Raw genomic sequence first — 72,089 nt, forward strand, 5'->3', positions numbered from 1 at the left:
TGGAAGAAATTGGACAGGCAATACAAGACTGTACCGGTTTGTTGGACCAAGCCTTTGGAGTCCTCACATCCTTGTAGGAGGACCCCAACATACAACGCCTGGAAACAGAGGCACACGAGCTTCAAGAGTAGTATGAAAATGTAAGGGGAATTGCGTAGATAGTTGTCCTTGCTCAACGGCTTGCAAAGATGCAGCAAGCAAGGGCACTGACAGAGCAGGTGGATGTCGCAAGACAGAAAGAGACATTTCTCAAGCACATGTCTAGCCATGGATTGATGAGGCCTTCACCATTACAGTAGATATCGAGGGAAAGCTCGCACAGATGTAGGGGCTCTACGCGCTAAGGTAGGGATTCAGTCCTCACAAAGAAGCATCAGAAGAGCGCATGTAGCAGGTCCAACAAACTGCAGAACAGTGCGTTGTGGACCTTCGAGCAGTATGGGACCAGTTGGAGGGGCTCTGCGTTAAGATTGCCATGCCAATAGAGTGACTCGAGGACGAGTCACGATGATTGTGTTGGGGGACTGTTGGGCATGGAATCCCCCCACAACATGTTTTGGGGCTCAAAGCCCAAGTTTTGGTAAGATGTATTGTAAGACTCCGCGAATTTCAGGTGCGCAGTGCGAAGTATAGGTTGGGTCATAGGGCTATCCACCCTAAGTATTGTAATGTAATGTAATGTCATGTTGGCCTACCCATGGTCCGTAGACCATGGGATTGTATAAATAGAGCGAGGCTCTTAGTTGTAAAGAGAGAAAATTAGAGAGATAGATGAATACAAATGGTTCGAGAATAGAGTAAGGTCTAAGTGTATTGGGTTCTAGTAGTAGGAAGAGGCTCTGCAGCTGAGTGCGCAGGGCAGTGTCGAGCTTGTAACCTTGAACGAAGAGTAATAAAGAGAATTTGATTCCAAATTCGGTGCATCTGCTTGTGTATTGCATTCTTTACATTTATACTGTTTTGTTTATCATGCACACTTGTATGATTGCTGGATATACTGTTAATTATCACTAGTATTACACAGATAAGTTAAGTAATTAGGTAATAACAGGTTAAATAGTAAGGAACTTGGGTATAATACGGATTGCGCCTCGAGTAAGGTTGCGTGGAGGCAATATCACAGGTTGCGAGGGACTAATAGGTGCGCGTAGCGACGTGCGCGCAGGGTCAAACCGCAGACTTCCAGAAGCTCATCAGACATCCATAGGGTGAAGAAACCTGGTTCTAGCACCCTCCCATACTACTTCAGGTGAGACCTCAGTCTGCACTCTACGAACTGTTGCCGAAAGGGCCAGTAGTATTGGGATTTGCTTGGCTAAATCACCTCTGAACCTGGGTCAGGCCCATACAAGCCAACAAATATGAAAGGAGAAAATGCCACCGCTGTAGGGATTGATTTCACATTATCAGTTGCTGCCATATTTCTTGCCACATGGATACCAAATAATGGGGGGTATTGGTTCAAAGGCATGAGCCTAGCTCAAAAGAGAATTGCAAAGGGAAAGAGACCAAAACCTACTAGATGAGGATTTGGATATTGAAGACAAAATTGCTATGGAAATCAATGAAGACAATGAATATTGACTAGGCAAAGTCAATGGACATCTAGAGAAGATTCTTGACAAGGCTAACAAGGATAACCAGATGATGAGGCACATGGCCCACCACTAGCAAACCAGAAACAAGATTTGCAACATCAAGGTCAAACAAATGAAAAACAAACTGAAGGAAACCCTAAAAGGAAAAGATGAGAAGAAAAACTTGGATATGCTTGATGAGGCATCCATGATATCATAATACACCTCATATGGAACTTCTGGACCAATTTTGGGAGTTTTATGAGCATTTTTGGTTTTCAGTGAAATTTGGTGCAAATTCAGGAAAATGCACTAGTTTCAAGCACTGCGATTTTTCCTTAGAGCTCCAAGTGATAAGTGGCTTGAATTTATAGAAAGATGATGGCCTCCTCTCAAAACCCATTTCCTTATATTTTTTAGACAGGGCTCAAATTTTGAGAAAAATGAGAAAAAGTGGTAAAAAAGTCAACATTCTGCCCCACTTTTTGACAGGCGTTGCACTTTTGGAGACACCTTGGGAGAATGCGTTTTTGGAGGCCTTCCCATGGGTCATTTTCAAAAATTCAAGATTTTATGGAAACTAGACAGAAAATGATGGTTTACTGTTATTTGATATTTCAATTTTGACTTTAGGAAGGCATCTAAAAGTGGCTTCAAATGTGGTGTTGCACTTCTGCAATTTTATGAGATTTTAATTAAAAATTTCACTATGTCATTTTTCAGATTTTCTAGATTGACTTGGGTAAAGGTAAATTGATGATGTAACTTCAGTAGTTCGAAGTCTTGATGATGTAATCATAAATACATTAGCATGATAGGTTTTTTTTTTTTTAGGCCTCATAAATGAAGAAAAACTCAAATCAAAGTCTAAGAGGAGTTTGTTTTTGACCTTCTCACTGTCACTTGTTGATTGAGATATTCTTGGAAACTGTTCCACCACTCATGGATTCGATTCCTGAAGGTGGGGAAATTATTTATATTAGTCTATATGTATCATTTTCTCAGTCAGATATAAGGGTTGGACATTTGAAGAGAACTCTTGTAACTTGTGCTTCAACATTTTCAAGAAATCAAGAACAATTGCAGCTATTATCTAGGAATTCATGTGTTGTGAGTTTGTGATCTTGTTTCTTCTATATTATAGTTTCATATGATATATAATCATCTCTTCTTTCTATTCATAAGTTTATTCAGTGATTTTCCCTAAGTTATAAGGATAATTCCTGTCTTAAAGCTTTGTTTTCATGGAATTATCACTATATGTTATTTGCTTTCTAGCTTAATGAATTCATGACATATATTCTCATTAAGTTTTATTATTTCTTCTGAACAATACACTACATTGACAAACTCTAAGCCATCACAAAACTATTCCTACCTTGCTCCTTTATATTTCAACTGCTGTTTCCCTTTGAATTTTGACCTAATCACCTAATTTTCATCCCTTGTTCAGCATCAAAACCCTAAATTTTCAAACCTATCTAAACCTAGCATATCTAGCCTAAAATCCTTTTATATTCCAGTCAATTCTTTAGCTGTGATCTCATAGAGAGAGCCTTCTCTGGTTTGCTAGGGCTAGCTACCAAACTAAAAGCTTGGTCTGTGGTTACCTCCGTCGATTCCTCTTAGCCCGGGACATTGTGGGGGATAACATTTTAGCATCGTTGTCGGGGAAAGAAAGATTATATATTCCCTGGGAAAGAACGAAAAAGGTCAGATCTAATTGCTGATGGTGAAAAGTGATCAGACACAGAAAGGTTGTGCATCTTTCACCTAGTGACTCCATTGTCGAAGAATCCAAAGGTTTAGAATTCTCATGACGACTCCATTGTTCAAAAACCAGTGGTTTGAAGAACTTCTTGGTGACTCAATTGTTTTCAAGATGGATTCAACTTCTCAAAGGTATGCTCCTATGAATCAAGCTCATATTCCTGGTTTTTTGAATCGTATTCCTTGTATATATTGGCAAACAAGGTTGCCAAAGTTTAAAGGTCAAGATGGAGAAGATGCTAGTTTACATTTGGTCAAATTTCATTTTCATATTCACAGATTAAAGACTAAGTTTTCTGAAGATTGTCTGATGAAAATATTTGATCTGGATTTAAATAGGAACACAACAAATTACATATATAACCATAAATACAAAGTTTCAGTAGAAATAATACTTCATTTCATTAATGTAAAACACTGAAATATGCTTACAAACAGAAATGAAAATAAACTAGCTTGGGCGATGGTAGATTATCTCTGAGAAGAGATGTGGTGCCTACATGCCCCTGAACTATGTTACAATGAGGCTCAAAGGCCTATTTATTATTGAGAAACAATGGAAAACCCTAAACATCCAAAAACATAACCCTAGGAGATGAAGCGCCAAACTATGCGCCTCGTTTGGGTAAATTGGTACATCAACTTCCAGGGGTCGTAACTTGGCATACGATCTTTGTTTGACGTACAAAATACCTCGTTAGAAAGATCTTTTTGAGGACTACAACTTTTGAGTGACCAACAACAATATTAGACCCAAGTTGGTGCCAATTTTCCTAAAAAAATGTCGTTTAGGGCCTCAAAATGGCTCCGGAATTTCATGACCCAAAAAACTGTCAAAAATAGTAAATTATGCTACAAATAAGGAAACTAAAAAACTAAAAGAAACAATGGTGGGGGTCTAAGTGGAATAGGCAGGTGGCCGCCAATATCTGCCTAGATCATTCCTCCCCCCTAGGAAGCAATGATCCCCATTGCGTTGAGTTCCTCCATGAGATGAGGAAACTTCTGCTGAACTTGGTCCCTAGTGAGCCACTTACCCTAATGAAGGAGTTGGCCTACTTTGACAACTCGATATAGTTGGATCTTTTGTTGTCGGGTGTTCTTGATCTGGGTGTCCATGATCCATCAATTGTGTCTTGCTCCATGCAATTTGGATTTAACTATGTAGGTGTGAGCTGTTCTACAATGTTTGATGTGTCCAGCAATGGTGGGAACTATGGTCGAAGGCGGTCCACATTGAACACTAGGTGCAGGCCAAGGAATGTGGAAATGTTGAGCTTAAATGCATTGTCTCCCACAACCTTGGTAATGGTGTAAGGATCATATCGTAGTGGTCTGAGTTTCCGATAGGATACGGTAAGGAATCCTTTCTACAAATGCAACCGAACTTTGTCACTCACCTGAAATTTGCGTGGCACCTGATGTGGATCATGTCGTGCTTGTACTTGGAATTTTCCACAATGGAGCAGTGATAGATCAGCCTATTGGGTAGTAGTGCTCCAAGAGTCAGGTCGAATGAATGTTTGACCTAACAGTGCAACGGTACCCCTGTGAGTGAGGAGAAAATGTCCCTGTATTCTTTCATGACTGTATCCCCTTGCTATTGCTGCATGGAGGAACCCTTCCTGGGGGCCATGGATGTGGCTATGATCTTCCCCTTAATTTGAGAGCAAACCAGAAAGAAAATAAATTTCCTAGTCTGGGAGATGATCTTACTGCCTTTCTTAGTAGAGATCAAAGAAGTGGCGGTAGGTGGGGATACCTTCGGTATCCTGTATAATGTATTACCCAAAGAAATAATAACAATGCGAGGCATTGACTCATAAACAACATGTCACTTCCACAAGTATGGTTGGCCTAATAATACATCACAAACATTAAGAAGAGCAACATCACACAATACCTCATCTGTGAAGGGATTGATGTTGTAGGGAAGGCGACACTACTGGCGGACTTGGAGATCTCATCCTTGGTGAAGCCACCCGATACTGTATGGCTGCGAGTGTGGTGTAGTCAGTAGTGTTAATCTAGGTTGTCATTGATGTCAATATGGCACTAGCCAACATGGAAAATATTGTTGAGATGCCTGGTTCCAAATGATGATGTCATAACTCTTGTTTCATAAGAATGTCATCAATTAATATGTCAAGTGACTAATGAAGAAGTCTTATGAAGTGGCAAGTACCAAGTATTTAGAAGCTCTTGATGACATATGGAGGACTACATTTGATGATGTCATATTATTGATGAATGACCACAATTGATGATGGCACTTGATGAGGTCTTGATAACATGGTTGGAGATCATTTGATGGTTGGAAGATTATTTTGGAGTTATCCTAATGATGTTGCACTATGAATGCACTAGTATATCATGACATTGTTCATGCGTCATGCTACATGGATGTTGCACTCCTACATAATGACTCTATGATCCTATGATGACATTGATAACAATGAAGAAGCCAAAGAATGAAGAAGCCACGCTGTCCCAAACATTCCTCATGTTGTCCCAAACTTTTTATGCATAAAATTTAAGGATAGTCACAAAGAAAATTTATTTTGGACACCTTGGAGGCATCGACCATCTTAAATATGATTTTTTCCTCTTTCTCCTTTATTTTCCCCGAAACTCCTAATAGTTTGTGAGATATTGAATTTTTAAGTTAAGGAAATTATTCCTAGTAGTGAGCTAACCTACACTCAGTTATACAAGTCGGCCTCACTTCAAATAGACGTGTCCCTTCAGTTATAAATGAAATCTCTATAAATAGACGTCTAAACACTTCATTTTGATCAGCAATTCAGGCAAGAATTCAGAGATACGAAGTACAAGAGAAGACAGAAGGCCGAGGAGAACAAGGAGACTATTGTTTAGGACGAAAATAATGGATAATTCTGTCTGGGCATAAAATATTGATCGAAGTTGATGTTTTCTAAACTGCAGTAGTTTCCATAGTCAAAACTGCCGTAGTTGCCATGGTTGAAATTGCCATAGTTGTCGTGGTCAAAGTTTCCATAGTTTCCGTGGTCAAAGCAGCCATAGTTCCCGTGGTTGAAGCTGCCGTAGTTGCCGTGGTTGAAGCTTCCATGGTCGAAGTTGTCATAGTTTTCCTGGTCAATGTTGTCAAAACTGTCCTAGTCGAAGTGTTTATTTATTGGGATTGGACAAATAAAGCTTGTTGAAGTCTTCTCTTGAGAACAAAATATGGCAAAGTTGGAGAACTTTGTGAAGTAGCATATTGAAGATTTATGGAGATCATTGAAGACCATGATGCATTATTGATGTCATCATGAGGTGACCTTGGAGAAATTGTTTGGGTGACATGAAGAGTAGTGGCGATACCTTCTAAGAAGATAAGGTTGTCATTGATGATGTAGCGTGAAGACCACATTGAAGATTGACAGGGCTTGACAAAGAAGACCTTGGGAGCTGTGATGTACAACTAAACATATCTAGACGAAGTAAAGCAAGGGTTGGAGCCTAGAAAAGACAATGTTGGTGCCTTGGAGGATAGGGTTGGAGCCTTAGAGGGTCGAAGTCCTCAAGAAACCAGGTCGGAGCCTGAACTAGATATAGGGTTGGAGCCCTTGAGGTTGGTGCCTCAAAATTGATAAGGTGGGAGCCTTGGAAGTCCAAGTCGGTGCTTGGCAAATACAGGTTGGAGCGTGGGAGATTGAAGATTAGTGTCTTCACCTAGGGTTGGAGCCCTACATATATTGTACTTGATTTATTGAATAAATTAATAAAAGAACTTATTCTTATTGTTCATTTTGTGTTCTAAATATAAGTGATCTAACTGGTAAAAGTGACAATTGAAAAAGAAATACTGATTCATGCCCCTCTCAGTGTTTCCAACAATTGATATTAGAGCCAGTACCTTCACTCAAAGCCTAACAGCATGAACGTTGATCATTAGAACACAAATGGTGAAGCCAGGGAAGAAAGTCTCCAATCCTCCTAAAGATGTGTCTCCCTCAACCACTGAAATTGAAGTCAATCAATTTGTGAAGGCTCCATTGTTCAATGGAAACTTTCATATATGGGAAGAAAGAATGAGGAATTTCTTAAAGACTCAAGGCATTGAAGTCTGGAAATCTGTGATTGCTGATAACATGATGGATGGAGAATCCAAGGAACATAATACAAGAGCAATGAAAGCAATCTTGAATGGGCTGCCTGATTCTATGAAGGCCAATTTTGAAAAATTTTCACCAGCAAAAGGCATATGGGATAAACTTCATGATCTTCACTCACAAGGAACATTGACAATGATCTCTACTCAAGAAAATGATGGAAAACAAGAAGTAAATCCATAGCTCATCAAGGAAGGTGAAGATAAGAGTGATAACATCAAGGATAAAGAAGACCTAGAAGATGAAGAGAATGAAAAATATTTTGAAGAATATCTCCTCACTAAACTTATGGCTACCATGGAAGAGATTAACAATTTGAAAAAGGAAAATGAGGAACTTAAGAAGAAAGTGCAAGTTGGTGACCGAGACAAGACAAGGAAGGAAGTTGACCTTGTTGAGCTTCAAGTACAAGAAAGAGATGAGGAGCTTGCCAAGATTAAGGAAGAATTTCATCAAAACAAGAGAAAGCATCATGAAGAAGTCATATCCATGAAAAATCAACTGGATAAGGAAAAGAATGGGGAGATACCTTGTCAAGCCACCTTGAACAAAGGCACAAAATCTTGAACAAACTTGAAGTAGAAATTGGTCAATATAAGGAAGAGGTCTCCTCCCTTAGATCTCAACTAGAAGAAGCAAGGAAACAAGCACAAGGAGCTGAGAAGGTTATGGAAGATTTGATATTCATAGAAGTAAAAGTTGATGAAGTAGAAAAGGAGAGAAATGCCATGATATGCCAACTAGAAGAAAAGGATGATGACATCACCAAGTTAAAATTAGAAATCACTTCTCTTAAGGCCCAGTCGTGTGAAGCAACCAAGATGATGGAATAAATGAAGAAGCAACTAGTTATGAAGGATGAATATTATGAAAAGTTGAAAGGGGAAATTGTCTTTCTTAAAAAGGAAGTTGACTTGCTGAATAAGAACTTGAAAAGCTATCAAACCCTAGATGACATCTTAAATCATCAAAGGTCTCCCCTTGATAAATCAAGTCTTGGCTATGCAAGTGAATCCTCAAGCAACAATAATGAAAACCCTAATGCTTCAAACAACAAGGATGTGAGGAAGCCTGGAATAAATGTTGATGCTCCTAGTTCCAACAAAGGCAAGGAGAAGAGTCAAGACAACTATGGAAGAAACCTTCCTCCAAGAAGAAATGCAGATGGTGTTAAGGATGCAAGAAGAAATGGTTATCATCAAAGGATCCCAAGGCAAAAAGACTTTAGAAGTACATCAAGGAAACCTTCTTCTCCTAGGTATCAAAGTACATGTCTTGTTTATTGCTAGTCTTGTACAAACTTTGGGCACATGGAAAAAGATTGCAGGGCATATCACAAAGATAATTATGATGTTCCCCGTCAATATCCAAGAAGAATTTTTGCAAGAATTCATGAACAACATAGAGTGCTTTAAGTGTCATAACATTGGACATATGGCATGTAATTGTAACTTGACTTAGGTACCTACTCAAGATATAACTATGCCAGAAAAGAAATTTACACAAGTATGGAGAAGGAAGCAAATACAATATGAAAATCTCTTGAACTCTCTAGCCAACAACACATGTTGTTGACCTGATCTTCGACAATCTAAGAATTTGATGGGGAAACTCTGCCAAAAGGAAGACCATGCATACAGTTAGGGGGAGCTTATGATGATTAGGCATTCTTACAGAAGCCATCCGTGAATGAGTCTTATGAAATCCTTGATGAGCTATATGGACAATCATTCTTTGATAGATCATCTCTCAGGAACACTCCTTGAAGAATATAATCCTTATTCATCCAATGGATTATTATTGAAGATCTCTTCCACTTGATCATTAGCAGGTAATATTTCATGAGGGGGAGTTGGTTCATCACATGAAGGGCCAGAAAGAAGAGCACCATGACAGGGGGAGTAACATGGAGTAACATACCTATGAAGAACTACTATTCGTAAAGAAAAGAAGTAGCTTGAAAGGGGGAGTACTTGGGCACCCCATTTGCCATTGATGAGGGGGAGAGAATGTTGAAAGGGCAAGAATATTTCCATCAATGACAAAGGGGGAGATTGTTAATCTAGGTTGTTATTGATGTCAATATTGCACTAGCCGAGATGGAAAATATTGTTGAGATGCCTAGTTCCAAACGATGATGTCATAACTCTTGTTTCATAAGAATGTCATCAATTAATATGTCAAGTCACTAATGAAGAAGTATTAAGAAGTGGCAAGTACCAAGTATTTAGAAGCCCTTGATGACATATGGAGGACTAAATTTGATGATGTCATATTCTTTATGAATGACCAAAATTGATGATGGCACTTGATGAGGTCTTGATAACATGGTTGGAGATCATTTGATGGTTGGAAGATTATTTTGGAGTTATCCTAATGATGTTGCACTATGATTGCACTAGTATATCATGACATTGTTCATGCGTCATGCTACATGGATGTTTCACTCCTACATAATGACTCTATGATCCTATGATGAAATTGATAAAAATGAAGAAGCCACATTGTCCCAAACATTCCTTATGTTGTCCCAAAATTTTTATGCATAAAATTTAAGGATAGTCACAAAGAAGAATTATTTTGGACACCTTGGAGGCGTCCTTTGAAAATGGATCCTAGACCATCTTAAAAAGGATCTTTTCCTCTTTCTAACGAGCCTTTATTTTCCCTAAAACTCCCAATAGTTTGTGAGATATTGAATTTTTAAGTTAAGGAAACTATTCCTAACAGTGAGTAGGCCTACACTCAGTGATACAAGTTGGCCTCACTTCAAATAGACGTGTCCCTTCAGTTATAAACAAAATCTCTATAAATAGACGTCTAAACACTTCATTTTGATCAACAATTTAGGCGAGAATTCAGATACGAAGTACAAGAGAAGACAAAAGGCTAAGGAGAACAATGAGACTATTGTTTAGGACAAAAAGAAAGGATAATTCTGTTTGGGCACAAAATCTTGGTCGAAGCTCCCGTAGTTGCCGTGGTCAAAACTGCCGTAGTCGAAACTGCCGTAGTTGCCATGGTTGAAACTGCCATAGTTGTCGTGGTCGAAGTTGCCATGGTCGAAGCTGCCCTAGTTGTCACGGTTGAAGCTACCATAGTTGCCATGGTTGAAGCTGCCGTAGTTGTCGTGGTCGAAGTTTCCATGGTTGAAGCTTCCATGGTCGAAGTTGTCATAGTTGTCCTGGTCAAAGTGTTTATTTATTGGGATTGGACAAATAGAGCTTGTTGAAGTCTTCTCTTGTGAACATAATAGGGTAGATTTGGAGAACTTTGTGAAGTAGCATATTGAAGATTTGTGGAGATCATTGAAGACCATGATGCATTGTTGATGTCATCATGAGGTGGCCTTGGAGAATTTTTTTGGGTGACATGAACAACAGTGGCGATACCTTCTAAGAAGATAAGGTTGTCATTGATGATGTAGCGTGAAGACTACAGTGAAGATTGACAGGGCTCGACAAAGAAGACCTTGGGAGCCATGAAGTACAACTAAACATATCTGGACGAAGTAAAGCAAGGGTTGGAGCCTATAAAAGACAAGGTTGGTGCCTTGGAGGATAGGGTTGGAGCCCTAGAGGGTCAAAGTCCTCAAGAAACCAGGTCAGAGCCTAAACCAGATATAGGGTTGGAGCCCTTGAGGCTAGTGCCTCAAAATTGATAAGGTTGGAGCCTTGGAAGTCCAAGTTGGTGCTTGGTAAATACAGGTTAGAGCCCGGGATATTGAAGATAAGTGTCTTCACCTAGGGTTGGAGCCCTACATATATTGTACTTGATTTATTTTAGAGATTAATAAAAGTATTTATTCTTATTGTTCATTTTGTGTTCTAAATATAAGTGTTCTAACTGGTAAAAGTAACAATTGAAAAGAAATATTGATTCACCCCCCTCTCAATATTTCCAACAAGTAGGCCCAACCGCTTCACAAACTCTGCTGAAATGAGGTTCTTTTGGCTACCACTATCGACAATGAATTGCAAAGACAAACCCTTCACCCACATTTGTGAGTGGAAAAGACACTCCCCCTCCTCTGGATCTTCGGGCTCATTCTTTTGGATCTTGGTGGTGGAAACAATGGCGCCAGGCTCAGAATCAATGATCTGCTTCCCTTTGTCCTTCCTCTTTTCAGGTTTTGACTAAGGGTCAGAACATGCATATGATTCTGAAGCCCTTAGCTCGGCCAACATCGACTGCTTGGTCCGACACTCGCTTGTGTTATGAGTGGGGCTCTTATGGAACTTACACCACTTTCCTGTGTCCTTCTTTGACTTCGTGGTATTGTTCTTTTCTTACAGCTTCGAAGGGTTGTCTTGGGTCACACCGTCTTGGCTTTGTCCTTGGTTCTGTAGTTTGGGGAAGCCTTTCCTTTGCTTCGGATTCACAGATCCAAAGTCTCACTTCTTTTGTTTAAACTTCTTCTCGATATTGACAGCGTATCGGTACACTATGTTGAACGAGGAGATGTCCAAGAATTCCATCTCATCCTGAATGTACCTATGTAGGCAACCACGGTATTTGAGTAACAAATGCCGCTCAGAATCCTTGATACCCAACTTTGTGTGAAGGATATGAAAAATATTGGTAAACTACGACACGTCTTGGTCCCTTCCCTGCTGCAGCGTGGTCCAATTTATGTATTTATCCTCATAGGTCCCGATAGGGTAGTACTACTCCTTGATGACATCCTGGAATGAATTCCAAGTGGGTGCGGCTGAAAACAGCGAGGCTGTACTTTCATCCTTCTGCTCGCAGTAGGTTTCCCACCAGTCCTTGACGTGGGGCGCTGCTTTGAGAAGTGAAAAAGTGATATTTTCCTAGCTGGAAAAATCATGAATGAAAAAATATCCTTTTAGCAGATTTAACCATTTATCTGCAGCGTCCGCATTTCTCTGGCCCTCAAACATGGGAATGTCAAAGTTAACTTGTACCCCCTCGTCTTTCTTTTCATCCACCATGGGAGGCTATAGGGATTTGTGAGGCTGGTCTTATAAAGGTTCGACTAGTTCAAGCCCTAACTCCTTATATCCTGACCTCGTTGGGGACATGCACAAAAATAGAGAAAGAGCAGACCGCTCTGATACCACTGATACAGATTTAAACAGGAACACAACAAATTACATATATAACCATAAATACAAAAATGCAGCATAAATAATACTTCATTTCATTAATGTAAAATACTAAAATATGCTTACAAACATAAATGGAAATAAACTAGCTTAGGCGATGGTAGCTTATCTTTGAGAAGAGATGTGGCAGCTACATGCCTTTGAACTGTGTTACAATGAGGCTCGAAGGCCTATTTTGTTATAGCTCCGATACCACTTGTTATAGCTCCAATACCACTTGTTATGGATCTGATATAAAAATATATGAAATGATACCAATATATCCAATAACTGCAAATACTCACCAAAAATAACAAGATTTGAATAAATAGAAATGCTTCTCTTTATTGATCAAACCCTTAAGGTAGGGAAACACCATACATTCACTCCTTAAGGAAGGAGAACACTCCACAAGCCATATGCCTGTTCATACAATAATCCTTGACATCTCTCAATGGGGAGTCTCTAGCCTCTATATAGGCCTCATACATACAATACCATGGGTCAATACCATGGTTACCTCAATACCATCTATCTAATACCATGGGCCCATTACATTATTACTAAATATTTGTGGTCCCTTACATGACACGAGTTAACCACCTTATTTATTACTATGGCCCATCCCATTATTACATTATTCCCTTGGGTACCTCCCTTTGTACCCCATATTATCCCCCCTAGGTACACTACATTCCACCTCCCTTAACATGTTTTGGGGATGAAACATGGAAAGAACACAAATAATAAGATCTACTCAAAAGAGTAGTTCACTAGTACCATGCATGTGCATCTATCCATCCAAGAGAAAGGTGAACTCTTGATCTCGCTGGTGCCTCGCTCGCTTGAGATGGAAGTTGACAGTGGCAATTCTTTTGTGATGTGTAGTAGGTGGATCTTCGCTCCTCTCTATCTGTCATGCGGGGGTTGTTGTCCTTGTGGCTAATTCATTGCCATCTTGTTGGTTGTTTTCTTGCAGGGTGATGTGGGTGGAGATATGCTGAAGTTTTAACCAATAGTGGAGCCTGAGTGGTATCTGGTACATGTTGCGGTGCCTGCTGTTGTTTCTTATATTTCAATATTACTTCAACCACTGAGTCTTCATCTGATGTATCAGTACTTGTAACCTTTTCTGCTTCAACCTCCATTTGTGTTTGATTTTCGATCATCAAAGGCTCATCATCTGATATGTTAGTCCCTAGAACATCTTCTGGTTCAACCTCCATGGACTCTACCTGCTTATTGATGGAAATATCCTGTAATGTAATTTTTTTCTTCTTATACCAGAGCTTCAGAAATTTCTTCTACACATTAATATTTATAGTACCCACTGATTCCATCTAAGGGTATCCCAAAACAACATCCTCATTAGCCATATCTGAAGAATAAAAATCAGAATGCAATACATACTTTTCCATAGAAATCTTCAAATCTTTATAAACTTGCACCTGCTCATTATTAACCTGTGTGTGCTCCATGTGTTTTGCTGGAACTTGTAATTTTTTTGCCAAATTGACATTTATGAGATTTTGCTTGCAACTAGGATTTATAGACACAATGATCTTCTCCTTCTGAATCAATCCATGAAGCTGCAATAAGGAGACACCAGTAGAAAATAACCCCTTACGTGTCTCATTCTCCTTTTTTCTAGCACGAGACCATTTGTCTAAAAGGATTCTTTCAAATTCTGCATCTGAAAGTTTGGTCAACTGCTTGTTGTCAAGTGAGAACCACCATTTGTAAGCCTCATCTTTGAAACCAAGCCACACTGAATCCTTCCAATTTTTTGCCCATACTGACTTTTTTTGTTTTATGTATTCTTCAATAGTAGGACCATTATCTTTTCCTGTAAAACATAGAACTGCCATGAAGAGGGTTTTGAAAAAAATTCACTTACTTGGTGAAGATTTGAAATGGCCACAATTCAGTCAATATTGCTCAGAATCCCTATTATGACCTGTTTTTAGAAATGGAACAACCATTCTGCATCTTCCCCTGTGGTAGAAATCTCGATCTAGGCACTGGAATTGCCGATCCACGCTGCAACTGTCCCGCCGTCACAAAAAATTGATGAAAAATAGCTGATTTTAAATCAACGATATCTCCCTCATCCGGACTCCAATTTGACTATTTTTTTTTTTTTGAAATCGGGTAATTTTTCACAAAGAATCCAGATCTGCAATTAAATTCTGTAGATCTTGCACCAGGATGTCTAGATCTGCGCTGCAAACTCGCAGCCCCGAAAAATTATTTGCAACACCACTGATTTTTAGATCAGCGATATGTCCCTCATCCGGACTCCGATTCAGCCGTTTTTTTTTAAATCGGGTAATTTTTCACAAAAAATCTAGATCTGCAATTATATTGTTCAAATTTTGCCCCAAAACATACAGATCTGATTTGCAAACTCGCTGCCCCAGAAAGTTCTTGTAAATAAAAAAAAAATATTCTCCACTTTTGCCTAAGAAAGTGCTCTGATACCATTTGTTATAGCTCCGATACCACTTGTTATGGATCTGATATGAAAATATATGAAATGATACCAATATACCCAATAACTACAAATAATCACCAAAAATAACAAGATTTGAATAGATAGAAATGCTTCTCTTTATTGATCAAACCCTTAAGGTAGGGAAACACCATATATTCACTCCTTAAGGAAGAGAACACTCCACAAGCCATATGCCTGTTCATACAATAATCCTTGACATCTCTCAATGAGGAGTCTCTAGCCTCTATATAGGCCTCATACATACAATACCATGGGTCAATGCCATGGTTCCCTGAATACCATCTATCTAATACCATGGGCCCATTACATTATTACTAACTACTTGTGGTCCCTTACATGATACGAGTTAACCACCTTATTTATTACTATGGCCCATCCCATTATTACATTATTCCCTTGGTACCTCCTTTTGTACCCCATATTATCCCCCCTAGGTACACTACATATTTATTGTTGAGAAACAATGTAAAACCCTAAACATTCAAAAACCTAACCCTAGGAGATGAAGCGCCAAACTATGGGCCTTGTTTGGGTAAATTGGTACATCAACTTCCCGGGGTCATAACTTGGCATACGATCTCCGTTTGATGCGCACAATACCTCGTTAGAAAGATCTATCCGAGGACTACAACTTTTGAGTGACCAACAACAATCTTAGACCCATGTTGGTCCCATTTTTCCCAAAAAATGTTGTTTAGGGCCTGAAAACGGCTCCAAAAGCTCATGTTATTTTTAGGTATGTTCTATGCTAGAGCAATTTATTTAAGTTTCATAGTCAACAATCACATCAGCATTAAAGTAAACTGTAGAGAGAACATAAGTATAAATCGCAGAAGACATGCCAAGACAAGAGGACACAAGATGTGGCGCTAGCTAGGGACAAACCCCACAATGTGTGGGGAAACCCTTGATCAATTCTTCCATTATGTTCTTCAAAGTTCAGCAGAGAAAGAGAGAGAGATAGTACATTTACAACAGAAGTCAACACTTTGACTTATCTAGATTTGAGCATAGATCATCTCCTATAACGATGAGATTAGTTGAAGACATTCTGCTTCAACTGATTCTCCAAGGTGACTCCTTCACCTATCATCGTGCTGCATCAGGTCCTCTAGTTGCACCACTGCATACTGCACCATGCTGTACTAATTATGATTATCATCATGCTGCCCATGTCCATGATCTTATCCATCATCATGTTGCTCAAACTAATGTGCATCATCATCATGCTGCATCTTCCATGGTCTTATTCATCCTCAAGCTGTTCATGCTCATATCATTATGCTGTGTTGCACCCAAATATCACTGAGATGTTTGGATCTGCACCCATCTAATGTATACTCAATGATTGTTATGCTGCTTTCATCATACAACATCACATTGCTACCCTAAATCAACAAGTATACTGAGAATTATAGATTTGGTCTTCTCATTGTAATATACTCCTATGCTGAGTTATTACAGCTGTAGGGTTTCATATATCTTCTTTGCCACAGGAATATCACCTTTAGATCTTAGATACGAGGCTTTTAACTTACTGCATCATACAAGGTTTCATTCACTGCTACATCTCAAAACCAAACCAGGTGCAGTCTGATATTATGACAGCTTGCCCTAACATGGGAAGATCTCAAAGGTATTTGCAAGTTCTGTCCCTTCTTGCTTGCGGATCTTTGCACCCACATTCACATGAAATTACAAGGATGAAACCCGAGTTCTAGCGTATACATGAACTGCATAGATTAGGGCCTGTGTGCCTGTGTATATATGTCTTCAGGACAACATATGTTGATGCGTATGTGTGTAACCACACTGCCAGATCTATTATGGAGAGTGTCAACCATACCCTACATGCATACATCGATTGCTGCGCGCCATGCTATGTGCCATGACTGCGTAGTTACCAAAAACTGTGTAGTTACCATGACTGCGTAGTTACCGTATGTGACTGTGGTCCAACTGTTTCATATATGACTGTGTTCCAACTGCATTCCAATTTTATATATGATTGCGTTCTACAGCGTGAACCACACTGCCAGATCTAGGGCCTGTGTGATATATATATGTCCACGCATATTTTCTTGAGTCTTGACTGCATTTCAATATATATTGCATGATCTGTCCTTTCCATCATAGCGTATACCTGTACGTGGATGACCTATGTATAATCTTTCATGCCCTGCGTATATTCCTTTGCCAGTGTTGTTGCTGCCATGACTGCATTAATTTTGCTACCTTGTATGGACTGTGTGGTAATGTCCTTCATTACATCGTTGAGTCCATTGTGGCTACCCTTCACGTATCATCTCCATTTCTTGTGGATTCATGGCTGTGTTTATCCATTAGGGCATCATCATATTAGGCCAGTATAATTCATAGTGTATCTCCTCCAAAAACGCAGACGTGGAGAGGAGATCACTTGAGGTGAGTTGCCAAATGACTTCAAATCCTCTTCTATTTATACTAACGTGTAGATGATGAACAACACGATGTTTGGGCTTCTAGAGCCTATGTAAGAGCTGGTCGGCTTAATAATAATTACATAACCAAAATAAATTCATATCTCCATAAATACTTATCGGAATCGGATGATCTTTAGATCAATCCTACACCTCTCGATGAGAGGGATCCAATAAAAATATCAACTGCCATAAATAAGCTGAACCACATGGAGTTTGGCCCTATTTGCCAATTTAACACTCCCTCTCAACTAGGGAGAACTCCATTCGGTGATCCATAAGTCCGGTTGTACTATCTCTGCCATTAGTGCCCTGCACTGCTCTGCCCAACTCTGCTCAACTCTGTTGTCTCTGCTATGCTTTGTTAGCTCTGCTCAGCTATGTTGTCTCTACTCTGCTTTGCTAAACTATGAAGAAGAAGAATTGATTAAGAATGTCTCATACCATTCTCCACTGACCCAAAGTCAGTCTCAGAGTGCGTACCACTGGTACTAGACCAGTCTCAACTGACGCAAAGTCAGCGTCATAGTGAGTACCACTCCTACCACTGGTTTCATACCAGTCCATTGACTCAAAGTTAGTCTCAGAGTATGTACCACTGGTCCCAGACCAGTATCAACTAACTCGAAGTCAGCGTCATAGTAGGTATAACTCCTACCACTGGTCCCAGACCAATATCGCAGGCTCAGAGAGTGTACTACTAGTCCTAGACCAGTCTCAGCCGACTCGAAGTTAGCGTCATAGTATGTACCACTCTCACTAGTCCCAGACCAATCCTACACTGACACAATGTTAGTCTCGGAGTATGTACCACTGGTCCCAGACCAGTCTCAACCGACCCAAAGTCAGCGTCATAGTATGGTACAACTCCTACCACTAGTGCCAGACCAGTATCATTGATCCCGGATCAGTGGAGGTCATCCTAGTGTAGGGAGTACGGTAGATACAATGATGCGTCCATCAGTACTACTATGGTCCCTAACTTCATTTCCCTGCTCATTGATCAGATGAGAGGTACTTCCCATGAGTCCCAGTTTGCATGGGTAGGATGCCTCGCCAGGAGAACTAATCAATCCTGTCCTCACAGGAGAACACATCAATCCTGCTACAATCTCCATGGAGAACACATCGATCCAGGCCTCATAGGAGAACACATCAATCCTGCTACAATCGCCATGGAGAACACATCGATCCAGGCCTCACAAGAGAACACACCAATCCTGCTACAATCACCATGGAGAACACATCAATCCAGGCCTCACATGAGAACTAATCATCTTGCTACACAAGAGAACGAATCATCCTGTTCCACAAGAGAGCGAATCATCTTGTCCCACAAGAGAGCGAATCATCTTGTTCCAGTGTGCATCACCAGGGGAGGGTGAGTCACCCTGTGGTCGTATGTTGCTCTAGTAAGAATCACAAGCCCCCGAGAGCTCCCAGAGCTCAATGTATGCAACATACAGGACCCTTGTACAACGGTCTCTTGACGACTCCAAGTTGTTCGGGAAAATCACAGATTTGATATTTCCCCCAGGGCTTTAGCGACCTGTACATCATCTTAGTGTGATGGATCCTCCTTGCTCATCGACTTACCATATCCCAAATGATCTCTATCTGCTGGAGCAATCGTCGAATACGAGATTCCTCAATAATCAAGTCCCACCTCAAGTTGTTACAGAGAATCACAGTGGTATTCATCATGTGTACAAACAGCTCACTGAAAAGCTTCCCCAACCAGGTAGCTTCATACGAGATCATACTCGTAGATATATATTCGGTTTCAGTGGTGCTTATAACAACCGACTTCTACTTCCTGCTCATCCATGATATCGAAGCAGAATCCAAAGAGAAATAGCACTAAGAAGTGCTCCAATGATCCTCCACACTGCTTGCCCAATCAGCATTCGAATAATCATGCAGTTTCATATTTCCGACAGTGTATCTCAATCCATGAGAGATTGTGCCCTAAAGACATCTTAGAAGATTCTTGGCACAATCCAGTGAGGCTCATCCAAATATGAGCTCCCCGTGCTAACTGCAAAACATATGTCAGATGGAAGTTCACCAAGAACTTTCCCAAGTCTGGTCCAACATTACTACCGGATAACTTCCTCGAGGTAGTCACAGGCTTGCAGTTTGTCATTCCACATTCGGAGTCCAACTCCTCTGTCTTCTACAAATGAGAGGGTCTGCACCTGTCAGACATAGGTGCCAGTATGAGAGGTCTGTCATCCACAACCTTCAGATGGTTTGGATCGATTTCACTCCTAGTGAATCTTAGCTTCATTAGACAACTTTTGATCCTCTCATACTATGCCTGGGGTGTCTTGCTTCAAGCCATAGAGGGCTTTCTATCACCTACATGCATGAGATTCCCGATCATGAATCAAACTCCTCAGGTTGTTCCAAACTTGTGGACCTGTGGCATGAGGGGGATGGTCCCCTTATAAGATTTTCCTTCGGTACATCTTAGACATGTACCTTCATGCTCTTTTTGAATTCAGGCTTCCGTGTCATCATTTGACTCACAGATCTTCGGTGCTATGTGTTAATGGACATGGTCCCTAGAGAACTTCCTGTAACTTAATGCAACCCTGAACTCAAAAGCATTTTTGAAAATTCTATTTTCAAACACGTACCTTTCCATCGACGAATGCCACCTTCAAAACTTTCGACTTCCATTCTTGGGGTTCCTTGCTTCCTTGAAGAGTCGGCCGTGTCCTAGATGACCTGCATCTCTACCATTCCGACACTCCTTCGCACAAGGGCCAAACTTGTAACCAAGACATCTGCCTTTCCGTCCACCCTTAGATGCAAACTTCCCAATGAAGTGATCTTTAGATGGGCCATCAGAAACTTCCACTGCGCCATTCTCTGCTTTGACTTCACCCTGGGTGAATTATGAGGAAACCATTGATCCTTTTGTCTTGTCCCAACTGTCTTTGGTGATTGCTCTTTCACTCTTGCTTGAGCATTGTCTTCACCTCAGCTTCGATACCATGTTATTTTTAGGTATGTTCTATGCTAGAGCAATTTATTTAAGTTTCACAGTTAGCAATCACATCAGCATTAAAGTAAACTACAGATATAACATAAGTATAAATCGCAAAAGACATGCCAAGACAAGAGGACACAAGATGTGGCGCTAGCCAGGAAAAACCCCACAATGTGTGGGGAAACCCTTGATCAATTCTTCCATTATGTTCTTCAAAGTTCAGCAGAGAAAGAGAGAGAGAGAGTACATTTATAATAGAAGTCAACATTTTGACTTATCTAGATCTGAGCATAGATCATCTCCTATAATGATGAGATCAGATGAAGACATTCTGCTTCAACTGATTCTCCAAGGTACTCCTCCACCTATCATCGTGCTGCATCAGGTCCTCTAGTTGCACCACTACATACTAGACCATGCTGTACTAATCATGATTATCATCATGCTTCCCATGTCCATGATCTTATCCATCATCTTGTTGCTCAAACTAATGTGCATCATCATCATGCTGCATCTTCCATGGTCTTATTCATCCTCAAGCTGTCCAAGCTCATATCATTATGCTGTGCTGCACCAAAATATCACTAATCTATTCAGATCTGCACCCATCTGATGTACACTCAATGGATGTTATGCTGCTTTCATCATACAACATCACATTGTTACCCTAAATCAACAAGTATACTGAGAATAATAGATTCAGTCTTCTCATTGTAATATACTCCTATGCTGAGTTATTACAGCTGTAGGGTTTCATAGATCTTCTTTTTCACAGGAATATCACCTTCAGATCTTAGATACGAGGCTTTTAACTTATTGCATCATACAAGGTTTCATTCGCTGCTCCATCTCAAAACCAAACTAGGTGTAGTCAGATATTACGACAACTTGCCCTAACATGGGAAGATCTCAAAGGTATTTTCAAGTTCTGTCCTTTCTTGCTTGCGGATCTTTGCACCCATATTCACATGAAATTACAAGGATGAAACCCGAGTTCTAGCGTATACATGAACTGCATAGATTAGGGCCTGTGTGCCTGTGTTTATATGTCTTCAGGACAACGTATGTTGATGCGTATGTGTGTAACCACACTGCCAGATCTATTATGGAGAGTGTCAACCATACCCTACATGCATACATCGATTGCTGCATGCCATGACTGTTTAGTTACCATGGCTGCGTAGTTACCCATGTTCTGCGTAGTTACCACGATTGCGTAGTTACCGTATGTGACTGCGGTCCAACTGTTTCATATATGGCTGTGTTCCAACTGCGTTCCAATTTCATATATGACTGTGTTCCAACTGCATTCCAATTTTATATATGACTGCGTTCTATAGCGTGAACCACGCTGCCAGATCTAGGGCCTGCGTGATATATATATGTCCACACATATTTGCTTGAGTCCTGACTGCATTTCAATATATATTGTGTGATCTGTCCTTTCCATCATAGCGTATACCTGTACGTGGATGACCTGTGTATAATCTTTCATGCCCTGCGTATATTCCTTTGCCAACGTTGTCGCTACCATGACTGCGTTAATTTTGCTACCTTGTATGGACTGTGTGGTAATGTCCTTCATTACAGCGTTGAGTCCATTGCAGCTACCCTTCACGTATCATCTCCATTGCTTGTGGATTCATGGCTGTGTTTATCCATTAGGGCATCATCATATTAGGCCAGTATAATTCATAGTGTATCTCCTTCTCCAAAAACCCAAACGTGGAGAGGAGATCACTTGAGGTGAGTTGCCAAATGACTTCAAATCCTCTTCTATTTATACTAACGTGTAGATGATGAATAGACACGATGTTTGGGCTTCTAGAGCCTACGTAAGAGCTGGTCGGCTTGATAATAATTACATAACCAAAATAAATTCATATCTACATAAATACTTATCAGAATCGGATGATCTTTAGATCAATCCTACACCTCTCGACGAGAGGGATCCAATAAAAATATCAGCTGCCATAAATAAGCTGACCCACATGGAGTTTGGCCCTAGTTTCCAATTTAATAGTTCAAGACCCGAAAAACTACCAAAAATAGTAAATTATGCTACAAATAAGGAAATTGAAAAAATGAAATAAACAATACTGGGGGTCCAAGTGGAATAGGTGGGTGGCCACCAATATCCACCTGGATCAATCTTCATGGCTACCTTGGAGGAAATAGCGAGGAAATGGTATGAGAGTCTACCATTTGCTAGTTTATATTCTCTAAAGGATTTTCATTCAGTTTTCTTTCAACATTATCAAAGTTGCAATTTTTCCTTATCAATGATGGATAGATGTTGTGATATTTTTGAAAATTTCATTAAATTTCTTGAAAATTTGTATCGGGAAGAAGAATGTATGGAAGAAGATATATTAGAAGCCCTTTATGATTTTTCCTCCCAACAAGAAATAACAACTTCCTCCTTGGATGAAGCAGACTGGGATCAAAATAGAGAAATGCCTATTCCTGATATTGAAAATGAAAATCACCAAGCCAATGTTGGTTTCTATAAAAATCAGTGTTTTTCTCTATCTAAATATGAAATAGATCAACTCTTGAAAAAATCATGTTATAACCTAAGTTAAGGCAGGTTTGCGGTACTCATATAGTGAAGAATGTGTAAGTGAAGTTTCTTCCATTATTGAAAATGAAAATTTGGGTTTAAATGATGACAGTCATGAGACCGATGAAACTATACAAGAAGTTATTGTGAGTAAGCCAATTTGTGATGTAGATTTCCTGCAAGGAGATCAGCTAATAGGGACTGTTTTCTTTCATGAAGAGGACAGGGCTGACCTGTTTAATAATATTGAAGAATGCGTTCTGTTCAAGGATGATTTATACTATGAATTGGAAGAGTATGAGTCTGGGATAGACATTATGCTAGAGATAGAATCAGAGTTGTTCATGCTTGAGGAAGTTACAGCCAACACTCATTTAGTAGAAAGTCATACTTCCCTATGCCTTCCTATGGATCAACAACCTAGTATTCTTTTAGATCAAAAGGAAAGGAGTACTTGTATTTTTTCTGGATTCAAGACAAGGTAATATTTCAGATTTTTAAGGATCCTTACACTGATTTGTTGCGGCCATCTGGGAAGATGAATTTTCTTGTATTTATGGATCATGAGCACATGTTTAGTGGACACTTGGAGTGGCCAATCTTTTGTTTTTTCTGCCTACTCAAGGAAGGTACGAGCATGATTCAAATAAGTAGCCATTTGCTTGATTAGTTACACTGGAGGGATCATTTCACATGATTGTATATGTATCTTCAAAAGGTGGGTGGTTATCATCAGGATTTGAAGCCTGAGGTGAAGGCCCTAAGATCTCGATGGTTTGTTGCACTAAGTAAGTTCAGTCAGTGTGTGTTTTTTCTATGGTAAAGTCAGTTAGTCAGTGAGTTTTTAGTTTTGAGTTTGGTCTTTGCATTTTGAATCCATGCCCAATGAATAAGGCTACCTGATCTACGGTGTTATTGATACCTCCAAGGATTTGCCATCCCTAGCTGGAGCCAATGTTAGTGCCTGCTAGTCATTTCAATCACCAATGATAAAATATGCTCTTACAAGGTGTTGTCAGGGTGTCAAGTCAATTTTTTGTCGTTTCAGTGAGTTTTCAAATAAAAATTGGTCACTGGCTATTGTGTCTAGATCACGGCTGCTCCCTTCACTTACTCATGGTCTTCATCATTCATCATGGTCATTGTCTTCTTTGAGGTATCATATCTTCATTTAAATGTCTTGGGTCATGAAATGGTTAAATTCCTCATTTTAGGTCATGGTCCAGGGTTTCACTCCATGTGTCATCATGATACCATATGTCAAAACAAAAACATGTCCATCATGTGATTCAGTGGGTAAAGGGAGTTAGCAGCTTAGGGAAAACAAAATAAAGGTAAAGGTAATGCTTTATTTCAAATAAGACAATGCTGCACACTACCTCGTCTCATCATTTCTCATAGGGACATTTTTGCTTCAAAATGTGTTTCTGATCAAATGGAGAAGCATTTTACAAAAGTGAAAGAAATTTTTGTCAATCATAGGCCAAGGAACAAAAAAATCCTTTAGTTTATGTATAGGTGTTATGATTTGAGAGAAATGCTTAAACTACACTTGCTACAGGAGAGTTGCTGCACTTCTAGACGATTTGACTTCAAGATAGTTTTTCAGGGATTTGGAGTAGGTGTTGGTAGTGCTTAATGACTCTATTGTGTAGTAGACATCATAATCTTTCCAACCATACGAATTTCAGTCCAAAAATCCTCCAGGAAGGCAGTCAAAGTTCTCTGCAAGTTGGCACCGCGATTTTGTTAGAGACACCCTGCGTTTTTGGAGTGACCTTGGGAAAATCAAATTTTCTCCTTACTGGATTGTCCAAATTACATTCTTGAGGAGTCCATATTTTAGTAGACTTCAAGATATTTCCAACGAGCTATCAAGTTCGCAATTTGGAGTAGTTTAAGGTCTCCAAAAGTGGGTTGGAATAAGGCGATGCATGTGTGGAGGAGGCGTTGCGCGTAGAAGCATTACACTGTGTTTTGGTGCTGTGCACCGGTGAACTGCACTACGCACGGGACACAGTCTCCCAAAAATCATAAAAAACAATCCAAATCAAAATTTCAAGCATGCATTCCAATTTTTTCATCCTCTAAGCCGCATAAAAAGTAAGTACACTCATTTTCATTCCCTCTTTTCCTTTGGCACAAAGAAAATGATGGTGAGTTTATTCCTCTAGGGTGTTCTATGAGTTTCGTGTTTTGAGATTGCAAATGATCAATTGGAGCTTTGAAACCCCAAAATAACTACCCCTATACCTCTGTTTGCATGCAACTCATCATCCCCATTCACCAACAAACCATTTCCCTTCATTCCACTGCACCTCCCTACAAACCCTTGACCTAATTTATCAAATTGGGCAGTGTCCCTAGCTAGGACTATGTTTAAATTTCCTAGCTCATATCCCTCATTAATTTCCCTTCTTTTAACTTCCTAAGGATTCCTAAAACCCATGTCCATCTCCAAAATTTCCCTAATCCCATCTCCCTTCCCTAACTCCCTCATTTCACCACTTCAATCACTTTTCACTCTTTTTTCGCTTTTCCTATCATCTAGGGTTTCAAAAATGGAAGGAGACTCTTCACCATCAGAGAAAAGAAAACATCACAAAGGGGGGAAGATTTTGAGGTATGATCCCACAAATTGCAATGAGATCAATTCTTCACCATTCATAAGACAATGCTTTGAAGATGTCAACTGCCTATGGTTTTGTGAAAAAGTGAGAGAGGTAGGTTTTCATGAGAAGCTCACTGATTTGATTGCCATCAATCTGAAAGGAGAAAGGGCCACCATTGCAGGGATTTATTTCACATTCTCAGATGCTACCATCTCTCTTGCCACAGGGATACCAAATCACAGGGAGTATTGGTTCAAAGGCATGAACCTAGCTTAAAAGAGCATTGTAGAGGGAAAGAGACCAAAACCTACTAGATGAGGATTTGGATATTGAAGACAAAATTGCCATGGAAAGCAACGAAGAAAATGAATATTGGCTAGGTAAAGTCAATGACCATGTAGAGAAGCTTCTTGATAAGGCTAACAGGGATAACCAGATGTTGAGGCACATGGCCCACCACTACCAAACCAGAAACAAGATTTGCAACATCAAGGTCAAACAAATGCAAAACAAGCTGAAGGAAACCCTAAAAGGAAAAGATGAGAAGGAAAACTTGGAGATGCTTGATGAGGCATCCATGATAGCATAATACACCTCATTTGGCACTTCTGGACCAAATTTTGGGAGTTTTTTTGAGCATTTTTGGTTTTTGGTGAACTTGGTGCAAATCTAGGAAAATACACTAGTTTCAGAAACGCAAGGCCTTAGCGCTGCACTTTTTCCTCAGAGCTGTGCTTTTTCCTCAGAGCTCCAAATGACAAGTGGCTTACATTTCTAGAAAGCTGATGGCCTCCCCTCAAAATTAATTTCCTCAGATTTGTCAGATAGGGCTCAAATTTTGAGAAAAATGAGAAAAAAGGGGTGAAAAATCAACATTCTGCCCCTCTTTTTGACAGGCACTGTGCTTTTGGAGACACCATGGGAGAATGTGTTTTTGGAGGCCTTCCCATGGGTCATTTTCTAAGAACTCAAGATGTTCTGAAAGCTAGATAAACAAGGCTAGTTTACCATTCTTTTAGATTTCAATTTTTACTTTAGGAAGGCAGCTAAAAGTGGCATCAAACTTGGTGCTACGCTTTTGCAATTTTCTAAGATTTTAATTAAAAATTTCACTGTGTAATTTCTCAGATTTTCTAGTTTGACTCGTGTAAAGGTAAATTGTTGATGTAACTTTAGTAGTTCAAAGTCTGGATGATGTAATCATAAATAAATTAGCATGATATATTGTTTTTGTGTTTAATTAGGCCTCATAAATGAATAAAAACTCAAATCAAAGTCTAAGAGAAGAGTTTGTTTTTGATCTTCTCACTCTCACTTGTTGGTTCAAAATATTCTTGGAAACTGTTCCACCACTCATGGATTCGACTCCTAAAGGTGGGGAAGTTTTTTTATCTTAGTCTATATGTATCATTTTCTCAGTCAGAGAGAAGGGTTCGACATTTAAGGAGAGAACTCTTGTAACTTGTGCTTCAGCATTTTCAGGAAATCAAGAACAATTGCAGCTATTATCTAGGAATTCATGTGCAGTGAGTTTGTAATCTTGTTTCTTCTCTGTTATAGTTTCATATGATAGATAATTATCTATTCTTTCTATTCATAAGTTTCTTCAATGATTTTTCCTAAGTTATAAGCATAATTCTTGTCTTAAAGCTCTGTTTTAATGGAATTATCACTATATGTTATTTGCTTTCTAGCTTAATGAATTCATGACATATATGCTCATTAAGTTTTCTTATTTCTTCTGAACACTACACTACATTGACAAACCCTAAGCCATCACAAAACTACTTCTACCTTGCTCCTTTATATTTCTGCTGTTGTTTCCCTTTGATTTTTGACCTAGTCACCTAGTTTTCATCCCTTGTTCAATATCAAAACCCTAAATTTTCAAACCTATCTAAGCCTAGCATATCTAGCCTAAAATATTTTTATATTCTAGTCAATTATTTGGTTGTGATCTCATAGAGAGAGCCCTCTCTGGTTTGGCAGGGTTAGCTACCAATCTGAAAGCTTGGTCTGTAGTTACCTCCGTCGATTCCTCTCAGCCTGGGACATTGTGGGGGATAACATAAGCCATGATGAAGAATTATTTGATAAAATAATGAAAATTTTATTTGTCCAACTAATACAAGAGAATCCATCTCCTTCCACATTAATTTTCTCTATATATTATGAAGTGAGATAGCTATAGATGGTTGTATTACGACGAAAGGTAGATAGGTCGTCTTGTCAACTAAAACCCAAGGAATATGAAACCACTAAATTCCTAGTGGATCTGAATGGTATTCCTCAAGACATAATATATTGGCACATGCATAGAGGTGATATAGTTTCGAGGGAATTGCTCCATGTTTTTATTAATGTTTGAAAATTGAGATTGAAACTCCACATAGAAGAGGAGCATCATCATGAAAAAAGAGTAAGAAAAATAGCTAAATCTATCATGATTGTAGACTTATAATAAAAAATACTTATAGTTGGTGTGCTTAAATAGGATAGAGTATCAATAGCTAACATGTTGAAAGAAAATGATAATGAAATCCAAAGGTTAAGAGGAAAACTTAACATGTGACCTACTGAACATAGTCAAAGCTGGGAATTCGTATAAATAGAGAGAAGACTATTTACTAGAAGAACCAAGAGAAAATTCTTACCAAAACCAATATTAAAAAGGAGAGAGATATCAAACATTTGGAGAATGAAGTAACAATATCTCTAGTTGAAAGGTTTTAAAAATAAAAGTTCATTCCTAAAGTTGAAACATGAAAACTATCAAGTTGAAAAAGTAGATTACTTAATTGCAACAAGAATATAGAGATAATATTACAAAAGTCATAATAATATAGGAACTACTAGATAAAAGGAGTGATATTATAAACCAAAATCACTTTGAATTTTCCAAAAAAGAAAAACCAATACCAGAGTTGACACTTGCATGTGAGGAGATAAACAAAAAAATGAGCTAGAAGTTAGACGCTAAAATATTGTTTATAGGATCACATCAAATCAATGATGAAAAAAATTAAAAATCATTTTAATATTTCAATAGATACTAAAAATCTAGGAATATATTTAAATTTGAATATTAAGAATGCATGGGATCAACTTGGTAACAAGGTTGACATAGTAGAACAAGTCATCAATTTATCTAGTACTCAATTAGTAGAGAATTTGAAGTTGTTGAACATCAATGATAATACTTATTTCATTATGGAAGTAATGTCTGCAAAGGGTGAAAGAAACTTGATGTCTTCAACATATGATAAATAAAGGGAAATGAAGGTATTTGCTTAATAATTCAAAGGTTATTTAAAAAAATCTATTGAATTAGGCTTTTCTCCCCCATGAACCAAAATGGTTGGAACTTTGTAGATCATATCAATATAGGTGCACTGGAAAAGAAAATGAATGATCAAGAACCATTCCAACACATTACTGGCAAGATAAGAGGGAAAATGATATTTGAAAGAGTACATTCAACCTTCTATCTTAACCCATATTACAAAAGGACAAAAGGAATGATCTATTATGGCTTATAATATTTATAAGAAATTAAACATTTTTATTAGAAAAATGCAAGGATTTCCTATTTCAAATGAGTTCAGATCACAAACCATTGCACGACCTAGGAATAAAATACTATTGTTGGATATGTCACAAGCACCTGGATCTTTGTCAATTCTAGCTAATGAGTTAGTTCTCACCAAGTGTTAGCTTGAAAACCTCACATAGGATAAGGAGTTATTTCTCCATATATCTTACCTCAAGATCTTTCACAGAGTGTGTGAAGGATATAAGAAAATTCCATATCTCTAATGCATTGACAAACCATTCAACTCATAAACGAGGATGAATAGATCATGCCTACACATCCACTTTGGTTGGTGTAGTTTTCAAAACCCTTTAACTAGAAACCATGCTCTAATATGAAGATCTCACTCCAAGCTCTTATATTTGATCTCCTACACACATGCACCACCAAAACAAAAAAATGTTTTCCTCCATCGAAGGAAAGTTAGCATGCACTAGAAACTAAAACAATAAACAAACCATATTAAATAGATGTGAACATGAAGTAGAGAAGGAATTCGATTTTTTTGTTCACGAATAAGGATAGTACATGGACATGTTATACCATAGTTGACCAGTAGGTTTTCCTACAATCCTTTGCTTTCCTATTCCCTTAGCGTCTGGGTCGATTGGGATCATATCACATGCAAGAGAAGAATGTTATGTTGAGATTTCACCAACATTATTGAGCTAATACTCTCTCTAATGCCTCTCTTCCTATAGAGAGTATCACATTATATGATCCTTTCCTAGATCTGGGAGGATGTATCTAGACACCTAGGGCCATGAGAAATGATGAAGCTTCTCCAATAATTGGCCCTTAGACAACTCAAGATAAGATAGGTCAAGCTGATATCTTTGGGAATGGCATGTTCTAGAATTTTGACCTCCATTTCTCCTAGAAATAAGACAAGATGTGTACTCATGAAGTTCTAGGATGTATAATTGTAATGGAGTTATGGGTGTTAGGATGAGAGGCTTGTGGGAGCGATGGGCTGGTAGAAAAGCACAGATAAGAGAAACACATTCAGACCTAAAATCTTAATGTTGACACTATGTTACTCTTGCTGACATAAGGTGAAAAAAAGGATATAACATATTCCCTGTAATGCATGAGGTCAGAAGATAAAATGATTGTTGAAATGCATTATGAAAGTATGTATCATAATGGAAGTGTGAGTTGCATCACCCTTGAACATGGAAGTTTTTTGCATCGATACCTTACAACTAGGTTTTAGCATGCCTAGGAGTTGTACCATATATATGTGTATTTTTACTGCTCTAGATGGTTACTCTTCTAATCACTATGAAGCATACTTCAATGCATCTTATGTTGTTGCATGATATCACGTGGTGCTCATTAGTCAATGATACCAAGTCACTTTTGTGTCATGCTATTACATGTTCAAGGGAAGTCTAAACCTCAGTTAGCCATCTATAGTCCTTGTTAACTGAGTGGGCCATCTTCATGTCAGTTATAATTGGTGGCTTCATATATTTATATTATCTCTTGGTCTATTCCATGTCAATTTATGTTGGATACATTAAGGGCCTCTTTCAACAGATCTTGTCCTATTGACTTTAGCTCATTTTCTAGGACCTATATCTAGGAACTGGTAGTACCTTGGAGCTTGTAGAACTTAGTGGTAGGATTCCTCATGATCAAAGGTGGGTTAACCTCATTGACTCCTAATCGATCAAGTCAGCAAGTGTTTGACATCAACTCATTTATTCACAATTAGTGGACTATGCTAGGTACCTTGGGGTCCATTTTAATCATTGGTGGGTCCCCTCACATTTATTAATTCAATATATCTCAATTACTAGTAATCAAAGGGTTTCTGCCATGCCTGACATCAAATCATTTATTCGAAAGTGTGTGACGGATTTAAGCAAATTTCCTAGCTCCAATGTAATGAAAAAGCTTTCAACTAATAGAGGAGGATGCCTAAATCATACATGTGCATCCAAAAAGTTCAATGTAGTTTGTAAACCCCTATTGGGTCCTTCATTTTTGAAATTAAAAAATTTTGGTTAGAAAATGGCAATGGAAAAGTAAAAAGTGAGAGCTATAAAGAAGCTACTCCCAAATGGTTAAGTTGGTTGGAAGACAACAACGAAAAACAAGGAAGCGGTAAGAAATGGACCGAGTGGTTATTTTGGAGTTCATCAAGTTATGAAAAGAAGGATTGAGCCATTACAATTGAAAGAATTAAATGAATGTGGACCAAGCGAGCGAGAGGTGGATGGATCTCATTAAAGTGGTTAAGGTTGACTCTATTAAGTGCGAGTTAAACTAGACAAGATCAATGGGAAAAAACTATATATAGACATGTAAGGTGAGCTATGCAATGCGAGAGATAATATGGAAAGGTTGACATGCGTTTGAAATCCTATCTCACATTTAATTGTTGTAATTTCATGTCTGTAATGAGGATTTTGGGAGTGACCCTTGAAACATTAGCTAAGGTAATGAAACTCTGTGAATGTAATGATGATCAAACCTGATAATGATAAGAGGATATTATTGTAGGGAACTTCATTGTGTTCTATGTGTGAATATTCCTTTGTTTGTGCACCTATTTTAAAATTTTGAGCTAATGTGTTAAGTCCCTGTGTAATGTGTTTTATTTATTTGTTACACAAGAGTTCTCTCGTCTATATGTGATAGTTAATGACTATCAAAATGAATTTAATTGGTATAAAGTATTCTTTCACCATATTACCCCAACCATCACACCTAAATTTTGGTAGTGCCTCTAGTGAGACCACCTTCCCCTATGAAAGATTAAATATGCTGACGTTAATCTAGACTACAATGGAAATCTTTGTTGGCACCCTACCACAAAACCTTGGGTCTCTGTTGTAATTTTTTTCTAACAAATGATTTTATTGCTAGGACCTAAAAATTAATTGGGTTTTAGATAATGGTGGCTAGGATCCTCAAAAGCAACATTAGGGAATGGTGGCAAGAGAAGTGAGATTCATTCATTTAACAACAAGCACAAATATGATAGAGAAACCTAGATTAGGTCCATGATGAAATCCTCTTTGCTAAACCTGCTTGTGACCAGAATGAGATCTTCCATTGGGGGAATTTTGAGGTCTAAAATGGGCTTCCTAAGGAAATTATAAAATAATAGTGGAAATAATAAAATAATATCAGAATACATCATCGAATTTTAGAGGGAAAAAATAAAAAAACTATTTTTTCAACTCGTATTTTCAACTTATCTCTCTATGTGTTTACTCAAATTTCGAGCAGCAACACTCGTCGGATGTAGAATTTGATTCCTCATCTAAGGAGTACCTACGTTGCATACTTTTGATGGAACCTACTACACGAAAAATGAGAAATACATGAAAAATGTGATTGCAATCACGTTTTTTCATGTATTTCTCATTTTTCATGTAGCAGGGTCCATCAAAAGTATGCAACATGGGTACTTCTTGGATGAGGAATTCAATTTTGCGTCGAATGAGTACTCCCGCTTAAAATTTGAGAAAAACCTTAGGGATATAAGTTGAAAATACAAGTTGAAAAAGTAGTTTTATTGTTTTATTATTTTTTAATCTTTTGATTTTTTTACTCAAAAAATGGTGACTCATCCCCCATGGTTGACATCATCATCTTGAATTCTATTGGTTCTTATAAAGTTTATTTTGGTTGTACATTTTTCTTAGAAGGCCCATTTTAGACCTCAAAATCCCCCTAATGTGGGTTGAGTTCCCTGAGATGTTGTATCATTGGTTAGGTTGTGGCACTCCTTGAGGATTGGGAGCGCTGGTTGGATTTTTAGGACTTGGGATAAAACTGTTCTAGCTTCTTTACATAGGCTAGATCAGGAACTTACCAGGTCTGTTGACTTTTGGGTACAAGCTGCATTGGAGGAATAGATCATCGAGTTTTCTATAGAGAACTATTAGTCATTTTCTAAAGTGGAGGCAATTTTTAGATTTGGCTTAAAAGAATGGTTTCTGAAAGAGATCCCTTTGTAGATTAAAGTTTTGATGACAGAAGGAAGAATGCTACCATTTCCTCCATCTAATTCGGAAATGTAAAACCATCATACTTGGGGGGGGGGGATTTGGTGGAGGCTATAACTAGTTGCGAAAGTTGGGAGAAAATTGTGATGGACTGGGAGGAGATGCAGAATGCAAGATATGTTGGAGCAACAAGGAGGGTGAAAATATCTAATAAAATGGAGAGAGAAGAGAATACAAGATATTTGAAGAAGATGAAGAGAGTCGAGGAAGATAAGAGAAGTGATGGCCAACCCTGAGTTGTGAAAGGGAGGGTTTAAAGGAGATGCAAGCTCGAGTACATGAAAATGAGCTAGAGGAAGTGAAGATGAAGACCAAAGTCAAGGTGATAATGCTTACCAGGAGTAAGATGGAACCCCAATACTTGGGTCGGAGACTGCAAAGACTAATCTTATTAACCCCTATAGATGAAAAAGATGCATTTGATGATGCAAAGGCTATTTTATGAAGATGATTTCTTCCCCAAAATTAATGTTCCGCAAGGCAGAAATATGGCTATTCCACCTCCATCCCTTCCTATGGTACTCTTTGTAATATAGTAATGTTTATTCCTAAACTCATTAAAACGTTGAATTTCTACAAGGTAGATGCGAGAAACAATCCTTCTAATAGTAACATTAGAAAAAATTAGAGGTCTAAAATGGGCCTAAAAAAAATGTACAACCAAAATCAACTTTATAAGAACCAATAGAATTCAAGATGATGATGTGCACCATGGGGGATGATTCACCATTTTTGGAGTAAAAATGTAAAAAAAAATAAATCATCTTTTCAACTTATCTCCCTATGGTTTTACTCAAATTTTGAGTAGGAGCACTCATTGGATGCATAATTTAATTCATCATCCAAGCAGCATCCATGTTGCATACTTTTGATGGACTTTACTACATGAAAAATGAAAAATACATGAAAAATGTGATTGCAATCATGTTTTTCCACGTATTTTTCATTTTTTGTCTAGCGAGGTCCATCAAAAGTATGCAACATGAGTATTCCTTGGACGAGGAACTAAATTCTGCATCCAATGAGTGCTTCTGCTCAAAATTCTAGTAAAATCATAGGGAGATAAGTTAAAAATACAAGTGGAAAAGTAGTTTTTTTCTCTTTTCCCTCTAAACTTTTATGATTTAATGTAACCTTATTTTATTATTTCCACTATTATTTTATAATATTCCTTAGGAGGTCCATTTTGGACCTAAAATTTTTTCTCTAATGCCAATAGGATTTGAATGATATTTCCCAACCTAGCTTGAAAAGATTTGTTTTGGCTGGTAATGTGGTTGGATCATTTACATGCTACTCTGAGTTCCATGGCTAGGGTGATGAAGAAGTGAAGAAATACTCGTGTGAAGCCATCTAAAGGTCTAAAGGAAGTCTAGATGTGACCAAGCTAGCTCAATTTCAAACCACTTTAAGGGACTGATCTCTTAAGTGGCATATAAAAGCTACTCTAAATATTCCAAATTTAATTATAGATGCATTTAGGGAAAAGTTCATTAAAGAGTTCAAATTTCCTCAGACCAAGCAATAGGGTTTTATAGATTTATTATGCAAAGAGAAGGGGAGACTACATAGGAATGTATTCATAGATTTAAAGATGTTATGGGCAAGCTAACTCATACTATCAAGCTAGACTATCAAAAGGAGTCGTTCATTCAAGCTCTGTTGCCTTTGACAAGGATACCTCTAACACAACAAAATATTAATAATTTACAAGAAGCATTAGAATAGGTAATGAAGATCAAAGAAATGACAGGGTATCTTGATAAATTTAAACTATGTTCTGCTTAAACCGATCCTACCTTCAATGCCTTGTAGAATCAAATCATTGCCTTATGACTGAAGGATTGAAAGCGGTGAACGCTACAAGAATTGCTCATCCTAAAGTTTGGTGTACAAATTGATATATAGAAGGGAATTATGCTAAATAATTCCCAAGGGTAAGAGGTGCAAGACCCTCTCATGTTCCACTAGGATTCCTTCCTCTGCATGAAGGACCTTCAGGAGGAGTTGCATAGGTGTCAACGAGTGTCCCTTTTTTGGGGCATACCCAATATTATAAATTTCCGAACCAACAAGTTATGTTTTCAAATGCATATTGTGAAATATTCTGCAATTATGGTCATTCTCCTCAACTCGACCCTATACTACAAAAATACTCTAATTTCCCTAACTCTATGTTCTATGAGTTTTGTGGGTCCCCCACACATCATACTGATCAATGCTAAGCCTTGGACACACTGGCTGATTGATTGGATCGTACTACATTTTGGGTAAATGAATCCTATCGTGGAAGAGGAGGTAGAGTATATAGAGGTGGAAGGACTAGAGGAAGAGGTTTGGTTAGGTACTATAACTATGACCAAGAGGGCCATGTAGCTTGTGACTATCCACTACTGAAAAGGCCTTGGTGTTCTCATTGCCACATTAATTCTCACGCCACTGAATATTGTCTAGAGTTGAACGCTCGATGGGAAGAGCACAATTGTCAAAGAGGAGTTAATCTGATCAGCTTTGAGCTATGGAATTGAGAACTAGCTTAGTAGTCGAATATTAATATTGTCACCAACGAAGACACTAAGACTAGTATTGTTGGGTCCCTATAATACTAGTGATTACCCCATTACTATTGTAGTTATACCCCTTATTTATATTGTTGTGCCCCTATTAACCCCATATCGTTATTTCTGTGCCCCATAGAATCCCTCTATTGTTATTTTTGTGGCTTTATATTATTATTGTTAGGTTGGCTGGATTATATTGTGACTCCTTAGACTCCTATATATAGAAAGGAGGTTTTGTCATTTGTATCATCCAAGAATTGTTCATTTATGTAATGTAAAGGAGGTTGCCCCCTCGAAGAGGCTGAATTCTAAGGCGTTGATCTTTCTTTTCTATCTTTTCTTGAGCTGGTTTCATAACATTTGGTATCAGAGCTTTGGATTCTAGGGTTTCACTGCTCCAAACAGGTCATCGTGGAATTTTTGCTATAACATTTTTTCTGTGACGTTTCAGAAGTCGCAAAAAAACCCATTTGAGAAGAAATCGCGCTGAACATTGGGTCCGAATTTCAGAACTTTTCGCGCGATATTTGCGGAGATATGCTCTGAGGAAGTTGGTCTTTTTACAGACTCCTGAATTACATTCAAAACAGGTGACCTAGGGAAAATCGTCATAACTTTTTCTCTGGGGATCGGATTGAAATTTCATAAGAAGGTACAGAAAGAGGACGGACTGTAGTTTCTTGTATATCTTTTTCAGAACCAAAGGTTGAAAATTGTACACGTGGCACTTCATACAAGTTCACTCTTCTGGAAAGGTCTATAATCAGGTCATCTTGGGAGATTGTGCATAAATCCTTCTTGGAGAATCCAATTTGGATCAGACTGGTGGCATTGGAAAGAGGACACAGAGAGCTACTACAGATCACAATTTCAGAACTAGATGATTGGAAAGTATAGAGATACATCAGAGGCAATATCAAGCTCCTACAAAGTGAAAAAAGGTGTGTAGATTTTTTTAAATTTTTGCTTAAGCTTGGTTTGAAAATTTATTTTGAAGGAATTCAAAGGGCATAGTAGAGCATTATTATCGGTAACTGATGCCCCGAGGAAAGAAAATGCAAACACCTAGTAAGGAACCTGAAAGCTCTAGCATGACTCATGAAGAAGAGGAAGAAATGCAACATGATATATCAAAATTACAAGACCAAGTGCAACAACTGTCCCTTGCACAAAAAGGAACAGAATCTAAGATGGATGGTTTAAAGAAAGATGTAGAAGCTAAGATGGACGGTTTAAAGAAAGGTGTAGAAGCTAAGATGGACTATTTAAAGAAAGGCGTAGAAGCTAAGATGGATGGCATGGAAGCTAAGGTGAATGGCATGGACGCTAAAATTGATGGCATGGATGATAAGATGGAAGAATTGAAGATAAATATGAATACGTTGCTACAAGAAATGGTCACTAAGGGTGAAAGAGTACTAAAGGAAACTCATGATGAGAACAAAAGAAATGTTAATCATGATTCCATAGACTCTAATGTTGGATCGAAGACTCACCATGTTCCAAAAATCGATATGAGGAAGTTTGATGGCAAGGATCCCGCCACATGGATATTACAGATGGAGCAATTCTTCGATCTCAATAATGTGCAAAACACACAAAAGGTACGTATGGCAACTTTATATTTGGAACCAAATCAGTTTGTATGGTATCAATGGCTTTGTTCTCGTAAACAATTTATCACTTGGGCAATTTTTACGGAAGAATTGATAGCACATTATGAGGATACAAAAAGCAACACTTTTTTTAGCCAATTGATAAGTCTCAAACAAAAGGGTTCAATAATGGAGCACATTGAGGAGTTCCAAAAATTGAACATAAGGGTAAAAGATATTCCAGAGGAGCATAGGATTGATGTGTTCATAGGGTCTTTAAAGGATAATATCCAACATGATGTGCGCCTTTGGGAACCTGATTCATTAGAGAAGGCATTCAGGTTAGCAAGAAAAATGGAAAGCAAAATTATGGCAACTAGGAAGCATACCATTCACAACTATAAAGACGGAAGTGTTGTTGCCCATAGTCTTCCACAACCTACAAGGTTGACACCACAACAATTGGAAGAAAAAAGAGCAAAAGGGCTTTGTTACAATTGTGATAGCAAATACACAAAAGGTCATAAGTGTGCTGAGAAGAAATTATTCTACATAGATTGTGAAGAGGAAGAAGAAAAGGAGCAAGAAAGGTCAAAAGAAGAGGATATATTCCAGGAACAAAGCCTAGATGAAGAACAAATAAATCCGACCATATCTTGTAATGCATTGGTGGGAATTACCACTCCTCAAACCATCAAGATAGAAGGACAAATCAAGAAGAAAAAGGTAATAGTGTTGATTGATTCAGGAAGCACCCACAATTTTATTCATTGTAGGGTAGCAAAAGAATTGAATTGCTTCCTATATCCAGCACCAGAGTGTCAAGTGATGATTGCAAATGGAGGAACAATAAATTGTTCTGGAAAGTGCCATAATATCAAGCTATCCATGGGAGAATATGTATTGACTAGCCCAATGCTTTCCATTCCAATGGGAGGTGCTGATGTTGTACTAGGAGTCCAATGGCTACAATCCTTGGGTACAATAGCTTTTAATTTTCAAGAAATTTTCATGAAATTTTCTGTGGAAGGAAAGGAAGTTGAATTAAGGGGTATTGCAGGGAAACCAGGAAAGATAATCAGCTCTAATGGCATGACAAAGCTTCTAAAAAAGGAGCAAAGAGGTGTAATTGCACAATTATGTTCGCTAGATGTTTCCACATTGGAATCATCTATTTCTCCAGATCTCCAAAAAGTCTTGGACAATCATTCCAAGGTATTTGAGACTCCCAAAGGTCTCCCACCTATGCGTGATCATGATCATGCTATTCATCTGATTCCAGGAAGTGTTCCTCCAAACATCAGGCCGTACAGATATCCATATGTCCAAAAAAGTGAAATTGAACGTATGGTTGCAGAAATGCTAGAGGCTGGTATAATTCAACCGAGTCAAAGTTCTTTCTCAGCTCCAGTAGTATTGGTGCACAAGAAGGATGGATCATGGCGCATGTGTCCAGATTATAGGGAGCTCAACAAGCTCACTATTAAAGATAAGTTCCCCATTCCTGTCATTGATGAATTACTGGATGAATTGCATGGATCAATTTACTTCACCAAGTTGGATCTTCGTTCGGGATATCATCAAATCAGAATGAAGATTGAAGACATTCCGAAAACGACATTTAGAACTCATGAGGGTCATTATGAATTTTTGGTCATGCCTTTTGGCCTTACCAATGCACCTTCAACATTTCAAGGTTTGATGAATTCAATTTTCAAACCATTCCTTAGAAAATTTGTGTTAGTATTTTTTGATGATATACTAATCTACAGCAAGTCTTGGAAGGATCATGTTGAACATGTTGACAAGGTGCTACAACTATTGGAGGAGAAACAATTATATGCAAAAAGATCCAAATGTTTCTTTGGAGTCCAGGAGGTGGAATATTTGGGTCATATTGTATCTCATGAAGGAGTTAAGGTAGACCCTAGCAAAATTAAAGCCATTAAGGAATGGAAAATCCCCACATCCATAAAGCATCTGCGAGGATTTCTTGGGTTGACAGGGTATTATCGCAAGTTTGTTAAGAATTATGGGAGAATAGCAGCACCTCTAACAACATTATTGAAGAAAGATTCATTTTCATGGACTCCGGAAGCAACAAAGGCCTTTAAACATCTTAAAGAGGCAATGTGCCAAGCACCGGTCTTAGCTACACCGGACTTCACAAAAACCTTTATTGTGGAATGTGATGCTTCAGGAAATGGAATTGGTGTTGTTCTAATGCAAGATGAAAGACCCATTGCTTTTGAAAGTCGTCCAATCAAGGGAAAGTTTTTAAGCAAAGCTATTTATGAGAAGGAAATGTTGGCAATACTCCATGCACTTAAGAAATGGCGACCCTACCTAATGGGAAGACACTTCAAGGTAAAAACGGATCATGATAGCCTTAAATACTTTTTAGAACAAAGATTATCCTCTGAAGAGCAACAAAAGTGGGTCACAAAGATGTTGGGTTATGACTTTGAAATCATCTACAAAAAAGGGAAGCAAAATGTGGTGGCAGATGCACTCTCAAGAAAGGATGAGGATGTGGAAGCATTGTTGTGTGCCATTTCTATTATCCAACCAGATTGGATAAACGAAGCAAAGGAGGAATGGAAGAATGACGAAGAAGTGTGGGCACTTATTCGAAAGCTACAACAAGATTCCAGTACTTCTGATACATTTAGCTGGCAAAATGATTCGTTATGGTACAAAGATCGCTTATACCTCTGTAAGAATTCCCAGCTAAAACAAAAGATTCTTATGGAATTGCACACTTCTCCCTTAGGAGGGCACTCAGGATTTTTAAAAACTTACCACAGGGTTAAGAAGGAATTTTTTTGGGATGGCCTTAAATCAGATATTCAAAAGTTTGTGGCGGAATGTTTGGTTTGCCAACAAAATAAAGTTGAAACAATTAAGACACCAGGTCTATTACAACCTTTATCCATTCCAAGCCAACGTTGGGAGGAGGTTTCAATGGATTTTATCACAGGTTTACCCAAGTCTGAGGGAAAGAGTGTCATCATGGTGGTAGTTGACAGACTTACCAAGTATGCACACTTTTGTGCATTATCACATCCATTTAAAGCCAGTACAGTTTCTACTGCATTTATGGAAACAGTTCAAAAGCTACATGGAAACCCAAAGATTATTGTAAGTGACAGAGATCCCATTTTCACTGGAAATTTTTGGACAGAATTATTTTCTTGTCTTGGTACTCAGTTAGCTCATAGCTCATCTTATCATCCTCAATCTGATGGGCAAACTGAGATAGTAAACAAATGTTTGGAAGGATATCTTCGTTGCTTTGTATCTGATAAACAGACACAATGGGTCAAATGGTTGCCTCTGGCTGAATGGTGGTATAACACTTCCTTCCATACAGCAACAAAAATGACCCCATTTATGGCACTTTATGGGTATCAACCACCATCAATCACATCATATTTAAGAGAAAATTCTAAGGTTCAGGCAGTGGAACATCACATCGAACATCAACAACAAGTCCTCCAACTCTTAAAGGATAACCTCGTGTTGGCACAAAATAGAATGAAACAACAGGCAGATCAACATCGCAGTGAAAGAAGTTTTGATGTAGGTGATTGGGTATTCCTACGGCTACAACCATATAAGCAAATGTCCCTAAAGCAAGCTAAGAAGGATAATAAATTATCACCAAAGTATTATGGTCCGTACAAGGTGTTGGAAAAGATTGGTACTATGGCATACAAATTGGAGCTTCCTGCAGCTTCTCGATTGCACCCAGTTTTCCATGTTTCATGTTTAAAGAAGGTTATAGGCGACAAGCTCCCAGTTCAAACAATATTGCCAGAACTTGATGAGGAAGGAAAAATTATATTGGAACCGGAAGCAGTCACAGAAACAAGAACTCGACAGCTACGAAATCGATCAATTTCAGAGTATCTTATCAAGTGGAAGAACTTATCCGCTGAAGATTCCACATGGGAGGATGAGAATTTTATGCAGAAGTATCCAGAACTGCTCAAGCGTTGAGGACAACATTATTTGAAGGAGAGGGGCATGTTGGGTCCCTATAATACTAGTGATTACCCCATTACTATTGTAGTTATACCCCTCATTTATATTATTGTGCCCCTATTAACCCCATATTGTTATTTCTGTGCCCCATAGAATCCCTCTATTGTTATTTTTGTGGCTTTATATTATTATTGTTAGGTCGGCTGAATTATATTGTGACTCCTTAGACTCCTATATATAGAAAGGAGGTTTTGCCATTTGTATCATCCAAGAATTGTTCATTTATGTAATGTAAAGGAGGTTTCCCCCTCGAAGAGGCTGAATTCTAAGGCGTTGATCTTTCTTTTCTATCTTTTCTTGAGCTGGTTTCATAACAAGTATTGACAAGGAATCTTCTAAATAACCTCTCACGAGAAATGCAAAGTCATCATGAACTCAATATGATGCTATTCAACAAGAGAAGTATTATAAGTATGTTGTGGGTATTTTTCAGGATATTGGCTCTTCTTCTTGTAGTCCCAAGGTTGTGAGATCAGGGAAATACCAAAATTTTGGTCCTGAAAGAAGACCATCAACTAGCCATCAAATTTTTGCAAAGTCTTCCCAACGTGTTACTATGCGTTTCCAACTTTTTCTTGACATTCTGAGAGATCAACTTTCTCAACATTTGCAGAAGAATTTGAAGGGCTTCATGAGGGAAGAGGAGTTATCAGAGCAAACTATTTCTACAAATTTACTGAAGTGTCACAATAGAAGAGTCAAATGCAATAAGAGAAGAACTGGGAGAGATTTCCATATTGATGCTTAGATTGATGGGTATTAGATCAAAGATACTATGCTGGATATGGGATTTGATGTTAATATTTTACCGAAGAATACTTGGGAAGAATTGTGAAGGCCTAAACTAGTGTTCTCTCCGAACGAGTAGTGGATGGAAAACCAATATTGTATTTTTCCTATTGGTTGCTTGGACTCTGGAGGATCTTGAAGTAGATGTTGTTGGTGTGAAGAATTATGATAATTTAGAAGTCATTGATATTATTAGAGATAAATATTCCTATCCAACCTTGTTAAGAGTTAATTGGGATTTTTAGAACTATGCCATCATTGATATGAAATGGGATATTATGAATTTTGAGGTCAATGGATTCAGAGTCATTCAAACTTTGGATCCTTATTGGGGTCCTAGATATATAGAGCTTGTCATTGGCACAAAGGATACAAATGCCCTCAATCAACTATACCAGCTGATTGCAGGGAAGATGGAGGATTATATTAATCCTACAACAGATGGGTTTCTTAGTTGGTGAACTGTTCAAAACATTGAAGCTGGTTCATATGTTGTGCTATAATAATGGTAGTATGGAGACCATGAGTTATATTCAAGGAGATGCATAACTATTAGGTCTGCTTGGCGAACTATCCTATCTTTGATAATCTTATTCCTGTTGATGTTTTTGTGTAAGAAATTGAATGTACTATTGTGGAGGAGAAATGATTTCCCTTGATGGATGTTGCACTTCATGCTACTCGTGCTCGATGGTGGACTACTTACCGTGGTTATATTTCATCATGGCAGCTCTTTTCTATAGATTTGTTGAGACAAAAAAGGGAAACTATGTTGTTTCTTTATATCAAGGCCATACCAATATGAAGAAACATGTTTAGGACTATACTGCAAAATGGAAGAAGAATGAGGTACTTGCTGAATTGTCGGTACATTAATTTATATATATTAAGATCTATTCCTAAGGGTTGGACATAAAGGAGGAGATGAAGAGGTAGAATTCCAATTGGGATGAGAAACTTTCTCAATTCTGTGATGATTTTAGTTTATCAAGTGAATATACTCGTATTTTTGAAGTTTTGAAGGCTGTTAAAAGAGTTCTATTTCCCACTAGAAAACCTATTGCAGAATTCTTTGATGAATCAGGTTGCAAAGCTGTCCATGAATCAAGTTTCCAGCTAGTCGTAGCTTGTAGAAAAATTGACAAAGAACTCGATGATTAATACTTAGAAGGATTTAGAAGGGTTCAAACATTTCTCTTTGAAGGAATTTGATAGGGAACAAAACATTAAGGATGACCCCCCTTAAGATGCTCCACATTTGTAACCCTTGAAGTTGTGAAAGTTCAATATCGACTCTGATTAAAAGCTTAATTTGGCTTCTATATGAGACTATTGGGATGCACATACCACTAAGGAGATCTTAGTCTTGCTTCCAATAAAGCATGTCCAATAAAGCATCGTTTGTATTGATCGAATCCTTGGGTCAAGGAAAAGGCCAAAAGGGAGATTGACAAGATGCTAGCAGTATCATTTATATTCCCCATGGATGACGTTGAAAGTATAAGCTCCATAGTCATCCAGGATAAGAAGGATTCCAAAGATATTAGATTTTGTGTTATTATCACATCGTAAATAATTCCTGTGTACATGATCCATTTCCTACCCTTTTCAACGATGAAGTTTCTGATAATGTTCTAGTCTAGGAAGCATATTCATTTATAGATGGGTTCTTAGGATATCATCAAGTCTGTATTGCAAAGGAGGATAAGAATAAAACTACTTTTACCATAGAATTGGGTTCAAATGCAAATCATGTGATGTCGTTCGATCTTAAGGTTGCACCTACAGTCTCATTAGAGAACTTTTGAGGTCTAAAAGGGCCTCCTGAGAAAAATGTACAACCAAAATAAACTTAATAAGAACCAATAGGATTCAAGATGATGATGTCAACCATGGGGGATGATTCACCATTTTTGGGGTAAAAAAGTAAAAATATAAAAAAAATAAAATAATAAAACTATCTTTTCAACTTATATCCCTAAGATTTTACTCAAATTTCAACCAGGAATACTCGTTGGATGCAAAATTTAATTCCCCATCCAAGGAGTACCCATGTTGCATACTTTTGATGGACACTTCTACATGAAAAATGTGAAATACATGAAAAACGTGATTGCAATCACATTTTTCATGTATTTCTCATTTTTCTTGTAGCAAGGTCCATTGAAAGTATGCAACATGGGTACTACTGGGGTGAGGAATCAAAATTTTCATCCAATGAGTGTTTTTGCTCAAAATTTGAGTAAAACCATAGGGAGATAAGTTGAAAATAAGAGTTGAAAAATTAATTTTTTCTCTTTTCCCTATAAATTTGATGATGTAATATAATCTTATTTTATTATTTCCACTATTATTTTATAGTTTCCTTAGGAGGCCCATTTTAGGCCCCAAAAATCCCCTAATGTTTCCCCACCTGTCCTTCCTATCTCTGCATCTGGAAGTGATCATCCCAACCTTATTGTAATTTTCCCAGCCACTGGACACTGAATCAAACTCACTTCTGCTTGAATTGGACTACTCAATTGAGGTGAGGCACAACCCCTACGCAACGTCTTGATTTTATTTTTTGGCCTCCTCTTCTACCTCTTCCAAAACTAGAAACTCCTCCAGATACATGCTATATTCCCCTCTGACACTTGCTACTCGATCAATGGCTCGATCTAACTTCTAAATCACCTACAACTAGGAAATCAAACTCCCTTGATCACTGAGTATTTGCAAATGGTGTATTTTTCTATCTACCCATTGACCTCTTCTTATAATCTCTAGTTGGGACTCCAACGACCAAGATTAAAACTTAATTAATGGTTAAGATAATCTCCAAGTTGATCCATGTGAGTTTTTAGAGAATTCTCTCCTTTCTCAATTAATTACTATTAATTAATCAATTTCCTAAGTTAGGCTTTTTTAATTATCGATCAATTAATTTAGTTGAGCCATCTCTAGGTGGAATTTTGAGAAATGATATATGGGTTTTGAACAACTCCTATGTTTTAGCCTCTCCACAAAGTTCCAAAACTAGATCACCTCCGATTCTACAAAAAATAACACTCCATTTCTGAAGCAGATCATTGAATTTCGAGCTTTGATGTTCAATTTCCCTTAGTTAAGAATTCACTACTATTTCAATCAGTGTATTATTGTATTTTACATTTGGGACATTATTTTTAAAGTTACTCCTTTCTAGAGACTTGATCCCAAAAACCATTTTGTAAACTTTAAAATTGATGAAGCTATTTACTTTTAACTTGATGTATTTGAATGTATGCTTTGTTTTTTTGATATTGTTTATTCATGGACATGCTATCTAAATGGTGTTCAATATTGATGATGGTTTGAATAATATTTATCATTTCATTATTCCATTTTCCATATATTATCTCATCCTTATTTTCATTATTTAAAAGGTATTTGTCTTGAATAATGATTTTAAACAAGTTCATTAAATTCTTCCATCTCGTTTTCATATACCAACTAAGGGAGAAAAATGTTTCCTTGTTTAAAGATTCTATGTATTAGTATTTTGGTTCTAAAATCTCTTTACTTTTATAGTTTGAGGTTTGATACCTCAAAACTATGAATTTTTCTCATAATATGGGAATGCACAACTATAAATACAACTTTGTTTGAGGGTTACCCCCCTAGTTGTCGAATTCTTCTATTTAACTTAAAGTGGGGAGGATATTTGTTAAAATTGGCAACTAGGGCCAAATTCCACCTTAGGAAAACTCATACGGTGGAGATGATTATTGCATTGGATTCCTATTTTCGAGAGGTCCAATTTTGATATAAAGATCATCTCATTCTGACAAGAATAAATGGAACTTTGAATTTATTCTTTCTCATGCACAAATTGTCAAGGTCGGCCTCAGTCAAATATAAGCTCATGAAGCCCAATGGATGTGTTTCCTCACCCTCAACGAAGTGTATAAATAGGAGTGACCTTTCTCTCATTTGGAAATCACTCATCTCATATCTCTATCTCTCCTCTATTGATTAATTCATACAACTTGGAGGCTTCTCTACTTCACACGTGTGAAAGGAGGATAGATTTCATGACTGTTTTGGAGGCCGAAAATTTCAGGAAACAAGATAGCGTTGACCAGCGTTGACTTGGGTGAATTTGACTTATGTTGACCTCGTCCTTGTGGGTAAAATTCTAATTTTTGAAGGCCGCATTGATTGGCATGGTTTTCGAGGTGATTGGGATAGTTTGACTGAGTTGACTTCAATGTTGACTTTCTAATTTGACTACAAAATTTACAACAAGGTTTTCTCTCTCCTTTGATTGGTTTGACCGATCTGATTTGGGCTGACTTGACTCTCTTGGAAGGCCAAATTATTTTGTTGTTGACCGAGCTACTTGGAGGAGATTTTGGGGCTACTTTGACCACTGTTGACTTTCTGGTTAGGGCTGCATTGACTACTGATTTGGCAAGACTGTTTTGGGCATGTAATTTTGATATTTTCACTCTCTCTCTATCTGCTAAACTATTGAAGAATAATAAGAATATTTGATCAATTTCCCCACATTGGGGTTTGTCCTTGGCATCCACCATATCTTGTGTCCTCTTGTCTTGGCTTGTCTTGTCTTCTACACATGGTTTTATGTTGTATTTGAATTTACTGTCAATGTGTTTAAGTTAATGTGATTGCTACTGAATATAATTGGAAATTGTCATTGGGATGATAAGGAACATTGAAGTAAATTGTGCTAAAGCATAGAACATACCCTTGTTATCTAAAATTAATATGATATCAGAGCTTGGGTGAAGACAACGCCCAAGCAAGAGTGAAGCAAAGAAATCACTAAGGGAAGTTGTTGGACAAGGACTTGGAACTAGTCCTAATGACGACTACATCTTTTTTCAAATTCGAGGACAAGCTCAAGGACAAATCCCACTATCATGCATGAAAGATGACTCTAGATTTGACATTGAAAGAAAATGATGCCATGGACTATGTCAAAGGAAGAATAGCAGGGCCTCCTTCATATGCATATGTAGCTGCACAAACAAAGTAAAAGAAAGGTGAGGTTAAAGCTAATAAAATTATTGTTGGTTCTATTCACAAGCCTTTGGTTGCCTATATTTCTGATTTAGAAACATATGAGGAGATGTATGACAAGCTGGTTGGGATGTTCAAAGTAAATAATGCAAATCAAGTTATCTTTCTCAAGAACAAGTTGAAAGACATCAATATGGATAGAGGAGAATCCATCCAATCCTACTTCATGAGGATTACTGAGATCAAGAATGATCTCCTATCTATTGGGGAAGTCATTGGTGACAGGGAGCTCACTCTTATTGTACTTGCAATCCTTACAAGAGAATGGGATGTGTTTAACACTACCATCCTCAACAATGAGAAGATTCCAGGATTTGATGAATTATTGGCTAGATGCACTTAAGATGAAATAAGGAGGATGGAAAGAGACAAGTCCTCAAATGGAAACAATCCTACTGCCTTCTTCACTCATTCTAAGAGGAGGAACAATGATGGTCCAAGGAATTAAGGACCAGGGTTCAATCCAGGATTCAAAGAAGGAAGAAAATGAAGATGCTTCAACTGTAACAGGTTTGGCCACTTCGCTAGAGAGTGCCCTCACAAGAAGGATACTCCAAGAGACAATGACAACAATAACAACAACTACAAAGGCAATGACAATCAAAGGAACAACAGGTTCAATAACAAAGGAAATAAGAATTCTCTCGCTGCTCGAAATGGAAATGGTCGTCCTCCCAAGAAGTTGAGAAACTCTAGGTATGAAGAAGTTATTGTTGTAAAGCAAAAATAATTTTATCTTATTTCTGCCCTCACCACTGCCTCTCCTATAGATACATTGGACCATTGATTGATTGATAGTGGTGCCTCAAGGCACTTCACTGGGTACAAGGAGGCCGTCTCAAACTTGGTTGAAAAGAAGATGAATATGGAGATTATACTTGGGGATAATGCCACTTATCCTGTAAAAGGAATTGGGGTTGTTACTCTCCACTTAAATCAAGGTCAAAATATTCATTTACAAGAAGTGCTATATGTACCTAATCTGAAAAAGAACTTGGTCTGTATTTCTGCAATGGAGGATAACGGTTTCAATGTGGCATTCATTGTTGGGAAGGTTCGTGTCTAGTGTTGTAGCATCCATTGTCATTTTAATTTTATTTTCAGTTTTATCACAAAAATGAAAAAAAAATCAAATATTATGTTATAACGGAAATAAAAGTAAATGCGGGAATTTCAAAGAAATAAATTATTTTATATTGTTAATGGATTTTGAATGTGAGAAACCCGCGAGAATATCCGAGCCATCCACTTGGAAGGCAACATATTCGACAGTAATCGTGCGGTTAACAAGGGCGAGGTTTACTCCAAAATCGGACGCGAGAAGTTATAAAATCGAGTTAAAACCTCAGTTGATCAGGGCCGTCCGCTTGAAGAATGCAAATCCGATGGTAATCGTGTGGTTAACAAGGATGATGTTTAATTCGGAAAACAGACGCGATGGTTTATAGAATGTGGTTTAATCCATTGAAGTCTGGATCAATCACAACCGCTCATCAAGAAGGGATGAGATCCGACAGATATCGCATCGAAAAGTGCTCGGGTTTTATTATAAATTTCGGACCCGAGAAGTCTTTTAACTACAGTTTTGTTTCCTATCGAGTCCGTGGGGAAGGAAAAGGTTTGTGGAAAAGGCGGACGCGATAAGATTATGAACCAGAGTCTAAATTCTTTTCGGGTCCATGGTAAGCCATATTTTGCGTAAATCAACCAATTCTGTCGTTTTAGCAGAATAACTAGAATTAGAGGCGGATGGTCGAAACTCCAAAGGAATGGTGATTGGTCGAGCTTCTTTGTGTTTCCACAAATCAGAGCACTTCCGATATATATGTGGGCCATAAGGGTTTCTTTGTGTTTTCGCCAACCAGAACATTTCTGATACATACGTGGGCCCATAACCCACAACCATGCACGAAATCCTGTAAAGATGCAGTTTCGTTGTGTTAAAAAAATGTAGCTATTATCAGAACATTTACAAAGAAACTTCATCAGCAGTCAAGGCACAAATATGAATAGTGAGAAACCATCATCAGTTATATTCTAATTTCTGTTACTTCCTGTTATTTTGTTTTCTTGAGAATGAGGTGTCTTTTACCCCCCAATGTAATTTTCTGTAATGACTTTTACTTTAGACAATTAGGAGATAGTTAAGCAGTTTGACAGTTTTGGTGATTATCAACTGTCACATGATGTATAAAAAGAGGAAAAATTATAGAAAAAGGGTTTTAATTTTGAAGAACCTGGAGACTAGGCTACTGTATTTTTGATAAACTATTGATTAATGAAAGAATCAAAAGTTTTGCACACATTGTTGGGTATGATTTTGTGACTTCTTTGTTATGTGTCATCATATATCTTCTTTTCTTTAAGTATAGTAATGAAGTTGCAGGTATTTGTTTACTTATGTGAATGAAGTTAAAATTCCTTAAAAGAGCGCTCCTATACTTAAAACTCTTACTTCTACATTTCTTCTAAGTTACAGATAATAGTTTTTGTGTAAAGAAACATATTGTCTCTAACTTCCCAAAGTGTTACAAATAATAGTTTCTGTGTAAAACAACATATTGTCTCTAACTTCTCAAAGCATTCTCCACTCAGCATTCATATTCAACAATCAAATGGCATTCTGAGACTTTCATATCACCTAAGTATTAAAGGTTAAGAACCAGGTCTTTCAGGTCCTTCACTTGAAGATACATCATACAAATAAGTGACAATAATAATAAACATTAATGTCTTAAGCACAATTTCTACACAGGCAAGAATTGGTTTCTTAAGGGACAACATCTAGAAAAGGAACCCAAGAGATGCATTCGCTCTTAGATTCAGGGTTGAAGGTCTCTATTAAGTTGGTGGAAGTCCATTGGGAGAAATTACTTGTAATACTTCTATTCAATCTGAATTATGGCACCGAACATTTTATCACCTTCATTTCAAAGCCTTACTTTATGTAAGGAAGATGGTCACAAGTATGCCTGAATTCAACTTAAATCATGAAGGTGTTTGTCAGGGATGTGAAGCTAGAAAACATATAAGGGAACCATTCCCCTCAAGTGAAACTTAAACCACCGATATTCTTCAATTGGTCCATTTCGATCTATCAGGTATGTTGCCCGTGACATCTTTGGGTGGATATTTTTACTATGCTATTTCTGTGGATGAATTCTCTTGCAAAACATGGATCTATTTCTTAAAGAAGAAGTATGGAGTATTCAAATGGTTCCGCTTTTTCAAAGCCTTGGTCGAGAATCAAATAAGGAAGAAGATAAAAATATTGAGGACTGATAATGGCATCGAATATGAGTCAGATGAATTCAAAGAATATTGTAGAGAAGCTGGCATTAAGAGGGAGACTACTACTTCATATACTCCTGAACAAAATGGTGTTTCCAAAAGGAAGAATCGTACTATCATAGAAGCCACCCATGCCATGCTTCATGAACAAGGTCTACCAAAGTTCTTATGGGGAGAAGCTTCCAACACCATCGTGTATGTCCAAAACTGATGCCCACATCAAGCTTTGGACTTTAAGATACCCGAAGAAGTTTTCACTGGTATGAAACCTAATGTTTCCCATTTTAGAATTTTTGGTTGTCGTGTATATTTTCATGTGCTGAAAGAGAAAAGAAACCAACTAGATGCATATGGGAAGAAAGGAACGTTTGTAGGCTTCAACGAAACTTTGAAGGCATATAGAATCTATGTGCCTGGTCAAAGGGAAGTGGAATTAAGTCATGATGTCACTTTCGATGAAGATTATTCTCTTAGAAGGAAGGAAAATGATGATGCTGATGCAGAAAAGCATGATGAACCTTCGTTTGATGAACCAATGCCCGATGTGGAAGGTCCGATGGATCCCATTGATCCACCTCCTAGTGAGTTCTCTACTTCAAGAAAAAGACCTTTGTGGTTCAAAGATACTCTTGAATATGCTGAGAAACATATTATATCGAGGGGGAAATTTTGTGAAAGCAAGAAGCCGAATAGGTACCAAGGGTAGTTAGCTTCCATGAGTACCATTGTATAATACAAGCCTTAACATTTGAAGAAGCCATGAAGGAACAAGTTTGGAAGGATACGATGAACGAGGAGTTTGAGTTGATCATCATGATTAATGTCTGGGATGTGGTTCCTAGACCCAAGGACAAGTCTCTGGTCACTTCAAAATGGCTCTGCAAGATCAAACATGGAGCTGATGGGAGTGCTGAAAATTTTAAGGCCATATTTGTTGCTCGAGGCTTCTCCAAAAGAAAGAAGTAGACTACGATGAGATATTTGCACCGGTTTCCTGATATACCACCATTCGTTCGATTATAGCCCTTGCCGCCTCACAAGGATGGAGCCTACACCAGATGGATATCAAAACTACCTTCTTACATGGTTCACTTAAGGAGGAAGTCTATGTGGAACAACCCTAGGGGTTTTAGGTTCAAGAACATGAGACACATGTATGCAGGTTGAAGAAATCCCTCTATGGGTTGAAGTAAGCCCTTAGGGATTAGTATGAGATGATCGATAGCTATCTTATGAAGCTGGGATTTATAAGGAGTGATTCTGACCTGAACCTATACTTCAAGGTTTAAAAGGGAAAACCTCTCATTCTGTTCCTTTATGTGGATGATCTCTTTCTAACAGGTGATGACTCTCTCATTTATCAATGAAAGAGGGAGTTGGCTTCCAAATTTGAGATGAAGGAATTAGGACTGATGCATTACTTCCTAGGATTGGAGGTCTGGCGAAAGCCAAGTGAGATTTTCCTTTCTCAAGGAAAGCACATTGTGAAGCTACTTGAGAGATGTGGGATGGTGGACTGCAAGTCCGTGACTACTCTGATGGAACTCAACTTTAAGAAGCTATATGGAAGTGCTGTTAGGCCCGGATTAGCTAACCCTACCGAGTATCGTCAACTTGTGGGGGCCCTGATGTTCTTGGTCAACTCCCGTCTTGACATATGATTCACTGTAACACATTGAGTTTATGGTCAAGCTTCATCACATTCATTAGATTGCTGCTAAGAATCTCTTGAGATATCTTCGAGGCACAATCCACTATGGTATGGGCTACATAGTCGAGAACTTGAGGCTACATGGATATTCAGATGCTGACTGGGCTAGTAGTGTGGTGGATAGTAAGAGCATGTCTAGTTCTGCTCCTCTTTAGTATCCGCTTCAATATCTTGGATGAGCAGGAAGCAGAAATCAATTGCACTAAGTACCCTTGAGGTCGAATACATTGTTGTGAGTATGGCCTGTTGTGAAGCTGTTTGGTTGAGGAAGCTCTTTAGTGAGCTATTTGAGCATGTGTTGTATACCACCATGATATTTTGCGACAACTAGAGGGGGATTAGAGGATCCCGTGTTCCACAACCGCTCCAAACACATTGATATCAGGTGCCACTTTATTTGGGATATGGTACAACGAGGAGAAATAGAGCTCCAACACATTAGAACATATGAGCAAGTCATAGACATTCTCATGAAGCCTTTGGGGAAGGTCAAATTCTTAACCTTTCGAGAGAGACTTGGAGTCGTTGAACGACCTTCCTATGAGTGTTTCGTATGAGTTGTACACAGAGCTCTGAGAGCTCCTGGGGGCTTGGGGTACTTCTTGGAGCTATGAGCGACCATAGGGTGAGTGGTTCACCTTCCCCCGTGATACCCCATTATGGTTGACATGTGTGTAGGGTGAATGGTTCACCTTCCCCTACCCGGGCACATGCATGCAGCGTGAGTAGTCCACCTTCCCCTATGATTGACATATGCATAGGATGAGTGGTTCACCTTCTCCTACTGATGCCCTGACACACATCCTACACATAGATTCCGGGACTCATGGGAAGTACCTCTCATCTGGCCAATGAGTTGGGAAAAGATGGTTAGGGAACATAGCACTACTGAGGGATGCATCGGGTATTGTCGTAGTCCCTATGACTAGGATGCATGGTGTTCAACAACTTGATCTAGTATCAAGGATTGACTTTAGTAAGTGGAGAGTGGTATGATCTTATGACTCAGTCTCTATCACTTATTATTACTTCATGGTTCAGCAGAGAAGAGCAGGGAAGTGATGACAGGGATGGTACAGGATGATAGGATGGCATGATGACAGTTGGATTGGCAGCTAGAATTTTCCCTAGTTGAGAGGGAGTGTTAAATTGGAAACTAGGGCTAAATTCCACCTTAGGAAAACTTATATAATGGAGATGATTATTGCATTGGATTCCTATTTTTGAGAGGTCCAATTTTGAAATACAGATCATCTCATTTGACAAGCATAAGTGGAATTTTGAATTTATTCTTTCTCATGCACAAATTGTCAAGGTCGGCCTCAGGTCAAATGTAGGCTCATGAAGCCAATGGATGTGCCTCCTCACCCTCAATGAAGTGTATAAATAGGAGTGAACTTTCTCTCATTTGGACATCACTCATCTCATCACATATCTCTTTCTCTCCTCTCTTGATTGGTTCGTACAAGTTGGAGGCTTCTCTACTTTGCATGTGTGAAAGGAGGACATATTTTAGGATTGTTTTGGAGGCCAAAAATCTTAGGAAACATGAAAACGTTGACCATCATTGACTTGGGTGACTTTGAATTGTGTTGACCTCATTCTTGTGGGAAAAATTATGATCTTTGAAGGCCACATTGAATGACACAATTTTCAAGGTGATTGGGACAATTTGACTGAGTTGACTTCAACATTGACTTTTTGATTTGACTGCAGAATTTACAGCAAGGGTTTCTATCTCCTTTAAGTGGTTTGACAGATATGTTTTGGGCTAACTTTGACTCTCTTGGAAGGTCGAATTCCTCTGCTATTGACTGAGCTTCTTGGAGGACATTTTGGGGTTGATTTGACCACCATTGACTTTCTGGTTAGGGCTGCATTGACTGTCGATTTGGCAGGACTATTTTGGGAAAGTAATTCTAATATTTGTACTCTTTCTCTATCTGTTGAACTATTGAAGAATAATAAGAATATTTGATGAAAGGGTTTTCCCACATTGGGGTTTGTCCCTGGCATCCACCATATCTTGTGTCCTCTTGTCTTGGCTTGTCTTCTCCACATGGTTTTATGTTCTATCTACATTTACTCTCAATGTGTTTAAGTTAATGTGATTTCTACTGAATATAATTGGAAATTGTCATTGGGCTGATAAGGAACATTGAAGGAAATTGTGCTAAAGCATAGAACATACCATTGTTCTCTAAAATTAACAATATTGTTCCTCAGTAAATACCTGCACACTGTTCTTGTTAATAAAACAATGTTGGGGAAATAAAATTATAAAATTATAATTTGTATTCCATTAATGATAAGTTTCCTAAGTTAAACACAACACTAATTATTTTGGATGATAATGACAGTGGATGGGACTTGAACAAGGTTAGACTCTTCATTTCACTTAATATTCACATGCTATTAAAGGAGACTGGTCACAATGCAACATTTCTATGACCTTGCTATTTTTACATCATCATCAACAACATGCATACGAAGGAATATGCCTTATTGACATGTGTTTAAAAACCCAAGGAAAACACCTTCAAAAGTGCAACATGTCATACTACTCACTTCACCATAGGTGATATTGCATCATCACCACATACATGCAGATTTCAACCTAATGATCTTACAGTTCAACATCAACTAAACAAGAACTTTAATTCATAGAGAATGAGCCACGAAATTATTACACACACACACACACACACCTAAAATTTTCTCGAATATGAATTTTTAACAAAATGGCTTAGTGCATATTTTTTTGATGTCTTTAGTTCTTGCATTTTTATAAATGTTCTTGTGATTAGTTTCATGGCAATGCTTTCTCTCCTCCTCTCTCGACATTCAAGCCTTATGGATCGTAGCCCCCAAGATATGGATGAGGTATTGAACCATATGTTAGCAACATAGTGGATAAACAAAAAAATGACCCAACCTACATACACATTCATAATATTTTAATTAATTATAACTAAAATACAATAATAAAACAAACAATTAAATCAATTTTAAGTTGACATCTAATAACTAGAAGAGGGATGATAGTTCCATCCCTAGTGGGCACAAATCCTTGTTTGGTGTCATTGCAATCTGTATAAACATTAAAGGAACACCACAATTATACCCAAACTAAAAGAATTAATAATATGAACTAAAATATGCATTTTTTTATAAGCATGTATCACTTTAATTCAACATACCTAAGTATGTTGTACACCAAATGAATAAGCAACTTTTTCTATAATATCAGTGGCAAAAACTGACAATGATGCATCTATCGTCTTATGGGGAATGTGATAAGAGACTATCAACTAGAAACAACACATAATTCCATACACACACACACACACACACACACACACAATCAAGATAATAAAATTATTCACAAAAAAAAGTTTTCTATTGGATTCCATGGGCCCATCACAAGTCTATCTACAATTGTTACATCTATGAGGCTCACATGATCCTTCATGTGCTCTCTCCTAGTGGAATTGTGCTATTAAAAATGTTGGTCCAACCCCTCTTCTAGCATCACCTATTGGTCACTTTTGAAAAAAAGATGTTAGTAAGGTGTCATGTTGTGATAGGGTGTGAGTCAAAATTGTTATTGTTGTATGGATTTCAGTAATATTACAAACTACTAGAGTATGCTGGACATGGGGGTTAGGCATTTTTCTAGCTAGATGGGGACCTAGAGCTAGGTTGTGCCTAACATTTTCTCTATTTTGTGCATACCCATGACCCACCCTCAAGAATTCTCCCATGTCAAAGTAGTTGACATGGAGTTTTATCCTAAACTCTTCCCATAATTTCTTCAAGAAATATAGAGGTGTCTTCCTATTATTACAAGGAGGTTTATAAAAAATCATGAACCACTTATCCATCCAATGGTCTTGAAATGGTTCTTATGTGTACGGATCCATAGAAATGTGTTTCTTATTGATGGATATAGATTAGTTGTTTCTTAGATCAACAAGTAATAACAAAAAAATCTTGTTTGGTAATGTCTAAATCTCTAATTTAGTCTTTATTTAGACCATTTTTATAGTATTCATACATTCTATACCTATAATAAAAAATATTAGTTAATACACCTTAGGCATTAAAAATAAATGATATAATTAAGACAATGAATTTGCGAAAATAATTATTAAAACTCTCTAATATTATAAATATCTTATATAAATACTTTCAAATAACAATTTTTTTTTTATAATAATTATATTTTTTTTTTATAATTTTATAAAAAATTAAAATCAATTATATTTTTTTCCTTATACATCTTAATTTTCTTTTCAATTCTCTATATACCCTCTTCTCTAAATTTCCTTCTCATTTCTCTTTATACAATTCTCATTTCTCTTTATACAATTCCTTAAAATATATCTTTGTTATAACTAATGCCAAACAATTTTCCATCTGGTTCAATTTAATACTGTGAATCAAATCATTTTTTTTGAACATCCATTCGTCTTTTCGTTTTATCATTTTATTAATTCTTCCATTTTGTTAAAACTGATTCCATATATAGTTGTCGAGTGACACTAAAGAACTTTTTGGTATTAATTGATAAATAATTTTATAAAAATAAAAATAATTGGGATTTTAATATGTCAAGTAAATTTAATTGTGTAAAAGAGTTAAAGTGATAAAGTTAACGGACAGATTTCGGAAAATTTGGTGATTCCTTATTGTAATATGTAAGAGTTAATTGAAAGGCTTATTTGATCGGAAACACTGTTATTTTTTGGGTTACTTTTGATTCAAGACTAATAATAAATTTATTATTAAGTTGGTTTATAGTAACAAAACATATAGTAACCATATATATAAATTGAGTGTTTTTTCAGGTTGAATTTGGTGAGAATTTTTAAAAATTTTAAAAATTTAACGACGGGTAATAGCACTGTACTACTAATTTAACAATTTTGACCTTTTTCACGTAATTAATTTTATTTTATTTAAAATAAAAATTAAATTATTTATTTAATATACATGTATTAATAAAATAAAATTTACAAATTTGATATAAAATTGTGAAAAAATCAATAAATTGATAAATAAACATTGCTTCTCATGAGACTAGTAAAATTAATATAAAAGTTTAAAATTTTCAACACATCAACCAAATAAACCTAAGTTATATTCGCCATTTCCCATTGGTTCTATTCTTAATCACGTTCTACGTTACATGCATTCACTTCGATGTATGGTGTTAGTGAGAACCAAACTCTTCAAAGGATTTTTCGTGCAGAATTTTTATGGTACAGGGAATCACGCTGTGGCATTGAGGATGTCGGGAGATTTTTATACTCATATTAGTAGCTTGTTTGAATTCCATCACAAATGGGTAAGTCCATCATTATACCTTCGTTGTAAGTTGGCTGGTTCAGTCTCGTTTCTTTCGGGTAAGAGATCTTGAGTCTTTCTCCACTTTACTTGTTTTTACTTTTATTTATTTATTTTTTTCAATAAATTTTAACTTTTCATTTTGGTGGAAAGCGTGATTTATAGGTTTCGTTCCCTTTTCATATCGGGAATTACGATAAGGGTATGATATAAATTTCTACGAATGTGACAAAATAATGTGTAATACAATATCCAATATGGAAGAAATCATTTAAGTATCAATCATTAAGATATACCATTAATAGATGTGAGGGGACCCACCAATAATGAAAATGGGCCCCAAGGTACCTACCATAGTCCAATAACTATGAATAAATGAGTTGAAATTAAACACATGCATACTCGATTAATTAGAAGTCAATGAGGTAAAACAACTCTCAATCATGACAAATCCTACAACCGAGGTCTGCAAGCTCCAAGCTACTACTAATTCCTAGATCCTAGTCCTCAATAATGAGATAAAGTCAATAGAAGAAGATTCATTGAAGGCTGAAATTAATGTATCCCCCATCAATCAACAAGAAATAAACCAAGATATGATATAAATGGATGAAGTCACCAAGCACGACTATCGTAGGGATGACTGACATAAAAGTTCAACAAGGATTGCAGATCGTTGACTGAGGTTTATACTTCCCTTGAACATGTAATGACATGACACAAAAGTGACTTGGTAACATTAACTGATGAGCCCCATGTTATATCGTGCAACAACATAGGAGGCATTGAAACATGTTCCACTGTGGCTTGAAGAGTGATCAATTAGAGGAGTAAAAAGAGACTCATATGTATGGTACATTTCGTATGCAATCTAAAAACCAATTGTAGGGTATTGATGCAAACATGTACCATTTTCAAAGGCGACATGACTGAAGCTACAATTTTGAGTGATAGAATGTGCAAAGATATACCTCCCTTCTCTTTTAATTGGTTGGTATTTCCTTCATGGTTTACCAAATATGAAATTAAGAATAAAAGTAAACTTGATATTGTCCTTTTTGTTCAATTTTAATGAGTCCAAAAAGAGATAAAAGGATACTCAATAAGTTATCTTCTTCATGGTTTAACTATTTCAAGAAAGACATAATAGTATGCTTGATACAAGTTTTCTTTTTCATGATGTTTTGATGGGCCCCAAAAATATTCTTGGTACCCTTCAGTGATTAAAAATCATGAGAAGGACATAAAGGAAACTCATCCTAGAGAAATAGGTGGCACAAAGGGTATAAAATTGTTTCATGATGATGGAACCACCCTAAATGAAGTGAAGCAAAGAGGCTAACAAAGAAAACCTCTCACTGTAGTTACGTCTCCAGGAAAGATAAAAAGACCAAGTGAAGGCTAGCAATAAGGTCAAGGAAATGTGATTGTAATGATGAAAATGAGACCAAGACATATCTGTGTCCCACTAGCTATGCCTTTCCTAGATCTAGGAGGATGTATATAGACACCTTGGGAAATATGAATTTATGAAGCTTATCCAATTATTCACCCCTTGCCAACTCAGGATAAGAAGCGTTGAGTGGGTCTCCTTGGGAATGACCTATTCTAGATTTTTGACCTCCATCACTCCTAGATGAAGACAAGTTTTGTACTCAAGTGTGAGGCTATAAAAATGCAATGGAGAAATGAGTGCTAGGATGAGAGGCTTTTCAGAAAAATGGGCTACCAGAAGAGCATAGACAAGGGGAAAGAGAAACACATTCAAACCAACAACTTCAGACGGTTGACACTAGTTTCCTCTTGCTGACATAAGGTGACAAAAGTAGCTATAACACCAAGTTAGCACCCACTCCTTTTAGATTAATCATATCAAGGGAAAGTTAGTAGCAAGTGATACTACTTCAAAGAAGAAGAAAAGTGTATCCATAGTGGTTTAAAAGTCATTTAGACAAAGTTAACAACTGGAATTGTTTCTAAAGACTACTAAAGGACCAAATGGTTATTAAAGAGGGATCATTGTCCTAAGGAAAGGGTAAGAAATTGATTCTCCATACCCGAAGTCGATCATTTAATTTAGAGATTTGATGTTCAATTTCCTTTAGTTAAGAATTCACTCCTATTTTAGTCAGTATATTGTTGTATTTTACAGTTGGGACTTTATTTTAAAGATATTTCTTTCTGGAGACTCGATCCAAGAAACCGTTTTTTAAAATTTAAATTTGATGAAGATATTTCCTTTTACTTGATGTATTTGAATGTATGCTTTGTTTTTTTGATATATTTTGTTCATGGATATGCCATCTAAATGGTGTTCATAATTGACGATGGTTTGAATAAATCTTATCATTGCATTATTCCATTTTCCCTCATTATTTCATCACTATTTTCATTCTTTAAAAGGTATTTGTCTTGAATAATGATTTTAAATAAGCTCATTAAATTCTTCCATCTCCTTTTCATATACTAACTAAGGGAGAAAAAGGTTCCCTTGTTTAAAGATTCTATGTATTAGTATTTTGGTTCCAAATCCTCTTTAGTTTTATAGTTTGAGGTTTGATACTTCAAAAATTGTTAATTTTTCTCATAATATGGGAATGTACAACTATAAATACAAATTTGGTTTTAGGTTTACCCCGCTAGTTGTCAAATTCTTCTAGTTAACTTAAAGTGTGGAGGATACTGTTTCTCAATAAGGTAACTTGGCACTGTTCTTCTTAATAAAATAATCTTGGGGAAAAAATATAAAAATTAATTTATATTCCATTAAATATATGTTTCCTAAGTTAAACACAACATTAATTATTTTGGATGATAATGAGAGTGGGGGGAACTTGTAACAAGGTTATAAATTTCATTTCACTTAATAGTCACATGCTACTAAAGGATCCTTGTCACAATGAAACATTGCTATGACCTTGCTAGTTTTACTATATCATCAACTACATGCATAACAAAGAATATGCCTTATTGACATGTGTTTAAAAACTCAAGGAAAATACCTTCAATAATACAACATGTTAGACTAATCACTTCACCATAGGCGATATCGCATCATCACCACATACATGCAAATTCAACCTAACAATCTTACACTTCGACATCAACTAAAAGAACACTTAAATTCATAGAACATGTGCCAAAAAATGATTATCTACACACACACACACACCCAAAATGATCTCAAATATACATGTTTAACAAAATGGCATAGTGCATCCAATAAACGAAATGGCCCCTCATGCCTGTACATGGAAGTATAGGATATGGTTCCTTCTATAGAAAATTTCTCTGATATACAAACCACATCTCATGCTCAAACATGAAAGTATGGCATATGATGCCTTGTGTATAAAATGGGCCTCATTAGTAATTCGTTGACTAATGCCACCCTCACCACCATCATTTACATCAAGGAAGTTGATCTTTTTCCTCTTACTTGAAAAGGAACTCGAGTTTTTTTAATTCTTGGGTGTGCTTCATCTCTCCTTGAACTACATAAGGAAAAAACATTCTCATAATAATTTATTCCATAATAAATTATCACATTTATAAACTAATACTTTACAAGTCAAACCAAGAAATTCATTGTTGATGATATCATTCACAAGGGTATTTCCCTTCTGCACAACCCCATGCTCTCTAATATATCACCTTGTGGTACTTACAACAATCAAATCATGGAATATAAACAAAAATGTCCTAAAATCAATTTCATTCATGATAAATTAAAAAATCATCAATGAATGATCACACCATGAATATCTTCCGCAATGATGGATATTCACTAGCAAGTAGGACATAAGATGCACAACCTTCTCATAGGTGATATATATTGTTGCATCCACAAAAATACCATCACGGGATGATGTTTGGGGAGTTTCATGTGGGATATGTAAAGAAACCACTCAAGATGAAAATAATGGTAGTGAAAATTGGGGGAGGGGGTGCGGAAGGGGTGCATGAGAGCTATTGGATGATCTACAAATGAAACCTCTATGGGTGGATAGGATGTCAAAGGGGGTGGATGAAGGTGACTACCAACACCCATGGTAGCAATCATGGAAGTTCCCTGGTGGAGGTAATCTGGATTCTAAAAAATGGGGCAATGAGATGAAAATGAGGGACAATTGATGGAGAATAGTGGATGGTGGTGAATCAAATCCTAAGGTGGCTTATAGTCTAATTTTATATGTATAAGTCACGATCTCATGTTTTTTTGTAAAAGGGAACTTCATAGATATGTAATTGACAGTGTGAAACCTAATTAAACTTGACTCCACCAACAAGATGCCTTATAAAAAGGAAATAGGAAGAGAATCAAGGTTAGGTAAAATAGGTCCCAAAAATGGTCTCATTACATATAATTGTTCTTCAGAATCGAATCCTCTCTCTCTCTCTCTCTCTCTCTCTCCATATGTTCTTTCCTTTTCATAAATCCATTTTCATTAGTTTCATGGCAGATCTATATGTTTTCTCTCCTTCCTCCTCTCTTAGCTTTCAAACATTCTACATATTAGCCCAAAATATTCAAGTCATTGGTATTAGAGAAAGTTACCACTCCATCGGAGTCAAGGCTTGAAGCATACTTCAGTTTTAAAGTTTTTTAGAAATATACAACCTCCTTTTGGCACTTTTGGTGTCCTTTCATTGGTCCATAGTTTGTAAGTATAACATTTGATCCACAAGCATTACAAATATTTTCCACCTTTAGACCTTGCATCACCATTATAAGAGCGTCCTTACAAGGGTTCACTATATCCATTGATCTGTAAACTTTTAGAAGTTTTAGTGTTTCCATGCTACCCATGGAGGATCCATGACCTCCAAAGAAACCCTTGTTGTTATACAAACCATTTGGATCCTTTATGGCCCTCTACACTTGGTTTTCTCACATTTAATATTATTACATATTTATATAACCATGCCATAGGTTAAAAAACTTTGCATGCAAAATTTATATGCTTGAGAAACCTCATTTCATTAATTTCTCAACATTGATGGCCACCATAGAAGAAGTGTAATAATGAATGGAATGTAAATAAATAATCTTCAAATAGGTGACCTCTATGGATAATTTTAAAGGGTGTATGATAACCCACTTTAAAATATTTTCTATAAGCTCAAACATGCTATTTAAAGAAATTTATTTCATTCCATTATTTAAGAGATATCATTGGTTTAAATTTATACATATATGTAAAGTAATGTGGTCCTAGGTACCTTGAGTTGTAGGAATTATTTTCTCACCGCAAGGATCATTATAGGGCAATAATCTTGTATAAATGAAATAATCTTCAATACTTCAAATGGATCTTCAATAGAATTTTATTGTATCACCTATAACGAAAGCTATCTACAAAAATGTAGATGAGGTCCATTGCCAAAAAAATTTAATAAAAAAATAAGGTTATGGGTCATCCACAAACCCATGGTTATGACCTAAAAAAAACCCTTCTCCCAACTTTCCATCTCCAACTTGGTTAAGGGTTATCAACAAACTTGTGATTATGGGTTAACCGCACAAAACCATTCTCTTCATTAGAACTTGCAATATTGTAAACATGATGGTTAAGGATCATTCACAAACCCATAGTTTTTGGATAATGATACAAAACCCTTATCCTCATTTGCAACAAATTGTAATCTTGATGGTACATTGAGCATAATGGGTTCCCTCTTTCCTTAGCATGGGTGAATGGTGGGGACCATTAGTTTCTAATGAGGGAGGATTAATCAAAATAGTAAGTATATGTTTAGATGTATGTCATAAAAACATATTTTTATCTAAAATGGAACTTTATAGATACATAATTGATGGAGTTAAACCTAATTAACGTTGAATCCATCAACAAGACACCTTATAAGAAGGTAATAATAATAGAGTGAAGGCCGAGAAGGAGAGGTCTTGAAACTAGGCTCATTGCATGTAATTGTTCTTCTTAATGGAACCCTTCTTCTCCAATTCTCGCTCTCTGTCTCCATTCCAATGTTACCAGAACTAGACCAGTCATCAAACTGGTAAACCCCTCGAACCAGGAACTAGTTAGAACCAGGCTAGAACCAATAAAATGACGAAACCAAAAAATTGGTCAACCAAAAGTACAAAATATTAAAATTTTAAATAAAACCACATATATTCATGTGCATCCATATGAATCCAAACCATTTATACACAAATAAGTAAAATTTCTCATTTATAGAGCATATAAGGGTGCACATAACCAAAATAACACTGAGTGCAATCCATCTTTGAACAAAAAATACATCAAAAAAATATATCTAGATGGTCTCTAGCATAAAAAAAAAATCGTGCTACAATAGATACCTACATATCGTCAAAATCTTTGCCTATATTGGGATCTTCGTTATCAATATCACCCTCTAAGCATTAAAATAAGATAAAAAAATGCTTAACGTGTCAATTCTAGATTTTTTTGGAGTGATGGGTACATTTTTAGTAGGATCATGATAGAGTAGTTCAAAAACAAATGCCACTAACATCAACGTAGATAGAGGGATTAGTGCTCTTGATTAATGTAGGAATTTACAGGGTAAGTTCCTCAGACAGAACACCAAAGGACACCGCTCACAAATAGATCACAGATCAATACACCAGTAATTTTGACGTGGTTAAAACCCTCAAAGAGGGAAACAGTCCACGGCCTGAGCCAACGCGACCACTTCAAGAAATTTATTAATAAAAGAATGAAAATTTACATAAGCTTCTCTCATGAACGGTTAACCTACAAATGACCCTCCATGCTCTTTAAATAGAGATCATGGACCAATCAGGTGTTAAGCCACGGATCAAGTGTCGGTAATACCGAGGGGAGAATGAACCGTCGGATCACTACATATCGTGACCATCGGATTGTAAGTTACAAAATGTACATAGTTAAGAAACACACTTTACCTAACTCTATACTAGACCAAGTTATACTTAACTATTTCCTATGTGTCAGAATATCCTAACATCCCCCCTTAAGAACAACTTGGGATAGGATTGAAGGATTTACAAATATGACACAATAGGAGAAGGAAGGAGGCACTAGAGCCTATCCCCCCTTAGTGACAACTTCCTGAACTCCAACCATAAATCGAAGTTTAGTGAACTTCACCTCTGTGAGAGCCTTTGTAAAGATGTCTGCAACTTGATCATCCGTTGAACAATATTGCACTTCAAGAACATGGTCGTGAATGAGCTTTCTGATGAAGTGCATGTGCAGTTCAATGTGTTTGTTGCGCTGATGTTGGACTGGATCTTTGCATAGTTGAATGGCACTTTGATTATCACACCGAAGTGTAGTCGGATGTTGCTGCTGAAAGCCAAACTCTGATAGGATCTGACGAAGCCACAAGGCTTCCTTACTAGCTTCTACGGCACCATGATACTCTGCTTCTGCAGAAGAAAGAGAAATGGCACCTTGTTTCTTGCAAGCCCATGTAATAGGTCCTGAACCAAGAGTGAACATATAACCTGTAGTAGACTTCCGATCATCAGGGTCACCAGCCCAATCGGAATCAGTGAAACCAACCAATAGAGGAGATGCTTCGGCACTGTAATGAATCCCAAACTGAATTGTACCTCGAACATAACAAAGTATTCTTTTAGCTGCTTTCCAATGACTTTCACGTGGGTTTTGCATAAACCGAGCAACAAGGCCAACAGCAAAGGAAAGGTCAGGATGAGTATGGGTTAGATACAAAAGCTTTCCTACAAGTTGACGGTATAAGGTAGCATCAACTTCAGGAGAAGTACAAGAGACTGAAAGTTTGACTCCAGACTGAAAGGGAGAAGGGGCTGGCTTACAGTCTTCCATGTGAAAATGGCATAGAATATCACAGGCATACTTGGACTGGGAAAGGGAAATACCTTCCTTGGATTGCAAGACTTGAAGACCAAGAAAATAATGTAAGTGTCCTAAGTCTTTCATTTCAAACTTCCTTTTAAGGCTAGTCTTCACATGGTTTATAAGGTTGGGATCACTACCAGTCAGGATAAGATCATCAACATAAAGAACAAGAATGATAAGAGACTTGCCCACTTTCTTGGTGTAGACAGTATTGTTAAAATGACACCTAGAAAAGCCATTTTCTAAAAGAAAGTTATCCATTTTGGCATACCAAGCTTGAGGAGCTTGTTTGAGACCATAAAGGGATTTCTTAAGCCGACATACAAGGCTGGAGTCTGTTTGTATAAAGCCAATAGGTTGTTCCATATAGATTTCTTCATGCAAGTCCCCATGCAAGAAGGCGGATTATCTGATGGACTTCCCATTTGAAAGAGGCAGCAAGGGAAAGAACAAGGCGGATAGAGTTCATTTTGGCAACAGGGGAGAAGGTTTCAGTATAGTCAATGCATTCAACTTGTGAAAAACCCTTAGCAACAAGACGAGTTTTATGTTTATCAACTTTCCCATCTGGTCCATACTTGGTTCTGTAAACCCATTTGCATCTAACAAGTTTTCATCCCTTTGGTAGAGGAACAAGATCCCATGTATCATTTGCCAATAATGAATGATATTCTTCATTCATAGTTGCTTCCCACTCTGGATGGCCTGAAGCTTCTGCAAAGGTGTCAGGATCATAATTCATTGAAGCTTGAGCTAGTAAAGAAGAGGCTCTATCAAACTAAGAACGTGTACGTCGCTAATCTATAGGATCACCGGCAAGATCACCTGCTGCATCCCGAGTAGCACGGACCCATTTTGGAAGCTGTGGAGCTGAAGGAGGATCCTGAGAAGGTGGGGGAGGATTTTCATCCTCGCTTTCATCATCTGAAGAAGAAATATTTTCAAAAGTAGAAGAGATAGGGAGAGGTGGCACATCCGCCGAACTAGGCTCGCAGGCCGATATATTTTCATCAAACTTTACATCTCTTCTAATGATAACATTTTTGGACTTAAGTGGAATAAGTCTATATCCTTTGACATCTTCAGAATATCCAACAAAAATACATTTTTCACTCTTAGGTTCTAAAGCTTTATGTTTCTCATTTGGAATATGGGCCCATGCTTCACTTCCAAAAACACGAAAGTGACTTACATCTGGTTTGATTGAGCTCCATGCTTCTTCTGGAGTGATATTCTTTAAAACCTTAGTAGGAGTGAGATTTATTATGTAATTTGCATAGTTAATTGCTTCTGCCCAATAATTAAGACTAAGTCCTTTAGATTGAAGCATACAATTAGCCATTTCCTTTAAGGTACGATTCTTCCTTTCAGCTACACCATTTTGTTGTGGAGTATATGGAACAATATGTTGCATTTGAATTCCATTCTCAGTGCAAAAGTTGATGAATTTGTTGTTAACGTATTCTCCACCATTATCAGATCTTAGCTTAAGAATTTGATGTCCAGATTGTTTTTCAACAAAGGCCTTAAAGGCCAAGAACATGTTAAATACTTCACTCTTGAGTTTTAAGAAGTATAACCAAGTGCGTCTGGAGAAATCATCAATGAAAGTTAAGAAATACTTGTAGCCAGAGAAGGAAACAACTGCAAGTGGACCACATAAATCACTATGAACGAGCTGTAAAGGGGCTGAGGCGTGCCAAGAGGCACGTTTTTCAAAACTGTCCCGATGATGTTTTCCGAGTACGCATCCGAAACAAACACCAACTCTGCAAGATACCATTGGAAGACCTGTCACCATATTTTATTTACATAGATTCTGAAGAGAGCGATAGTTTAAGTGACCAAATCGCTCATGCCAAAGTTTTCTCACTTCATCATTATGAGCAACAAATACCGAGGGAAGATTTAATGATCCAAAGTTGTGAAACTTATACAACCTTGTAGAATCATCAACAATGCTAGTAGCTAAAATCTGTCTAGGATCTCTTAGGTCCTTAATTACAACATCGTGAGGTGAAAATTCAACGATTTTACCTTCACCTGAATGAGTTATCTGATATACAGATAGAAGGTTGCAGGATAAGGTTGGAACACATAATACATCATTAAATTGACCATTGTCTATATGAACAGTTCCAGTCCCTACAACACTAAGAGATCTATCATCACCAACATATATATTTTTGGTGTTACAATCATTTAAAGAAGAAAACATGGCTTTGTTTTTGCCATGTGATAAGAAGCTCCAAAATCAATGAGCCACTCATGAGAATGAGAAGAAGAAGATACATTTAGTGCATAGCCAGACCGAGATGCTTGACAACAACATGCAGAAAGTGCCATTCCTGAAGATGAAGTTGAAGTTGAAGAGTGCTCCAAATGGATGTTATGCTTCTTAATTGCTGCTTCCAAGGCTTCCATCTTCTTAAAGCATTTGGATTCTAAGTGGCCATCTTGATTACAAAAGTTACAATGTCTATCAGTCTTCTTCTCTTTGTTTTTATTTGTCTTATCATTTTGTTGAAATGATTTTTCATTTTGTGTTGGGTCCCTATAATACTAGTGATTACCCCATTACTATTATAGTTATACCCCTTATTTATATTGTTGTGCCCCTATTACCCCCATGTTGTTATTTCTGTGCCCCATAGAATCCCTCTATTGTTATTTTTGTGGCTTTATATTATTATTGTTAGGTCGGCTGGATTATATTGTGACTCCTTAGACTCCTATATATAGAAAGGAGGTTTTGTCATTTGTATCATCCAAGAATTGTTCATTTATGTAATGTAAAGGAGGTTTCCCCCTCAAAGAGGCTAAATTCTAAGGCGTTGATCTATATTTTCTATCTTTTCTTGAGCTGGTTTCATAACATTTGGTATCAGAGCTTTGGATTCTAGGGTTTCGCTGCTCCAAACAGGTCATCGTGGAATTTTCGCTATAACTTTTCTTCTGTGACGTTTCAGAAGTCACAAAAAAAACCCATTTGAGAAGAAATTGCGCTGAACCTTGGGTCCGAATTTCAGAGATTTTAGCGCGATATTTGCAGAGATATGATCTGAGGAAGTTGGTATTTTTGCAGACTCCTGAATTGCATTCAAAACAGGTGACCTGGGGAAAATCGTCATAACTTTCTCTCTGGGGATTGGATTGAAATTTAGTAAGAAGTTAAAGAAAGAGGACGGACTGTATTTTCGTATATGTGTGTTTCAGATCGAAATGTTGAAACAGTGACTCGTGGCACATCGTACAAGTTCGCTCTACTGAACTAGTCTAAAAGAAAGTCACTGTGGGAGATTTCACATAACTCTTCCTTGGAGAATCTAATTTGGGTCAGACTTGTGGCATTGGAAAGAGGACGCAGAAGGCTACTACAGGTTGCAACTTTAGAACTGGATGATCTGAAATTACAGAGATACATCAGATTCAATATCAGGCTTCTATAAAGTGAAAAAAGGTGTGTAGTTTTTTTAAAATTTTTTGTGTAAGCTTGGTTTAACGGAATTCAAAGGGCATAGTAAAGCATTATTATCGGTAACTGATGCCCCGAGGAAAGAAAATGCAAACACCTAGTAAGGAACCTGAAAGCTCTAGCATGACTCATGAAGAAGAGGAAGAAATGCTACATGATATATCAAAATTACAAGAACAAGTGCAACAAATGTCACGCTCACAAAAGATAACAGAAGCTAAGATAAATGGTGTGGAATCTAAGATAAATGGCATGGAATCTAAGATAAAGGGCATGGAAGCTAAGATGGATGATTCAAAGACAGATTTGAAGAGAGACATGGTAGATTTGAAGACAGACATGGCAGATTTGAAGACAGATTTGAAGACAGACATGGCAGATTTGAAGATAGATTTGAAAAATTTCTACAAGAAATACTTACTAATGGTGAAAAGGTTGTAAAGGAAACTCATGATGTGAACAAAAGTAATGTTAATCATGATTCCATAGACTCTAATGTTGGATCAAAGACCCACCATATTCCAAAAATCGATATGAGGAAGTTTGATGGCAAGGATCCCGCCACATGGATATTACAGATGGAGCAGTTCTTTGATCTCAATAATGTGCAAAACACACAAAAGGTACGTATGGAAACTGTATATTTGGAACCAAATCAGTTTGTATGGTATCAATGGCTTTGCTCTCGTAAACAATTTATCACTTGGGCAATTTTTACGGAAGAATTGATAGCACATTATGAAGATACAAAAAGCAACACTTTTTTTAGCCAATTGATAAGTCTCAAACAAAAGGGTTCAGTAATGGAGCACATTGAGGAGTTCCAAAAATTGAACATAAGGGTAAAAGATATTCCAGAGGAGCATAGGATTGATGTGTTCATAGGGTCTTTAAAGGATAATATCCAACATGATGTTCGCCTTTGGGAACCTGATTCATTAGAGAAGGCATTCAGGTTAGCAAGAAAAATGGAAAGCAAAATTATGGCAACCAGGAAGCATACCACTCACAACTATAAAGACGGAAGTGTTGTTGCCCCTAGTCTTCCACAACCTATAAGGTTGACACCACAACAATTGGAAGAAAAAAGAGCAAAAGGGCTTTGTTACAGTTGTGATAGCAAATACAATAAAGGTCATAAGTGTGCTGAGAAGAAATTATTCTACATAGATTGTGAAGAGGAAGAAGAAAAGGAGCAAGAAAGGTCAAAAGAAGAAGATATACTCCAGGAACAAAGCCTAGATGAAGAACAAATAAATCCGACCATATCTTGTAATGCATTGGCGGGAATTACCACTCCTCAAACCATCAAGATAGAAGGACAAATCAAGAAGAAAAAGGTAATAGTGTTGATTGATTCAGGAAGCACCCACAATTTTATTCATTGTAGGGTAGCAAAAGAATTGAATTGCTTCCTATATCCAGCACCAGAGTGTCAAGTGATGATTGCAAATGGAGGAACAATAAATTGCTCTGGAAGGTGCCATAATATCAAGCTATCCATGGGAGAATATGTATTGACTAGCCCAATGCTTTCCATTCCAATGGGAGGTGCTGATGTTGTACTAGGAGTCCAATGGCTACAATCCTTGGGTACAATAGCTTTTAATTTTCAAGAAATTTTCATTAAATTTTCTACAGAAGGAAAGGAAGTTGAATTAAGGGGTATTGCAGGGAAACCAGGAAAGATAATCAGCTCTAATGGTATGACAAAGCTTCTAAAAAAGGAGCAAAGAGGTGTAATTGCACAATTATGTTCGCTAGATGTTTCCACATCGGAATCATCTATTTCTCCAGATCTCCAAAAAGTCCTGGACAATCATTCCAAGGTATTTGAGACTCCCAAAGGTCTCCCACCTATGCGTGATCATGATCATGCTATTCATCTGATTCCAGGAAGTGTTCCTCCAAACATCAGGCCGTACAGATATCCCTATGTCCAAAAAAGTGAAATTGAACGTATGGTTGCAGAAATGCTAGAGGCTGGTATAATTCAACCAAGTCAAAGTTCTTTCTCTGCTCCAGTAGTATTGGTGCACAAGAAGGATGGATCATGGCGCATGTGTTCGAATTATAGGGAGCTCAACAAGCTCACTATTAAAGATAAGTTCCCCATTCCTGTCATTGATGAATTACTGGATGAATTGCATGGATCAATTTACTTCACCAAGTTGGATCTTCGTTCGGGATATCATCAAATCAGAATGAAGATTGAAGACATTCCGAAAACGACATTTAGAACTCATGAGGGTCATTATGAATTTTTGGTCATGCCTTTTGGCCTTACCAATGCACCTTCAACATTTCAAGGTTTGATGAATTCAATTTTCAAACCATTCCTTAGAAAATTTGTGTTAGTATTTTTTGATGATATACTAATCTACAGCAAGTCTTGGAAGGATCATGTTGAACATGTTGACAGGGTGCTACAACTATTGGAGGAGAAACAATTATATGCAAAAAGATCCAAATGTTTCTTTGGAGTCCAGGAGGTGGAATATTTGGGTCATATTGTATCTCATGAAGGAGTTAAGGTAGACCCTAGCAAAATTAAAGCCATTAAGGAATGGAAAATCCCCACATCCATAAAGCATCTGCGAGGATTTCTTGGGTTGACAGGGTATTATCGCAAGTTTGTTAAGAATTATGGGAGAATAGCAGCACCTCTAACAACATTATTGAAGAAAGATGCATTTTCATGGACTCCGGAAGCAACAAAGGCCTTTGAACATCTTAAAGAGGCAATGTGCCAAGCACCGGTCTTAGCTACACCGGACTTCACAAAAACCTTTATTGTGGAATGTGATGCTTCAGGAAATGGAATTGGTGCTGTTCTAATGCAAGATGAAAGACCCATTGCTTTTGAAAGTCGTCCAATCAAGGGAAAGTTTTTAAGCAAAGCTATTTATGAGAAGGAAATGTTGGCAATACTCCATGCACTTAAGAAATGGCGACCCTACCTAATGGGAAGACACTTCAAGGTAAAAACGGAT

This window comes from Pinus tabuliformis, chromosome 1_2, assembly GCF_031772625.1.
Source record: "Pinus tabuliformis cultivar Carrire ecotype Pingquan chromosome 1_2, CPIR1, whole genome shotgun sequence".
NCBI classification, from domain to species: domain Eukaryota; kingdom Viridiplantae; phylum Streptophyta; class Pinopsida; order Pinales; family Pinaceae; genus Pinus; species Pinus tabuliformis.